This window comes from Lycium ferocissimum, chromosome 1 (assembly GCF_029784015.1).
Source record: "Lycium ferocissimum isolate CSIRO_LF1 chromosome 1, AGI_CSIRO_Lferr_CH_V1, whole genome shotgun sequence".
Classification (NCBI taxonomy): Eukaryota; Viridiplantae; Streptophyta; class Magnoliopsida; order Solanales; family Solanaceae; genus Lycium; species Lycium ferocissimum.
The window spans coordinates 9,458,309-9,529,432 of NC_081342.1; the positions used below are offsets into that span (position 1 = coordinate 9,458,309).

At 35.0% G+C, this 71,124-nt stretch overlaps 7 protein-coding genes, 1 non-coding gene and 1 pseudogene across 14 annotated transcripts; 3 read left to right on the forward strand and 6 right to left on the reverse strand.

Annotated features, from left to right (window-relative positions):
- Positions 1-14,386: 14,386 nt before the first annotated feature.
- LOC132046811 (early light-induced protein, chloroplastic-like) lies at positions 14,387-16,145 on the reverse strand. Its single transcript, XM_059437572.1, has 2 exons — positions 15,879-16,145; positions 14,387-14,852 (listed from the first exon to the last, which is right to left on the reverse strand). The coding sequence occupies exons 1-2, from the start codon at positions 16,026-16,028 to the stop codon at positions 14,496-14,498; spliced, it is 507 nt and encodes a 168-aa protein (XP_059293555.1). The 5' UTR covers positions 16,029-16,145; the 3' UTR covers positions 14,387-14,495.
- Positions 16,146-17,840: 1,695 nt separating this feature from the next.
- TRNAG-CCC (transfer RNA glycine (anticodon CCC)) lies at positions 17,841-17,911 on the reverse strand. The gene has a single exon. It is a non-coding gene; the product is annotated as a tRNA-Gly (tRNA).
- A 4,363-nt stretch (positions 17,912-22,274) lies between these two features.
- On the forward strand, positions 22,275-26,149 carry LOC132046821 (F-box/kelch-repeat protein At3g23880-like). Of its 3 annotated transcripts, none has more exons than XR_009412780.1 (2): positions 22,275-23,617; positions 25,904-26,149. XR_009412780.1 is itself a non-coding variant. In XM_059437583.1 (1 exon), exon 1 carries the CDS (start codon positions 22,391-22,393, stop codon positions 23,009-23,011), a length of 621 nt encoding a protein of 206 aa, XP_059293566.1. In that variant the 5' UTR covers positions 22,275-22,390; the 3' UTR covers positions 23,012-23,692. The 3 variants fall into 3 exon arrangements, 1 of the variants encoding a protein (XP_059293566.1); XR_009412782.1 differs by lacking the exon at positions 25,904-26,149 and adding an exon at positions 24,085-25,869; XM_059437583.1 differs by lacking the exon at positions 25,904-26,149 and having other exon boundaries at positions 22,275-23,692.
- Positions 26,150-28,717: 2,568 nt separating this feature from the next.
- On the forward strand, positions 28,718-33,306 carry LOC132046837 (F-box/kelch-repeat protein At3g23880-like). Of its 3 annotated transcripts, none has more exons than XM_059437620.1 (2): positions 28,718-30,072; positions 32,996-33,306. In XM_059437620.1, exon 1 carries the CDS (start codon positions 28,831-28,833, stop codon positions 30,052-30,054), a length of 1,224 nt encoding a protein of 407 aa, XP_059293603.1. In that variant the 5' UTR covers positions 28,718-28,830; the 3' UTR covers positions 30,055-30,072; positions 32,996-33,306. The 3 variants fall into 3 exon arrangements, with proteins under 3 accessions (XP_059293603.1, XP_059293594.1, XP_059293584.1); XM_059437611.1 differs by lacking the exon at positions 32,996-33,306 and adding an exon at positions 31,594-32,978; XM_059437601.1 differs by lacking the exon at positions 32,996-33,306 and adding an exon at positions 31,601-32,978 and having other exon boundaries at positions 28,719-30,072.
- Positions 33,307-35,256: 1,950 nt separating this feature from the next.
- On the reverse strand, positions 35,257-36,671 carry LOC132046846 (probable histone H2AXb). The gene is made up of 2 exons (XM_059437637.1): positions 36,377-36,671; positions 35,257-35,620 (listed from the first exon to the last, which is right to left on the reverse strand). Exons 1-2 carry the CDS (start codon positions 36,581-36,583, stop codon positions 35,399-35,401), a joined length of 429 nt encoding a protein of 142 aa, XP_059293620.1. The 5' UTR covers positions 36,584-36,671; the 3' UTR covers positions 35,257-35,398.
- A 10,574-nt stretch (positions 36,672-47,245) lies between these two features.
- LOC132046858 (perakine reductase-like) lies at positions 47,246-51,384 on the reverse strand (annotated as a pseudogene).
- Positions 51,385-53,181: 1,797 nt separating this feature from the next.
- On the reverse strand, positions 53,182-57,520 carry LOC132046848 (perakine reductase-like). Its single transcript, XM_059437651.1, has 7 exons — positions 57,358-57,520; positions 55,554-55,724; positions 55,232-55,435; positions 54,966-55,138; positions 54,710-54,806; positions 53,771-53,924; positions 53,182-53,513 (listed from the first exon to the last, which is right to left on the reverse strand). The coding sequence occupies exons 1-7, from the start codon at positions 57,415-57,417 to the stop codon at positions 53,338-53,340; spliced, it is 1,035 nt and encodes a 344-aa protein (XP_059293634.1). The 5' UTR covers positions 57,418-57,520; the 3' UTR covers positions 53,182-53,337.
- A 3,199-nt stretch (positions 57,521-60,719) lies between these two features.
- LOC132068435 (mediator of RNA polymerase II transcription subunit 32-like) lies at positions 60,720-62,858 on the reverse strand. Of its 3 annotated transcripts, none has more exons than XM_059462018.1 (2): positions 62,758-62,858; positions 60,720-61,384 (listed from the first exon to the last, which is right to left on the reverse strand). In XM_059462018.1, exon 2 carries the CDS (start codon positions 61,375-61,377, stop codon positions 61,021-61,023), a length of 357 nt encoding a protein of 118 aa, XP_059318001.1. In that variant the 5' UTR covers positions 61,378-61,384; positions 62,758-62,858; the 3' UTR covers positions 60,720-61,020. The 3 variants fall into 3 exon arrangements, with proteins under 3 accessions (XP_059318001.1, XP_059318010.1, XP_059318018.1); XM_059462027.1 differs by lacking the exon at positions 62,758-62,858 and adding an exon at positions 62,379-62,502; XM_059462035.1 differs by lacking the exon at positions 62,758-62,858 and adding an exon at positions 62,363-62,427.
- A 2,696-nt stretch (positions 62,859-65,554) lies between these two features.
- Positions 65,555-70,370, forward strand: LOC132046867 (aspartic proteinase-like). Its single transcript, XM_059437672.1, has 14 exons — positions 65,555-65,678; positions 66,335-66,690; positions 66,764-66,824; positions 66,927-67,021; positions 67,099-67,212; positions 67,308-67,475; positions 67,574-67,613; positions 67,703-67,767; positions 67,853-67,966; positions 68,171-68,235; positions 68,321-68,459; positions 68,555-68,671; positions 69,802-69,887; positions 69,998-70,370. The coding sequence occupies exons 2-14, from the start codon at positions 66,355-66,357 to the stop codon at positions 70,080-70,082; spliced, it is 1,485 nt and encodes a 494-aa protein (XP_059293655.1). The 5' UTR covers positions 65,555-65,678; positions 66,335-66,354; the 3' UTR covers positions 70,083-70,370.
- The last annotated feature ends 754 nt before the right edge of the window (positions 70,371-71,124 follow it).

The window sequence follows — 71,124 nt, forward strand, 5'->3', positions numbered from 1 at the left end:
TATTTATTGATATTGTTATTGGTATTGTTGTGATAATCGGAATTAATTGGAAGTTCGAGACTGGCGAATATATATGGGAAAATGCGCCCGATTTTGTTAAATTTGTAACTAATGGAAAACCCTAAACGACAAAGTATGAGTTAAAAGAATAAGGCTCATAAAGCGGTGGGCTACGGATTTACAAAATAGAAAGTATAGTTGCTAATGAATACGTTACCTTTATATTAAATAGGCTAAAAGAGCGACGAGGCGAACGGATTTACGAATAGTTGCTAACAGGTATGTAAGGCTAACTCTTCTTTCTTTTGGCATGTCTTAGATCTAAGTGATGAATGACACGAATTTTGGGTAATCCTATTCATAAGTTCCGAGTGCGATTTATGATTCTTATTCACTTCTTGATGATAGAACTCTCCGGTGATTGTGCCTCCCCCTTCGCCTATTGTATGTTGGATGGAATGTTATAAGTTGTGACATACAAACGTTAAAGCTACAAACTATTAGAAGTAACTTGAGGATGTCGTGTAGCGTATGTGAATCATTATTACATGTTATGAATGTGGGCTCATTTAGAATATAAATATAGCGATATGGGTGTCCTTAGAGTCGTCTAACGTAGATCGCATATTTTATAGATTTTGATCGTTCGCAGGCTCTACGCAGGGAAAGACATTAGTTTGATTGTTCGTGGCATCCGCTCGCATCGAGGTAGTTACGGTCACTTTAGTTAGACTCGATTAGAGAATCGTACGTAGTTGTAGAAAGTGACGGGACAGACATATAGGCCTTCGGGCATGGAAAGGTGAATTCCGCTAGTTTGGCTTTGTTAGCTTGCTATGTGGGCTTGTCGCCATATGTGTTATTTTCTTCGTGAATATGTTCGGTATCTCCGTCACATACTAGCTCACTCACCATGTGTAAAGGAATGGAACATTAATATGACTTGTATTGGTTGACTATATATTGGTGATATTGTCGAGACCGATATCATCAACATGTCTTTTATATTATTGTTGTGATGATTGGTGAGTGAGTGATCGAGAGACTCCGAGGTTTTTGCGGAGATCGAGAGTGACAGAGAGAGACTCCGAGGTCTTTGCCGGAGATTGAGAGCGACGGAGAGACTCCGAGGTCTTTGCCGGAGATCGAGAGCGATTAAAAGCCTCCGAGGTTTACGGGAGAGCACGAGTGGTACACGGACTTCGCGGGTCCCCCGTGGGTCGCTGACTATGAGGCATTGCCATACGTGTGTACGAGTGCGGAGAGTGAGAGGTGACTATTAGTATTGCATCGCATTCATCCACTCATATATTTGACCGATCATTTGGTGAATTATATCTGGTTTGGTTGATTTCATGATTCTTTACACCTTACTTGTATATGATACGTAACCATACTGTTGTTCTATGTCTTTACTTGTTGGTTTTGACTTCTTCATGCGTTATCTAATCATTGTCGGCCTATGATGCTTACCGGTACAAGTGTTGTACCGATACTATAACTTCGCCACTTTTGTTGAGTGCGAGCACGATCCAAAGCTCCGCCCCACGCCCGTGGTCGATACGTGGGGCGACATCTTTTTAGTTATTCGGGGTGAGCTACACCGTCATCCGTGGCCCCCGAAGGACCTCTCTATCTATTTCCTTTTTGTATTCGACAGAACAATATGTAGCCTTCGGGTATTCTCGGACTTCTATTCCGTCCATGTTAGTGCTCTTGTACCCTTTGACTAGATTTTTGGGGGTTGTCGTGACATTTCTTGTTATGATAAGTATTTAAGACTTGATAACTTATTCTTAATTAATTTTCCGCTTATTTAACTTGTTATTAGTAATGTGGTTCGCCTACTTTCGGGGATAGGGTGGTGTGCCACCACGACTCGCGACGGGGTCGTGACGGTAACCTGAGCGTTCACGCAGTAAATCATGAGGTTCTAGGCTCGAATCCCGCTCAAGCTTAAATTAAAAAAAAAAAAAAAAAAAAATTGCAAGACAAGATTTGGGTCGCGTGTATGCTGGACTCGCATACACTTTTGTTAAGGAATTGCAAAGTTATCTTCGACGACATACTCGTACCTTACGGGCGAGACTTGGCATAAGTATGCGGGTCCCGCATAACTTTGGTAAATCCTTAACAAGTTTATGCCGGGTCTGGCATACTTATAGGCAAACTTTTAGTTAAGCCTTAACTAAAAGTCTTTCCTATATATACCTTATGGGGCAGACTTTTAGTTAATGCACAACTAAAAGTATGCCCCATAAGGCATAACTAAAATTATGCCCCATAAGGCGGAACTTTTCCTTAAGGCATAACTAAAAATTTGCCTTATAAGACAAAGTCTATGTCATGAGGAAAAGTTATGCCTTATGGGGCATACTTTTAGTTGTGCATTAACTAAAAGTCTGCCCCATAAGGCATAACTAGGAAAAGACTTTTAGTTAAAGCTTAACTAAAAGTTTGCCCATAAGTATGCCGGACCTGGCATAAACTTGTGAAGGAATTACCAAATTATGCCGGACCTGGCATACTTATGCCAAGTGCATAAGGCATAAGTATGCGGTCCCGCATAACTTTGGTAATTGCTTAACAAGTGTATGCGTGGGGCATAGCGAAATTTAAACTTCGCCTTGCAATTTTTTTTTAAAATTTTTAGACTGAGTAAGGGTTCGAACTTGAAACCCATAAATTTTAGCCGAAGGGCAAAATTTAAAGATTTCAAATATGAAGGGCAAAATTTAAAGACCACCCCAAAAGAAGGGCAATTGCCCTCGATTGATCCCCTTTCTTTCTTGCATTAGAGATGTAAATACTTAGTACGTAATGCACCACCATTATTTCTTCGCAACCCCTTTCTTAAATTCATCATGTTATGATATTATGGTATACTATTCTCCTTGTCTCAATTTATGTAATGATATTTAATTAAATACAAATAATGGTTTTTAAAAAAAATTATGAGCGAAAAATAAGTCATTTATATTTGTATGGCCTATAAATTAGCTCACTAAAAGTATAATGAGAAACTTATAATTAAGTTATTTCTAAATACAAAGGTATAAGACTTTTTTGAGACAATCTAAAAGGGAAAGTATGATACATAAATTGAGACAGTGAGTAATATTTATCAATGAAAACTATGGTTTACACAAAAGATTTAGAATTTTAAATTATTATATACAGAATATTGATATATCATTATTTTGTGATAATAAGGACTAACTAGCTGCGGTGGAGCTAGAATTTATGATTTATGGGTTCTATATCATAACTTTTTTATTTTTTGGAATTCTGAATATATTATTTATACTATATATTAAATAATTTTTTACATATAAATACATGATTTGACCCAAAATTATTGAATTGATGCTGGACTTATAACTTAAAGGTTGACTCCGCCTCGACTTTTATAATGAACATATAACTTTTAAGATTGCATTTTGGTCCTATTCACCCTTACACCGTTACACGGAGAGCGATATATAATTTCAATACTAGTTGCAGGAGGCCCGTTCTAAGCCCGGGCCCAAACTCAAGATAGAAATATAATATGTAATTTTTCTTAAATAAGTATTTTGTGTTATATTTTTCTATCAGATAAATAATTTAATGTAATTGTAGGTTAAATATATCTTGTTGATAATTTTTCATAAATATTAAAGTCTCTTCGTAGTATAATTCGATAATTTTCAAAGACAATATATTGATGGGAAGCACGTTTAGTAGAAAAATTAGCAAATACCAAAGGGATGCAAGTGATTAGGTATTCCATAAACTAACATGATTAAGTATATATGATAATTATAAGTCACAAATATTATAAATTAAAGATTATTTTTGTATTTTAATGAATTTGTGAGCATTTAATTTTTATTTATAGATAGAAATAAATTTCTTTTGATTATTTATTATTTTTCACTCATTATTTTATGCGTCAAGTGTTTATGCTAGATAAATGTGGTTTTTAACTTTAGTTTTAGACGAAATTCAAGAAATGACCTAAGTTGATTAAAACGAACCTCAAGAATCAATTTAGCTCTTATTTATATTTTATGCTTAAAAATTTTAATTCTTGATTAATCAAACAAGAGATTTAAAAGACAATCCGATCTTGATTGATACGCTACCTTCATTTTCAATACTCTTTACGACACCATGTAATAATTTTCCTTTCTATATTTATAAGCACATATATATGAGCTTGCTAAAGAAGCAAAAATTTGGACGTTTAAAACAAATAGAGAGTAAAATATGGAGAGAAACATACGACATAGAACATATTAAATGTAAAGTAAGACCTAATAATGCATAAGTTAAAAAAAAATTTGCTCCAAAGTTATCTAAATTAATGTATAAGGACAAATAACGTAAAAGGTACTCTCCAGTCCCTATTATAGATGTTTTTTGCTTCGAAAGACACTCGCTTAAGAAATTACTCACCCCAAAAAAGTAAGAAGCGTTTTTACTAAATTATTCTTAATTAAATAGAACTAATTTAATACGGGTTCTTAGTTATGTAAAATTTACTTATCTAAATAAGAATATTAAAAGTAATTTATTTTGTACTAACTATAAAAGTTAAACGCATACTCCAAAGTAAACTTATACTTGAGTAGATGAAAAATAATACTGCTGCAAATTGGAGAAGGATTAGAATTATTTTTAAAACTTTTAAATGTAATTCTAAAATTGTTGATTATAAAGAAAATGCTATATTAGATCAAAAATACTTTAGAAATAGAAATTTAAGGTTGCTGATCACTGGATTGCCTCTACTGTCTACTGTCAAACATTTTAAAAGAAGGCTTAAAAGAAAACCCCACATCAGAAGGTCATTTCATCCTTACACGGAAAATATATTCCTTCCGTCCCAAAAAATTTATCCTAAGTGTCATTTGACACGAAATTTAAGAAATAAATGAAATGTGTGGTCCAAAATAAATCTTAGATATTTATATGCCTGTAAATCATTTCATAAAGTTAAATTATTTTTAAATATAGAAAGGTCTTAATTTTTTTGGGACAAATTAATAAGGAAAATAGGATAATTTTTCTGGAGTAGAGGGAGTATCAATTAAGCCTTATAGAAAGGCATGTAAAGATGGACTTATTTACAAAATATACAAGACAATTAAAGTAATAAAATGGAAAGCAAGGGCAATAAATAACCAGCAAAAGTTGAATGGACGTGGGACCCAATTTAAAAAGGTCTATGAGGGACTGGTCTTCATTAATAAATGAGGGCAATGCATGGAAAAGCCAAATTATAGCACCCACGTGTAAGCATACAAGGATTTGAAATTGTACCCATAAAACAATAAAGAAACACAATTCCTGAAAGACCCCTGTGAGGACGACCAAAAGCAGCTATCCACGCTTATATTAAGTAGTAATGTTTGAAGATGTCGGGTAAACCAATAAAATACCGCTATGCTTGAAATCTTTATATCTAGACTCTAAAGTTTATTTGAGGATATTGTCAGATTGCTTAAAGTCAATTCAGTAACTCCACAAGTGTAAATTAGTAATTTGATAAAAGAAGATAAGGAGAAAATTACACCATAGGTCACGCTTTTAGATTTAAGCATATAATTAGCATAACTTTTGAAGTCCTTCAAAAATAGCAAATTTTATATGCTACAAAAAAGCAGATACACCTAAATCAGGGACTCAATTGCTAATTCTGTATTACACTATCATTTATCTTCCTTCTTTAAAGGTTGAATTCCTTTTTATTATCACTGTCTCTTCTTTAAGATAAATATCTACATCTTTCTCACTTCTCTCTCTTCTTCAACCAATACACCTTCATCTGCCACTACTCATCTCCTTGTTCATTTCCATCTTTCCTATGTGAGTGTCGAGGATTTGTGCAAAGTTAACTTTATGTAATATAGATTCATTAAAAGTTCAAAAAAGAAGCAACATTTGTTAGAAAAAATATCCAGCAATACATTTCAAAATAATACATCCAAAAGATAATTATTATATGAGGTATAACAGCATATATAAAATTTAGTTCACGCACAAAAATATACGAGGTATATAAAATTCATCATACAAGGTATAATAAATTACACGACTAACACCAGGTATATAATTTTATTATACAAGGTATAGTAAAACTATACGAGGTATATAAAATATATTATATAAGGTGTAACAAAATTATACTAATGATATTTTTCTATGTATAAAAGTTTTATTATACTCTAGCCATTTCCCATTGTGTTGAATCAAAACTATGATTTTATTGTCCCTAAATGAACAATGAAACCCGCCAATATAGGAAGTAGAAAGGGGGAACGTATAAAAAGCAGCTATAGAAAATATCTTAATGAGCAAAAAAATAGGAATGTGATGAGCCAAAAAGTAATTGTTAAAAAAAAAATGAGCGAAAAAGTAGGAAGATAATGTAATGGAGCAGCTATAGAAAATATCTTAATGAGCAAAAACATAGAAAGGTGGTGAGCCAAAAAGTAATTGTTAAAAAAAAAAAAAAAAAAAAAAAGATATACATGAGCCAAAGAGTAGGAAGATAACGTAATGGGTTATGGCTGACTTCATTTACGGATGATTTCCTTATATGTAGGCTGTAGCAATCTTTTGTAACTCCTTATTTGACATTTGCATGTTAATTGTAATCAACTGCTAAGAGTATGTAATTTTTTTATATTACTGTATATTTACGTTTTGAGTACGTCCTAATTAAAATCCCATGATCTGTTGAGCTATATTGATTTTGTAAACATATATTCTTAAGCAATCTAGCATCCAAGATAAAATCGAATGATTTTTTTTTTTCTTTAATCAAGAATAAGTCCAACCCTTCATCACTATTCACAAATATAAGGGTGCGCGAAACTTGCCAATTGTTAACGATTCAGAAATGCAAGAACTATAATGTCATAATGACATGTAACTATTTGTTCTTTACGTATTGGGATGCACGTGTTGCAGTGTAAAAAACTTTACGCGTACATGTCGTCATGTCGACATTGAAATTGAATTTGCGTAACACAATGAAATTGAATGTTCATCCAGAAATGGTCATGACTTAAGTAGCCTTGAAAAAATAAAAAGTTGAGCCGTAATTGCAAAAAAAAAAAACATTAGTAGTATTCACGCAAATTGCGTGCGTGAAAGGATAAGCGCAAAAATACGGTTTTAGCCTTTCACGCAAAATTTAGTGCGCGCGAAAAAGCAAACTGCAAAATTGCAGATTGGGCCTTTCACGCACGAAATTCGTGCGTGAATGGAGGACCATAAACCGGCCCCTCCATCTTCCCCACCACAGACGACTCCGTCCCCCACCCGCCATTAAACCCCTTTTTCGTGGTCCCCCCAAGCCTCTCAAAACGGTATTTTCGTGTTGTTTTTCAATCCAAAACTCAATATTGTTGGTATATTGAAGTGTAGGAACAAGTTTCTAAGGTTGGATTTCGGAATAGAGCGGCGTATAACACATTTCAAAAACTCAAAAAAAGCTTCAATCTAGGTATTTCACTACGAATTTTCTATTACATTGTTAAATATATTATTACCTAAGCATGGTCATTGTATAAGCTTGTGGTGGATTACTCATTTTGCTCCTTTTTTTTTTTTTTTTTTGCGTTTTTAGGCGGTCATCGTGCAACGTTGGGACCGCCATTTTTTCGTTTTTTTTTTTTTATTATTTGTTTATCTATTGTTAATTAGTTAATTATTTATCGCTTGTTTATTTAGTATTTGTTAATTATTGGATTAGCGACTTAAGTATTTATTAATTGTTAGACTAGCTATTTCAATTGTTAGACTGGCTAATTATTTATTTTGTTTTTGTTAAGCCAATTGTTTACTTGTTAATAATTTCTTAATTGTTTCATTAGTTAATTAATTGTTTATTTGTTAAATATACGACAATAATTTATTAATTTTTTGATTAGTTACTTAATTGTTTATTTATTAAATATATTGATAATAACTTGTTAATTATTTGATTTGTTAGTTATTTGTTTATTTATTAATTATTTATACTAATTGTATGCTAACTAATTGTTAATTATTTGACTTATCTTTATATTTTAGGAATGAAAACCCTTAGTTTAGGATTCATAACCCGTAGCTTAGGATTGAAAACCCTTAATATAATTTTCTATAAAATATTACATAACTAATATTACTTGTTAATGATTTATTTAAAATACGTAAAGCAGTTGGTCATCACAATCTTTAATAAAATTTTTGATAAAAGATTACATAACTAATACTAATACTACTTGTTAATGATTTATTTAAAATGCGTAAAATAGATGGATCACCACCCTCTTGATCCAGGCCCTTCGACCGAAGTTCTTTTATCTTCGGCCCCGAGCATAGGTCGCGACATATATGGACATCCGACCCTGCGGCCCGAGTCTCGGTGTCCGTGCCGGTTGGGGGACTCGGCATGGGAGATCTTGTTGCTCGCCCCCCGTCCTCGTGTCTTGGATATACTACGTCGGGGCGGTATCTACGGTGTGTCGAAGTTGGTCGGGTACGGCACGATAGGTCGCTAGTGACGGCATTGATTGAGAGGTGGTGACCGGAGACGCACACATTTCATCTCCGCACCGGTGGGTGGCTACCATTACCACCCGGGATGTGAAGGTCGTTTATGGGCTACGGGTTGATGGACGCCCGTTGTATATTGAGGAGCCTCTGTGCTACCGCCTTCGGATGAGTTGATTAGGCTCGCCGGTTTCGGCTGCGGATGGTCATATTTCCGGCCGGTCGGCTTTTGTTGTCGGCCCTTTACGCTCGCTTGCGCCTCACGGACATGCGGCATCCGATTGGAGAGGACACGCCTCGGTGATGTTGATCGACGTGCGCGTCTATACCTACTCGTCATATTCGGGGCCATCCTGTTCCCGAACACTTCGGGTTCGCGCTATGAGCTTCGAGGTATCTTCGGTATATCGACGATCTCGCCGACATAGGATGTTATAGTTGGGGCGGCTATTTTGTCTTGGCCGGGCTACATGTATCGAGGATTACTCGCCGATGTTCTATGGGCACGAGGGTAGAGGTCCCTGCATTTTGCTCGCTCCTTCAGGTTATATATTTAAGTGTGTGTAATTATACACAAAATATATTTTTAGGGTTTGGGTTTCGCAACTTTCACGCACAGAATTTGTGCGTGAAAGTGGAAAAATTCAGGATTCTATGACACATAAAGGCTTGATTTGACAATACGTTGCTGCATTATTTGACCGTTTTGTATTGCGCACCAATTTAATGCGCACTATAAGTATTGATTTGACAACACACCACGCATGACAATTTCAGGATTCTATGACACATAATGGCTTGATTTGACAATACGTTGCTGCATTATTTGACCGTTTTGTATTGCGCACCAATTTAATGCGCACTATAAGTATTGATTTGATAACACACCACGCATGACAATTTGCAGGAATCTATGACACATAAAAGCTTGATTTGACAATACGTTGCTGCATTATTTGACCGTTTTGTATTGCGCACCAATTTAATGCGCACTATAAGTATTGATTTGACAACACACCACGCATGACAATTTGCAGGAATCTATGACACATAAAAGCTTGATTTGACAATACGTTGCTGCATTATTTGCGCGTTTTGTATTGCGCACCATTTTAGTGCGCACTATAAGCATTGACAACACACCACGCATGACGATTTCAGGAATCTATTTAACTTGAAGGCTTGACGAGTGAAAAATTCATCAATTGCATAAGTCTAAGTCTTACAAGTCATACAAAAAAAAAACTTCATTGAAAAAATGTCTCAAAATGCTTCGCGTGTTAAGGTTTCACTATTTTGGGATGGAGATATCGTCGAGGACAATTACTCCATTCGTTATAGTATCAAACCAAAAGCCCATGTTAAATTTCCAACAACTTTAAGTTATGAAACACTAGTCGGTTACTTGCACGAAAGAATGAAAACTACACCTACTGAGTTTGGAATCTCTCCAATAAGCGCATATCCACAAACAATATCAAACGGTGTAGTGCGTTATGGCATGCACAATATCAACGATGATGAATCTTTGAGTGATTATTTGGGATCGCCCAAGAATATCGTGATTTTGTATTCATTAATGTTCTTGAGATGTATGTTGAAAAGATACCTCGGGAACAAGTCCCTCAAGTCCAAATTATTCATGGTAACACTTATGGGGACTTTAGTTCTTATGGAGACATTTTGAGTGGTCAAGTGCCGCTGGAAAATCTAAGCCAACAATTTAATCAAGCTCACAATGAAAATTGGTAAATATGGTTTTTTTATATTATTATTATATGTAGTAGCATGTGTTTGTTGTATGAATTGGTAAATAATTAGTTTTCAAATCTTTATAGGAACTATTCTCAAAACTCACCAGTGGTACCAAATATGGATGTTGGTCAATCCTCTCAATTCGGTGGAGTTGATCATTCTCCACACCATGACAGTGCTTATGAACAACAGTAAGTTCATCACCTTGATATTAAATTATCTATATATATGTATGATGTTGGTATTTAAAATATGTTACTTTTCATGTAGGAGGATGAATGCACTTAATAATGAAGATTTTCCTAATTATTATGAGTCATCATCAAGTGATGACGATGAAATAGCTAATAATGCGAGAGGTAACCGATGATGAAGACGATGATGATGTTCAAGTTGGTATGACCAACAATATTCCTCAAAGCCAAAACCAACAAGAACCAACGCACCACCACGTACCACCACCGATGGAAAACCCAACTTCCGAAAGCCCGATTCGGTGGCATTCTAACAATATCCCTTATCTTGATAGCCTGCGTGGTCGTGATGATGCATTTGTCTTCACAAGAGAAGATTATGATAGTCGCTTAAAAACCGGATTGAACTTAAGGATCTCAACAAAGATCGATGCTACCTTGCAAAGGGAATGTTGTTCGCATCCAAAAAAGCTTTGCAACGGTCATTGTCAAAATTTATTGTTTTAAGGACATGAGAGAGTTTAAGGTTGATCAGTCAACCTCGAAAGATATGGAGGCTAGTTTGTAGACGACGGTATCAAAATTGCGTAGTGGTTGCTTCGGAATTGTTAAGCTTTGATGGTATGTGGGCTATCACAAAATTCCGCGAAAGACACACTTGTGATATGGAAGAAAATCGAGCGAGATCATTATAATTTAGATACAAACATGATTGCTCAAGTGTTACTTAAAGACATTGCCGAAACGCCAAGGTAACTTATCCTACCTAGTACATTATATGTCTTATATCAATTGAAAGATTATTACTAAATGTTGTTTGTTTAAACTTGTGCAGGTTCCCCATTAAAGATTGTATTCGAAACGTTCAAGCCGTATATAGTAAAACTATAAGCAATAAAAAGGGATTTCTCGGGCGTAGACGCGCTTTTGAGATGGTCTTTGGAAATTGGCATACTTCTTTTCGATCGCCGCAGGTATATGGCGGCTCTACAACATTTTAATCCTGGTACCTGTTGTAGAGTGGCGACTTATAGAGGTAAAATCTTCAACTTCGTATTTTGGACATTCAAACCATGCATTGATGGTTTTGCTCATTTGCCGACCAAAGATATCCATAGATGGTACGCATGTATATGGTGCCTACGACATCAAGCTCCTAATTGCAATAGGAATGGATGCCAATGGGTCAATATTTCCTCTTGCTTTCGCAATTGCCGCTAACGAGAGCAACGACACATGGGGGATCTTTTTGACCCATTTGAAAACTCATGTTATTAAGGATCGTACCGGCATATGCGTCTGATCGTCATAAAGGCATATTGCACAATATGAATAATTTACCGGGGTGGCGGCCTCCTTTGTTTACCATCGATATTGTTTAAGGCACTTGAAGGCGAATTTGCAATCAACGTTTCACAATGGCACTCTAAACAAATTGATGTGGGGGGGGCTGCGATAAAGCATCAACAACGAAAATGGGCTGCAAAATGGATCGATCGGTCGGTGAGTGAACCGCATACGTTTGGTTGATGAAGCTCGATGTTGAAAAATGGACGCTTCGTGCGATGGAGGAAAAAGATGGGGCATGCTCACAACAAACGGCTCGAGTCTTTCAATGACTTGCTGAAATCTGCTCGAGGACTACTGTCACCGCAATGGTGAGAATGACTTTCAAGTGTGGTGGAGCGATTTGTTGTTAGGGCAAGGCGAGCCGGAGCGATATTAGCCGACGGCGGGACATGGATGCCAAAGCCCTTCAAAACTATGGAGCATTATAGACAAAAATGTGAGGCGTCCCAAATGACCGAGTATGACCCGATTCAACATGTGTATGAAGTTAGGACGGGTTATTATAACGGTAAGGGTGGAAACGTGCATACCGTTTATGAGGCAACAAGAATATGCACTTGTGGTAAGTGGCAAACGTACCACATGCCGTGTTCTCATGCTGTCAAGTGCTTCGAGAGAATGAGAAAAACGGTAACAAATTATGTGGCGGGGGAATACAAGGTCCAAAGTTACCTTAGAGCATATTCCGACCAATTCCACCCACTTGGTAATGAAGCTTATTGGCCAAACGAGCCGTTTTCGATGGTTGCTAACAAGGATTACATTAGAAAATTGGGCATTAACTCACGGACTCGTAGACCCAATCAAATGGATGTTAGTGAAAGAACTTACTCTCGCAAGTGCTCTATATGTAAGCAATATGGCCATGACAAGCGTTCGTGTGGGCAACAAGGTCGTGGTAGTACAAGCACGTCTCGAAGTAATAGAGCCTCTAGAACTTGAAGATTGTATTGTTATTGTAATTTATTATTGTATTGCTTTGAATTAGTATTGTAATTAAATGGAATGAATTATTTTTTAATTAGTATAAACCTCTCGTATTGGATGAATTATTATTACAAGTTTCAAAACTTGCTTCGGGGCACTTTAGAACCCCTAAAACGACGATCCAAACGTTTAAGTGGACTTGATGTAATGAGCCGACATTATTGTACGCAAAAAAAGATATTAAGTTTTATATAAAATATTGATATTTTGGAATTTTGAAATATGACTAATCTTTGCCCAAAGTATGGAAAAAAACGTGTTTGGAAAGGTAACGCAAAAAAAAAAAAAAAAAAAAACAGTTTCAGAACATTCACGCACGAAATTCGTGCGTGAAAGGCTCAAACTATATTTTTGCAGTTTGGTCCTTTCACGCACGAATTTCGTGCGTGAATACTACTAATGGAATTTTTTTTTTTTTTTTTGCACTAGTTTGGTTCAACTTTTTATTTTTTGTACTACTTAAGTCGCGGATTACATCCACCCCATTGAGTGTAAAGAGTTCAACACTTGGCGCAGTTTTCTTGCCTAATATTGATTGAGGATTAATCAGGAAAATACTTACTTGGATTAAGTTTGTTGATATCAGATCAAGCAATTAAACTTTTAAAGTTATGAATTAAAGTGAAAACATTATTACTTAACATAATTAAATGGTAAGAATTTATATGAAAAAAATTTGCACTTATAAAATTTGATGTAAATACTATGTGCAAATAACTATTTTGTTGTAAATTAAATTAACCTTTCTGGAGCCTAGGTGGAGTGAACACATTTTGACAGTGACTTGCTCCTAAGTCAGATGTGGTGTAGGCATACGTGGAGAGATGAATTAGGAATGAAAGATATTCGGAACAAGGTAGGAGTTGTGTGGGTCTGAGGAGAGGTAGAGATAAGCCGATAAGTGATTAGACATGACATGCATGGTGCACCAGCAGCTTATCGAGGATATGACCCTAAATAGGAGGATTTGGTGATCTAAAATTAGAGTAGAAAGTTAATAAGTAAAGCGTTGTCTAATTTCTCTTATTATTATTATTATTATTATTATTATTATTATTATTATTCTCTTACTATATTATTCTTCGATTTTTAGTACCACTTGTTGTTTCCTTTGTTTTAGTTATCGTTTCATTTTTGTTTTAGTTATCGTTTCATTATTGTTGCTACTGTTCTTTTCTCCAGTATTTTTATATGGCTTTCTCACTGTGTATTTCTTTTTTGTTTTTTTATATGTGTTACATGAGCCGGGTGTACTATCGGAAACAGCGCCTCTAACCTCACAAGGTAGGAGTAAGGTTACATATACACCCCCTTTTCAGACTCCGCTTATGAAATTACATTGCGTATGTTGTGTTATTTTGCTCCTGAGTTTTCAATTTTAACAAAATTACGCCTCAAAATTTATTTTTAAAAGGAAGCCTTTGGATTCAATAGTACACCAATTTCGGATCCTTAAAGATTTCAAACAGTAACTTGTCTTTTCCTGCTTCATTTAGAATGAACCCGAAACAAAGTTGAGATTACACATATTCAAATCTATAGCCCAGATACGTGAACCAATCGTAAAAAACTTAGGAAACAAAATATTTTATAATTCTCATTATTGAAGATATCTTCAATACATATATTCTTTACATTATTAATTAAAAAAAATATTAACTTAAGCTAAAGAATTTACATTCAGACCTGGAAAAGGCCAGCTCCTTTAACATATTCAGTAAAAGCTAAAGCAACTAACCCTAACATAGCAAATCTTCCATTCCAAATCTCAGCATCAGCACTCATTATCCCACCAGATTTGGATTCAGCAGTAACTCCTTGGAACAGTGGGATAAGTGAAGCCAAAGTGAGCAAAGCACTTGTTCCCAAAAACCATGAAAATCCACCACTTGATAACTGAGCAGATAAATCAGCACCGCTGGCTAGTTCTACACCCATGGCTGCTACAAATCCGATCATTGCTAGCCTACCGTTGATCCTCTCAGGTGCTGGACCACTGAATGAGAACACGTCGATGAAATTGGTGCTTGGCTTTGGCTATTACATACATACACGAATAGAAAAAGAAATGTTAGATTTGTTCTATGCATGACGACATAAAAATATTTACACAATTAAGTTACTTATTAGGTACTAACAGGCAGAACTTTTAATAAAACTTAATTAGTAATTTGAAAAAAAAAGAAAAAAAAAAAGGACTGATCGGAGTAGTAACTAAATTCTCGTATCACAAGTTAAAATTCACTGAGAGGGAAGACAAGATTTAACTTTTCTGATGTTTAAGAAAACGAATACTCGTACTATATATAGGAAAATTTTAATCAAAGGACTGATTCTTTAAGTTGTTGTCTAGAGAGTAGTAAATAATCTCTCTTCAATATTGTTCATGTACTTGCGTGTATTATTTTACATAATAATTGAATACTTACCAAGATCTTTTTTCTCAAAAGATCTTGTTATAGAAATATCCACTTAAAAAAACTTAATTAATGTGAGATATGTAAACTTCTGAAAAAAGTGGTGTAGCAGCAGCATCAGTCAAATTAGGGCTTGTGGATTGCTCCAATTTCTCACCCTCCTGCTTTTTTCATTACTGTTTAATATCACTAATCGCTCAAAAATTCACTAATTTTATTATCAGACTATTAAAATATCAATCATATACTTAGTACTGTTTATGCATGGTAAATTACAAAAAGGTACTGTCCAAATTTGTATGACATACTCGTTTGAAAACGAGTCTTGAAAAGCGAAAAGTATCAAACAAATTGAGACGGAGGAAATAATTTAAATTCCGAGAGTCAAACTTCTTTGTTTTGACGTGAATTCGGACATACAATCTTTAAATTGTTTTAAAAATAACTCATATATTTAAAAACTATATAAAAAGTATTATAAGTAACAATATTAACAATCTAAAATATTTAAAAGGGAATACAAATTAATTGTGGTAAAAAAAAATACTTATTTAACTCTCGAAAAGCGAAATGTGTCTTATAAATTGATACAGATAGAGTACTACTTTTGTTCAATCCAAAAAAGAGTTTATATTTATATACTGACCTCGGACATACACTTAACACGAAGACGTGAATTCTTCTCAAGGTGTGGCAAGTAACAGCTAGGAACAAACTTATTCAGGCTATTATTACTCTGTGAAAAACTTGTGACTGGACTTCCCAAAATCGTGGATTGCATGGCAAATGAAGTCATTTTTCCTCACAAATACTCACTAATAGAAAAAATGTTTTCCTGTTATCTTAGCAGAGACTAAGGATTAGCAAAACACTGAAGAAAGACTTTTTAGGTTACCAAACGAAATTACTCAACTTGATAAGCTTGCCTTGTTAGGTTGGTGGGTATTTATAGTGCATGGGCGAAGGGTAAGAAAGGGAGAAGACAAAAAGGGGTGGATATTTGTGGAGCCACGTAATTAAATTTGGGCCTTTAAGATACCTAAGTCACGTGGACTTATTGGGCTTTTTGCCAAAAGTAACAGGATGATGTGGCCTGCCTTTTCACCCCATATGTGTCCATTATTTTGTGCGGAGTGCCCTTCAAATGCACTACTCTTTAATTTTTGTCCCTCAAATTTTTGGGCTTTAATTTTTGCCTTTACTTAAAATTTTTAGGATTCGGAATTTTCGCTCAATCAAAAATTTTAAAATCACTGATTTGAGGGACCAAAAATAAAGACCACCCCCAGCAATGGGTAATCCTGCAAATTACGATAACATTTTTAAAGAGTCAAAACAATATAAATTGCAGGGAATCAACAACAAAGTCATCATATTATCTTACTATATATATGAACTCCAAACCTTGAATCAAACCTTCAACATTTCTGGGCGTCTATCGAATTAGTCCATTGTCCCGTGTCTCCAGCTGAGAGTGTAGGATAGATATAGTCGATGAGTCAAATCAGCTAAATCTCGAATTGAAGTATTCAACCATCTAAACAACTTGTATTCATTATAGAGTAATGAGTAATGTTAGCAGATGAATATCCAAGAGTGACAGCTGAATTTTGTGTTAAAGGTTTATTTTGCTCATTGATTGATTATGGACAAATAAACTATTGCTTCATGTGTAATTAGATAAAACTTTAAAATAATGGTGATGCAGTACCAACTATTTACAGTTGGAAGTTCTAACTAATTACTAATGTAAGAAGAAGACCATGCCAGAAAATCCTAGACACTTCCACACATAAAAGCCAAATGCCCCACACTACATTTATCATGTACCCCCTTCATTTCATTACTCAAAGCAACTTGTATTCAACTTGTAAGCAGTACAAGTTCAAGTTCTAGGAGGTTCTAGACATATAAGGCAATTCGCAGTAATGCCCTTATTTTGGGGTGGTCTTTAATTTTTGCCCATCAAAATGAAAGTATTTAACTTTTGCCCTTCGCCTAAAATCTCAGGGTTCCGGATTCGAATTTCCGCTGTCAAAAATTTCGTAGGGCATAAACTGGACCCCAACTTATGCCTTAAGTTGGGTTTCAAACTCTGTCAAAAATATATATATATATATATATTGCTGGAATTTTGCAAATCTTATATTAAAGCTAACTTTGGGCAAAAGTTAGCCTTGAAGCAACGTTTGTCTTAAGGCATAAGTTGAAGCTTAAAGCTGCTTTGGGTCAACTTATGTCTTGTGAATCAACTTTGGCCTACTTGAATTCCAACTTATGCCTTACAATTTTTTTAATTTTTTTTATTGAGCCTGAATTTTAACTTGGACGGCTTTAGGTGTTAAGCGAAGAAGCCGAATATTAAATACCACCAATTTGAGGGACAAAAATTAAAGACCATCCCAAAAGAAGGGAAATCCGCGCCAAAAAAAGTTTGCAATTCTCCAAAAATACAGCAATATGGCCTAGAATTTCTATTATTGCGGAATGGACTTTTTACTTAACCAGTCTCGACCACAATTAAGAAAAAATAAGTCAATCAAAAAATAAGTCAATCAAATAACAAAAAGAATCGCAAAATAACAAAGACAACAGCACAACAATAGGATGCGCATCCAGGGAATCGAACCCTGGTCAGTACCGTGGGAGGGTACTATGATACCACTACACCAGATGCGCTTTTTTTTTTCTCAGAGAACCTATTTCCTAATTAATAAAGAGTGAATACGTATTGCTATTTTGGTTTGACAATTGACATTACTTCACACCTCAAAAGAGCCACATTTTGGAGATGGAAGAATTTTTTTCATAATTAACTGATTGTTATGATAAAAGATGACACAAGACAAGTTATCCATGACCTTAGTGTGTATAATTTTGGCTCTTAAGTGCATTCTCGTGATTTTTTAAAATTTTTTTGGCTTTAACCGAGGATGCATTAAAATAAAAACATAAATTAAAGAGTTATTACAATCGCGGGGTAGGTCTAAAAGGTAGTACCCTTAAATTGTCTTTGTTTAGTGAAAGTAGAACAAATGAGTGTGGGGAGTTCCAAAAATATGTTTCTTCCATTGCTGGTTCCTTGCATATTGCTTTGTTTTCCATCACTGGCCAGCTGCTGTATAACTCTGTTGGCTTCACGGAATTTATGTTGTATCCATGGCTTCCATTAGGAACCTGCAATCATTAATTAGATTTGTGTGAGGAGAGTGTATATGAACATTAAGTATTGTGAGTATGTGATCAGTACCTGAGAATCTGCTTCTGCTATCACACTGGAAATAGATTTTTTCATAAAAGCTAATTTGGGCCCCTTCGATAGGGCGTGTATTTCCGCATGTAAAGCTGATTGACAGCTTATATGGGTTGAAATAAGTTAGGCATGACAAAATTATTTTGTGCTAATTTTCTTGTTTACAAGAATTCAGTTTCAGTCGGAAGAAAGGTGAGGTGACACTAAATATTTCTTCATTTTTTTGCGCGGATTGCCCCTCTTTTTGGGTGGTCTTTAAATTTTGCCTCTCATATTTGTGATCTTTAAGTTTTGCCCTTCACTTACAAAGGTGGGCGAATACCTGAGATTCTGGATTCGAACCTTCGCTCAGGCATAAAATAAAATAAAAAATTCGCAAAACAGGGCTGGGGCGTGACTCCTTAAGGAAAAACTAAAGTTATGACTGATGCGGCATAAATAAAAGTCTGCCCCATAAGGCAGAACTTTTCCTTAAGGCATAGATTTTGCCTTATAAGGCAAATTTTTAGTTATGCCTTAAGAAAAAGTTCCGCCTTATGGGGCATACTTTTAATTATATCTTACGGGGCACACTTTTAGTTAAGGCTGAACTAAAAGTATGCCCCATAAGACAGAACTTTTTCGTAAGGCATAACTAAAAGTTTGCCTTGAAAAGGTAAAAAAATAAAATATATGCCTCAAGGCAAAGTCTGCCAGAGGGGGCAGAGCAAAATTCAAACTCTGCCTTGCGAATTTTTTTTTAACTTTTGATTGAGCGGGGGTTCGAACCCGGAACTCAAGGGTTTTAGGTGAAGGGCAAAAATTAAAGATGTAACATCCCGTAAATTCGAGTTAGGTGTGAATGTATGAAACTAGTATAAAGATTATATTTTAGCTATATGAATCCATTCGGGATGAATTCGGGTGATAAACAGTCGTTTTGAAGTCAAACAAGTGAGTTCTTAAGGCCTTCTAAATTCGTCTAAGTCTGAGACAGTCTGTACTTATGGCCAGTTTTAGGGTACTGACGTTAGGAATTTGAGAAAACTCAAAACATGAAAATTGTAGGCCTTTGAAATACCTTTCCAACCTTATATTATGGAGCTCAAACGAAGCTCTGTGCTAGAAGTTATCCCCGTTTTAGTGGACGCTGCGCAGTCTGCGCGAAGTGCCCTTCAGGTGCGTGATCGCGCACCAGAGGCAGTGTTACTGCCTTCGCTGCATGATCACCTGCGCGAAGTGGGCCTCCATCTGCACGGCCGCTCACCGAACACGAGGTTTTAAAAGCCAAACTTCGTTATATTCATTCCCACTTCGTTTTAAACCAATTTGTTTGAGGTAAAGAACCCTAAAGAAGTCTCTCAAGCCCCAAGGATGAAACTCTTCTCTCCCAACCTTCAATATACTTTAAGGTAAGCCTATTCCATGCATTCCAAGTCAATTCCAACATACGCTCATGATCATTAAGCAAGAATTCATTATTCTTAACATCGGGTTTTCAAGAAAACCTAATTAAAGGGATTCAAAACTAGGCTTTGGGATTCTTATTCAAAGTTCATATTTTCATTACAAGTTTGGAGCATTACCAAGTATGTAGAGTTGCTATCTATGTGTGGGAACATCATTGTTCTTCCCCACGCCCTTCTTCCATAAATTATGAAGCTATACGAAAACTAGGGTTTTGACCATGATCATGATAACCCTAGGCCCATGTCCCATGATTATATTATGTATGAATTTGTTAGTAATTCTTCATTGAAGTTCTTGATAATTCCTTATGATTATTGAGAATCTGTCCTAATCTATGAAAAAATTCATGCTTTGCATCCTATGGGTTCTTACATGCAAGCTATGACTATTATGATATTTTCAAGAAATATACTACATGTCTTACAAGTTTTCATGCAATTATATTCTATAATTACTCTCATGCCATGATACAAGATACATACATACTAAATACAAGTCATGCTTTCATGAAACCATGTTTACAAGTTATATCACGAAAATCAAGGGCTTCTTAGCCAACTATATCATGTCCATGTTTTTGGGAGTTGCACAAATTACCGAGAAGGCTCAGATAGCCTGAAACTACGTAACCATTGTAGGATAACGATCGCTCCGCCCAGTTAGGACGATTCCTTAATTTTCCACTGAATGGATTCATCAGGCACGTTACACCTTATACCCTGGCAAGGTATGGGGGCTCTGCTGGTCCGACGAGGTACCAGACTCCACGTACCCACGTGGTGATATCACGTTGTCGGTTTATGAAATGCTCTCCCTATTTACCATGTGTGTGTGAATATATATATATCTATATGCTCATGTTTATCTCCAGGTTTTCAGTTTCACTTCTTATCATGTTATTCCATGTCCCATATTATTTCTTTCAGTTGCTTTACATACCAGTACATTCAATGTGCTGACGTACCATGTGTGTATATATATATATATATATTCATGCTCATGTTTATGTCCAGGTTTTCAGTTTCACTTCTTATCATGTTATTCCATGTCCCGTGTTATTTCTTTCAGTTGCTTTACATACCAGTACATTCAATGTGTTGACGTCCCTTTGCCCGGGGGCCTGCTTTTCACGATGCATGTACTGATTTACAGGACAACATATCTGCTTAGTAGGACTTCGCACTTATCAGCTTTTGGGTGAGCCCCATCTCTTCCGGGGTTTAGACATTTATTATTTATTTATTTTCATGATAATATGTGCATTTAAAAATATACTGGGGGCCTTGTCCCGGCGGGTATGTTTTCATGTTCAGACTTATGTTAGAGGTTTCGTAGACTAGACAAGTCAGTTATGTTATGTCAGACTTTCGGAGTCGTATAGCCATTTTTGGCTCATTCATGTTATTTCCGCACTCATATTTAAACAAGTATTTTTATTGAGTATCATGACTTGTTACGTTTTATAGAAGCTCATCATGCATTCACGTTATATTCCGCTCATGTTATGCCCCATGATGATTCAGCAAGCCATGTGGTTCGCTCGGTCACATACAGTAAGGCACCAAGTGCCGTGTTTCGCCCAGGTCCATGGTTCGGGGTGTGACAAAAGACCGCCAATTTTAGGGGCAAAAGTTAAAGACCATCCCAAAAGAAGGGCAAGAATTGCCCATATTTCTTCTAGGCAGGGCCGGCCCAAGGGTAAGGCAGCCCAAGCAGTTGCTTTAGGCCTGCCATTATGTGGCCCCAAAATTTTCTTGTAAGTAGTACATTTTATTTAGAAAACGAAAAAAGCTCAAATATGTCATCGAATTATCGGCAATGACTCATTTATGACACTCGTCAATAGTTTGGGTCATTTATGCTATTGAACTATGGGAAATGGCTCATTTATGCCGCTCATCAATAGTTTGGCTCATTTATACCATCGCTTGTTACCAAAAGAACTCATCCATGCCATTTTTCATTAACGCCGATTTTACAATACCAGATATGACACGTGGGCTCTAACTAATGAATAAAAAATCGCAAGGCAAGGCTTTCCAAAAAGTCTGTCTTATTGCCTTAAGGCATAACTGAAAGTTTACCTTATAAGGCAAAGTCTGCAGTCTCCGGCAGACTTTTAGTTATACTTTAAGGCAAAGTCTGCCGCACAAGGCAGGCTTTTTGCAAAGTCTTACCTTGCGAATTTTTTTATATTTTTATAACTAAGCCGGGATTCGAACCCAAAAATTAAAGACCACCCCCAACGAGGACAGTCGTGCAAATTGCCCAAACAACCCAACTAAAACCCCAGCCCAAAAGAATCACTCCAGTAACAATTTATAAGACGCATGCAATAGAGTCTTCTTTCAACAGTGAAACTGTCAAATATTTGCCTCCCTTCAACTCTCAAAATAGAGCAAACCTACAAACTATATTGCTAAGTTTTCATCAAACTATATTGCTAATCTTGAACAATGCCTACACTTCCAATAGAACTAATTGTTGAAATCCTGTCAAGGCTTCCGGTTAAAACCCTCTTGAAGTTCAGGTGTGTCTCAAAATCCTGGCTTGCTTTAATCCGTAGCCCTGAATTTGTCAAAACCCATCTTAATGTATCTGCTAAAAACAAAGACTACACACACCATAGGCTTGTGTTGACTGAGACAATTAATTTATTTAGTTCTTTTAATATCCAATACATACTTAGGGACTGTTCTATTAGCTCTTTACGTAATAATTCTGGGATTGAGGCATCTGACTTGAATTATCCCATGAAGAACCAACAACAAAGCGTTTGTGTTGTGGGTTCGGTTAATGGATTGATTTGTCTTGCCATTAAGGACACGGACTTGGTTCTATGGAATCCATCAATTAGATTGTTCAAGAATTTGCCTGATTCTGGGCCTTCAGTAACCGGTGATTACCATTTCGATAGTTGCATATATGGTTTTGGATATGATGAGTCCAATGATGATTATAAGGTAGTAGGTGTGCTTTGGAACAGATATAAACTCTGGCATCCTCTTGAGGTCAAAATATATAGTTTAAAGAGTAATTCTTGGAGAAGTATGGATGATATTCCGGATGGGTTGTGATTGGGTAAACAATGTAAGGATGGGTTGCGATTGGTTAAACCATGTAAGTTTGTAAACGGGAAGCTTCATTGGGCTGGGGAACTTCATTGGGCTAATAGTATTAATGGTCCTTTCCATAAGGGCTGGAACATTATTTCTTTTGATTTGGCTGATGAGAAATGGGGAAAGGTGGAGCCGCCCCGCTATGGAGGAGAAGGAGACTTTTCGTTGAAGCTTGACATGTTGGGAAGTGATCTTTCTGTCAGGTTTTGTAGCTATGTGACAAGTCAGGCAGATCTGTGGGTTATGAGAGAGTATGGGGTTAAAGAGTCTTGGACAAAGAAGTATACCATATATCTTTGTTATGGGTATTCTTCTTTTACTTCTCAAACACTTTGCATGTCAAACAAAGGTGATATATTGTTTGTGCCTGGATCGACTTTAACGGTACACAATCCAGAGGATGAACCTATCAGATATCCAAAGGTTACCAACTTTGGTTTTTGTGTTGCGGTGGACATCTACATTGAAAGACTAGTTTGTGCCCCCCTTTACAGAAAGAACCGATCACAACAAGAACGAACGCTGCAGAAGCTAAGATGGTGACAATATTGTAGATAATGACTTGTAAGAGTTCAACTCGATACATATTTTCGGTTTCTTTTTCAATTATAGAGAAAGACATTGCATGTTCTATGGACATCTTCACACCACATCTGCTTGGAGATCTTATTTGTCCTTTTCCTTTTTGCATATTTTCATGAAATAACTTCTTTTTTGTGACAGTTATTTGGTGTTTTAAGGGAATGTGATGTCCCTCTAGATAGAGTAAGAATAAAGAGCGCCAGGGACATGAAAATAATGCAAGGTGAATGTGCCACTAACACTAGGCATAGCCTTTGCCAGGATTCTAGGGCCTTCATTACTAACCCTCTTTAACTGAAACTGAATAAGGAACTAGGAACCATGTAATAAGAATTAAGGTCTGATATAGTATCTAGTAGGAACCATGTAATAAGAGTTAAGGTCTGATATAGTATCTAGTTTGGTGGTTTTCCTTGTCGCTTACATGTAATCTTTTTTTACTTGCATAGAAGCACAGTGGAATATACGAGAAAGAGATATTTGAATGAACTTAGTTCAGTCAGAATTGCGGTAGATGGAAGAGAAGACACGTGTTGGAATGTGGATCGTTTGGAGAGATTTTGAAGGGGTAGAGAGGAACTTTGGACAATTGAGAAGTAGTGTCTTATCCCTTATAGGTGCACCGATGAGGTCCCTTATGTATAGAAATTGGCTGTCTTTTGTAAAGAATCATATCTTTTTGTAGGTTTTCTACTTTGGGGTATACCTGTCGGCTGTTGTATACAGGCTTTGTTATGCCAAAATTTTCAAAAAAAAAAAAAAAATCAAGTATTACTTTATGGGAAAAAATAGAGGGCCCTATTTAATTAAGTTTAGATAGAGGTTCAACTTTTTGGTCATATTTGTTATTTTGAAAAGTAATTAGTCCTACTATAGAACTCGTTATCTTGTTTCTAAATAAAGCGGCAAATTGTAATCCCTATGTTTCATGTTATGTGGCACTTTTTGCTTCTTAATATGTTCCAAAAAGAGAAAACTGTTGGAAGAACAATAACAAAAGCAAGAATAAGTGATAGAGAATGTCAGATTGAGACGACAAATCTACCTGCAATGATTATGAGAGTGATGTGGGACTGGAGATATTTGGGTAATCGAAGAAAGAAAGAAATAAATTCTGATTTAAGTGCTGGGGGTCCTAATCCAATTTACTTTCCAAGTTCTTTTATGTATATTACTATCTTAAACAGAGCTGGAAACAGTGTTGATACCTTGTTTTGACAAAATTGTTGTAGTCATCACTCATTACAATAACTTGCTGAATTTTCAAAATTTCATGGTTTGCCAAAGTTAAGAAACTAGTGCCTTTGTTTAATGCATCTCAAGTAATACTGGTCATTGACTCAACTGTTATTGACAATCTGAAATGTTTTCTTGACCTCTTGATACAATTGATCAAGCAACGGAAGGAAATACAGGGGAGGGATCATAATAAATCCCTGTAAGAATAAAATCTTGACCTCTTGATACACTTGATGGGAGCTCAATGTACATTGTCGTGAAATGAATATTGTTCTTTTGTGATAACAAGGAAAGTCTCGTTTTAATTGGTGTTTGTATATGACCGTGCTCGAGGACAGTCATACGTGTTGCACCTTATCAAGTTATCATATACACCACTTTTACTAGAATCATGACAGATCAGTAGGGTGTTTTCATTTCAACTATTGAACTATCAGGAAGTAAAAGCTGTTATTAAGAACAATCAATCCACCTACTGCTTACTGCATGCATCTTGATGATGAAGCATGGTATTCCCCTTACTTACGTTCATCCGTTATGTTAATTTTCTTTTATGTGTATAAAGCAAGGGTTACCTATGCTGGTCTTTACTACATATTGATCTTACCTGTGCCGCTTAGATTTGTAATGTATTGCTGTAACCAAAATCTAGCAGCAGCCTGGGCATTTTATATGCTAAAAAGATTTTCGCCATTTTTAGCTGAACGCCCAGCTTTTGTTTTCCAGGGTTTCTAACAAAATATATAGTCGTTTCTCAAGGTATTATGTATATAAATTAAAAAAAAAAAAAAAAAAATCAAGTTAACGTGGTCCGCTGTCCCCTCACTTCCCCGAAGTCCGCCTCTGAAAGCAGTAGGTAATGTAATTTTTGCTACATGTTAATCGTATCCCGTGTGTGGGGATAATATGCTTGTGCTGCTTTCTAAATCTTCACTTCTTTTTTGGAATAATTAAATCTACATTGTTTTTACTTGTCATTAAGTATCAGTGAGGTGTTCTGTTAATTGTTATGTATTATTTACCTTTCAGGAGCTGAAAGCCGATGTTATGAACAACTAATCCACCCCCTACTGATGGCACGGATCAAGATGATGAAGCATGGTGTTCCCATGTTCTCAATGTTCATTACTATGTCCTAATGTTACTGCCATGTTCAGAGAGCAAGACATATATTTATTATGATCTTATTTCTGCTAGTAGCTGATCACTCTTTACTTGATTAAAAAAAAAAAAAAAAAAATCTGCTCGCTAATTGCTTATCATATTTTATGCGTAACTTGGTCATTGGAGGTTCTTCTCAGCTTCTCTTGAATGTTTGTAGATGGTATTAGATTGAGATTGATCTGCTACTTATATTTATGATAATGCTTAGATTTGTTCAAGTTGTAATCTATTCTTACCTAGTCAAAGAAAAGGATAACAAAAAGAAGGAAAAGAAATACAGAGCTTATCCATTGATCCATAGCAAAAACAAAGTGGAAAAATAATAAGGATTACACAGTAATACATCCTGGGCAACTTGCCTGAAAAATTTCTCTGTTAAACTGACATAACGCCTTATTGGGCCACAGCTTAAAGAAGTAATCATCTATTACAGTATCAGCATAGCTTGAAAACTACGTAATATTTATGATTATCTAATATGAGAATAAGAATCTAAATAGATCTTAAACAAAACCCTTGCTTAAGATTTAATAGTGTTACCCAAAGCTTATCTTCTGAAGTTTTTTTTATTTTTATTTTATTTTTAACTTTTTCATTCTATTCTGGTTAATATTTATCTTGGGACTTTTGACTGTGATTGTTCCGGGACTATAAATAGGAGCGTCGACTAGATTACTTCTGCCAAACATTTGAAAGAAGATATAACCCGCAATCTAGTAAGTTTGGTTCAAATTCTATATTTGTCTTAAAAGAAATCCATTTAATACGTAGTACAAATTATTATTTATAATCCCATAACTCAAAAGAATTAGAATTTCAAATCCATAAACTTCAAAACTTGGCTCCGCCTCTATAGATATGCCTGTCAACTCCTGCCAGTCGAAAATGCTTAGTAAATGTTGGTGAGTGAAAAATTCACTAGACATGGTAAAATGACTGCTTGTGGTGACAAACCTCGTTTGGCACACAGGGAAATAGATGAATTGGGGGACCTTAAAGCTCAGGTATGTGGCCTGCAAGTTCATGCAAACCAGGAGATCACAATTACATGTAGGCTGAACGACACATGGTTCCTCCTTTAGTCTTTGACGCAAAAAGTTACAAGTAAAAACTAAAAGAGCGCCGCTTCTGCATATTTGAGTAGCGGTGTTCATAGTTTGGATAAATCCGAACATTTTGTTCTTATATTTTGAAATTTTCAAATTCGAAATTAGATTTTGGATTTAATTTTTAAAATTTTTGGATTTTGGATCAAATTTCGGATTTGGAACTTCGGATTTTTGAATATCCAAAAACCAAATTTCTCATACCTTAAGTTTAGCCTACCCGACTATCCATTAGATATTGGGCCTTACTTGTATGTCCAATCTAATAAGTCAAATATACCCTACTCATTACATATCAACGCATATATTCAACGAGGAACTATATATTAAGGTAATTTGGTATTAATATTTTATTTGGTAGTTCATTTGTAAGAAGAAGAAGTAGCAATTCAACTTATAAGCTGAACCGAAAATTCGAATTATCCAAATCGATTTATTCAAAATCGAACTTAAGAAATCCGATCCAATCTGAGCGTATTTGGATCGAATTCGGATTACATTTTATGAAATCCAAAAATCGAAAATATAATCCAAAATATGCTAAACCCAATCTGACCCGACCGATGAACCGGCCAATAATTAAGGGACTATTAATGTTTCACATTGATATTTAAAGAGAGATAAGGGTAAAAAACACATCTAAACTATCACCTTTTTTTGTGTTTCATACCCGAACTATTCGAAGTGAGCAAAACACATCTGAACTATCACTATATAGTTAGCAAAATACATCTAAATGCTGACTAGACTAAAATGTCGACCTCACTCTCCTAAATGCGCGTGAAGCAAAATTTTTCCCAAAAAATTTCGTCCATTTGGCATATGTAACTGCTATATATTTGCTGGCTCATTATTATTTTTATTTGATAAAATTTTTTAATTAATTCTTTAAAACCCTAAGCTCTCCCTTTTCTTCTTCATCATTTCTCAACCATTTTTCTTTATTTTTTCTTCTCCTGTGCAGATTTTTTTCATTTATTTCTTTTTCATTATCAACCTTATTCTTCATTTTCTTCTTCTGTAAGGGCTAATAAGCTTTTCTCCTCCTTTTGTTTCCCTTCATCTTCTTGGGGAAAATTGGAGCTCAATGGGGGAAAGCAAGACACCAACCATGGCAGAGACGAGATCACGGTCGGAGAAGAAGAGAATTTCCAGTGAGAATTTTACAAACGGTGAGACCCATTAAATTTTTACAATGACCGTGTTTTCTAATTTTACCCAAATATATTACCCCTTAACTTTTAACCTTTATTTATCCATGTGGAATTAACTTCTGCCACGGTAGAATTATTTATCCACGTAAAGTGCCAAGTGGCACTATTTTTAAACCAAAAAAGAGAGTGCAGTACACTGTACACTCAACATCATATATAAGTTCAGGTATGTTTTACTAACTATATAGTGATATTTTAGGTGTGTTTTGCTTACTTCAAATAGTTCAAGTATGAAACACAAAAACAAAAAAAAAAAAAAAGATAATTTAGATGTGTTTTTTACCCTTATGTCTATTTAAAAGAACCATTTTAATCCAATGGCTAGACTTAAGGGACTAGTAGTTTGGTCTTTTTCTCTATTAGACGTCAATAAAAAGAAAAGTAACGTCTACTGTGTTCTCACAATCACACAAAACCTTGCTAATACGTTGCAAATATTAAACTTCAAGAGCTTCAAATTTCTCAAACAGAAATGGGATCTAAAGGAAATGACCCAAAAAGGAGCAAACCCACAAACCATTCTCCATTTCCATCAACTTCAATGCAATTTTCAAGCTTATCAATCCCAACCCTTCCACCAGAACTCATCACTGAAATCTTGTCCAGGCTTCCTGTGAAATCCCTGTTGAAATTCAGGTGTGTTTCAAAATACTGGCTTGATGTAATTTCTAGCCCTGAATTTATCAAGACGCATCTCAGTTTATCCTTTAATAACAAGGAATACACCCATAATATGTTTATGTTTATGTTTGATCGTGGTTTGACTCTTCAATGTTGTACTCTTAGGTCTTTATTTTATCAGCCTGTTACTGAGGCATTTGACTTGGATTATCCCATGAAAGGCAATGATTTATACACCAAATTGCCTAGGTCTGATTGGATTTTAGGTTCTGTCAATGGGTTGATTTGTCTTGCCGCCGGGAAGAATGACTTGTTTATAGGGAATCCATCAATTAGAAAGTACAGGAAATTGCCTGATCCAAGACCTAGATTGAAGAAGTTTGTTAGCTCGCCGATATATAGTTTTGGATATGATGAGTTTCATGATGATTATAAAGTTGTTGGTGTTTTTTATAGTTATGACAGTTCTGATCATGCTGAAGTAAAAATATATAGTCTAAAAAGTGATTCTTGGAGAAGTCTTGATGATTGTCCAAGTGAGGTCCTATTAGTTGGTTCGGGTAAGTTTTTGAATGGGAAATTTCATTGGGATGTCGACGGGAAAATCATTTCTTTTGATTTGGGTGAGGAGAAATGGGGAAAGACGATGAAGCAGCCCTGCTATGGAGAAGGAGATTTCGTTATATGGTTGACAGTGTTGGCAAGTGATCTTTCTATCTTTTGTGATTATATGCGAACTCTTCTAGATGTTTGGGTTATGAAGGAGTACGGGGTTAAAGAATCTTGGACAAAAATGTATACCATCAACTGTCCTGGTGATGAAGTGGATATTTGTCATCTACTTTGTCCGCTCTTATTTACGTCAAAAAAGGGTGAAATTTTGGTTGTGTTTGGTTCAGTTTCCATGATATACAATCCTAAGGATGAATCAATTAGATATTCAGAGGTTATTAATAACTTTGATGGTGATTATGAGGCGGAAATATACGTTGAAAGCCTAGTTTCTCCTTTTTCTACACAAGGGCTTGAGGATGCAAGGAAAAGAAAAAGCCTGAAAAACATCAGATCAAGATAATCATGTAACAAATAACTTGTAAGACTGCTTTTTTTCCCTCAAGTGCTATTAAATTTTGTTTGCTATGCATATGTGGAGGACATCTTTAAATTGTGTTCCTAGGAGATTTTGTTAGTCATTTTCATATACAAGGAACAACAATTTTATTCTTTTAACTTCGAACTGAATGACGCGGACAGATTTTCTCTTGTTTAGCAGTGTTTGAGGGAATGTTGTGCCTCTAGACAGAGTAAAAATAAAGAGCACTACGAAGATGGAACTCATGGTAGGTGAATGCACCGATAACTGCGAGGTCCTTCCCAAGTTTTGTTGGGGTGAAAACTTAATAGGCAAAAAGAAGAAACTTGGTTGTTCTGTAACAGGGATTACGGTTAGCCTAGTATCTGGTTTTGGATTTTTCCGTTGCTGCTAATAGCTAACAGTTGAAGGTATCAAGCAATACATAGCAAAAAGGATTGGGAAAAGTTGAGGCCCGTGTAGAAATCCATCTTTAGAATCTTTATGCTTGTCGACTTGGCACTGTTCTGTCAACTGATATAGTCAGTTGCACAAGGCTCGAGACAATAAATTTAAGCATAAATCATTTTACCATAACAGTAAAATTAGAAAATGAATCTAATCTGATTAGCTAATATGATGAGTAGGAATCCATAATCATGAACCGAGCCCATGTTTAGGATTTATCGTTAGTGCTACTGATCATAAAATATTTGATACTATTTCTCTTGAATAGCGGTTATGGTCTTTGGCCAAAAACATTCATGAAATATACCCTCAACCTAAACTATCTCCTTAAAGTATTCATATGAACAAAAAAATCTTTCCTGGAATGAAACTTTGTTACGATGAGCCATAGTCCTTGCCAGGGTCATTGTTTGATCTAGGGCTTTCATTGCTAATCCCTTTTAAAGTGAGATTTAATAGGGAAAAAGAAATCGTAAATAAGAGTTAAGTTCTGATTTAGTATCTTGTCTTGGTGGGTCTCCTAGTTGTCAATAGCTTACTGTTCTTTCTTCGGCATTATATTTTCAATATATACTTGTTTGGCCAATCAAGGCTTAACCTTGTTTCACTTTAGCAGTAAATGACATTAGTAAGAATGGATTGAATTAAAAGAAAGCAACTGAGAGTACTGTACTGCCTTCTTCCACCTCTAAATCAACTCGCTACCCACTTTGGGCAGCATAATATGTTGGATGTGGATCAATATGAGTGGTATATTGCCTTTAACTTAGTATTATTTATTATTCTTTTGGATGTATGATAGACTAAATATACCACCCTTTTGGTGTAGACATCAGATTAGTTAACTAGAAGCTCTTTGACATGCCTCAAGTATATATATATATATATATATATATATATATATATATATATATATATATATATATATAGTTGGTAGGGGAATGTACTTAACTAGGCAGGCCGTTTCACATGAAAGTTATTTTTGCTGCATGCACTGCTTTCTACATCTACGCTACTTTTACTTGTCATGTGACATTCACTGAAGTGCTTTATTAACTTCTATGTATTATTGAGATTTCAGGAAGTGAAAGCTGTTGGTAAGAACAAAGGATCTATCCGCTTGTTTGACTGCTTGAATCAAAATAGTGAAGCCTGGGTTTTCCCCTGTTCCCAATGTTCATTGAATCTACTGTTATTTCCATGTGCATAGCAGAAGACTTACCTATGTTACCTATATTTGCTGATTGGATATCCCATTTTGTCGTCGTTGTAGCTTGAATGTGTCACGAGAGAAAGGTTGAACAAGCTGCTCATTCCATTGTATCTGTTGAATTTAGTATCTTGAGACTGTCAAATTTCTTTTTTATGTCACGCATCTTGAGATTGATTGGAAATACAAGTTGAATCTTTAAGAGCTTTACAATGTCATCTGTTAACAATAGCAACAGAGTTCGAAGATTAACATATAACTCAGCCCACTTTTGCTCACCAAAATTTGAATCAACCCGCCTATTTGACACTGAATATTCAATGCAAAAATCATTAATACAGCTAAGTATAGATACATATCGGAACAATTGTGAACTTGTATTAGGAAATACCTTCTAATTTTTAATTTGTTTCCTTCTTTTACCGATATTTGGCCAACAAATTGACTACATATTGCCAATGACTAGAATTTACCTATTCATCAGCTACTTCCCAACTAACAAATGCTGAAACCTAGTCCTAGTATCCATCCCTGTTAGGACATTTACATAGTTCTCTTCAAATTCAAGTGCATTTCGAAATCCTGGTATGTGTTAAATCTTTAGACCTGAATTCTTCACGATCCATCTCAGTGTTTCCGCTTATGATGTGGCGATGTTTAGCTGGAAAGTTTTGGGGAAACAACCAATAAATAATACTTAATTAAGCAAATAAGAACACGAGAAAATGTTACTGCCTATAATTACTAAATGCATCAGAAAATGATCAAAATAGGAGCACCAGTTCCTTCTTTTATGAGCTGATTTACCACATAAACTATCGCATGTATGATTTGGTATAGTGTGGGAAAATTTATGTGATGACAACTTTGTGAAGATATCTCTTTCCATGGATCTCTTTGGCTGGAACAGGGTCCTTAATTTCTTTCAAATCGTCAGGCATAAGCCAAACCGATAATGAAAATGAAAATAAGGCATGTAAATAAAGATGGAAGTATCTTAGTTCCATTACCAAAAGTAATAATATCTTGAGTCCTTCAAGTGTTGAATTCGTTCAGACGTGCTCCTCTAAGTACACACTACATCACACCCAGGTGTCATTTGCTAAATAAGTAAAGCAACTAGAAAGAAGCGTAACGAATGAGAGTCGTTGAAACTAGCATATTGGGAGATTTCCAACATTTGAAAGTGTCTTATCACATTTGCAATGCATGTTTTTAGCCCCTTTGATACTATTTTCTTTCACAAACTTTGTTTACTGTTCTTAGGAGATTGACTAATGGTCCAAACAAGTTTAACTGAAGTGAAGGCAAGATAAAGTGGTGGACAAAGAAGAAATCGTATGTCAATTAACTAAACCAAGAAACAATTGGAACGACATGTTCTTCTTGTTGCAGGAGCCAAGCCCAGCAATTGAACAAGAGTACAATCACAATTTGCAGCTAAATTGGCCAAAAGTGACAAGTTTTGTTCTTCGTTAGGTTCTCTTTGCTGGTTGGATGGATAATCTGAACATAAATCTCAAATAAGTGAGCATATATTAGCAAATTTAGTATGTTAATACAGAGAAAGAACTTTGAATTATTCTGTAGCTGCTTCTCAATGATCTTCAACTCTTGATGAAAGAATCCATAAAGTTTTTGAAGACCAAAACTTCCCATGTATAAGTTTGCAATATATTTTGTCATGCATCAACAAAAAAGTGCATACAAAGGGGGATCACATCAAATTCAATTTCACAACACCATAAAGAATCTCCATTTTGTACAGCAGTAAAAGGATGAACGGCATGTGCCGATCTTGATGTCTCCGTGTTGGGTTCAGATAGCAGAATATGTATAAATTTTCCCCCCTCCGCTAGCTTCTTTGAGCCTGCAAAACATTAAATATGAGGCATACTGGCAGATACAGAAAGAATGATGTGCATTTGTAACAATTGCTTGAATCAATATCACACTACGTGTTATCTAACAAGAAAATCCAAAATCCGTCTTGGTTCATTGACTGAAAAATCCTACTTGAGATGCCTCATGTTGTCTGATGACCCTCAACAGTGATGAAAACAATATCCAAGATCAAAAAAGAACTTTATAAGATGGCATACTAAACAATTAAAAGGCCCAAGTATAGAAGTGCTCCTAAAACTACAACCAATAAGCAGTACTAGTAGTAGTAGTATTTAAGACTTGCGAAGATAAACAAGAAATTTCACTCTAGGTTGCGAAGTTAAAAAAACCAATCTGCGTGTTAAATGATCACTTTGGTATTCCTTTCACTCTTTCAAGCAAAAAATCAGAACTTTGGGCTCAAAAACTGCAGATAAAGAACAGAGCACAACAATGAATTTGAGTATGCTTCTTTAGCCGAAGACAGAAGTTGAATGTTGGTTCAAAGTGTTCTGTCGAATAGTTTGTGAGGGAACTTTCTTTTTCATTAGTTACTCACGGAATAAATTGACTCGAGAAAACAAATTGAAATATTACTTACCACGTATTTCCTTGTCTATTTCTAAATTTAAAAGGAGTTAAAATAGTTAAAAGAACGATTAACAATGAGACTCGACTTCCACCAACCCCAGTTCCCTACTTCCCTTCCATATCTTTATATGCTTAGAAGATACTGTTGATCGAGTACAGACACAGTGCCTCAAAACAGGGCTCTGTACTATTGGATCCAAGTTCCGAGTCTCAGTACTCTCTTATCTCCATATTTGGCAAATTCCTTTTTAAGATTTCATTGAATGTTGATCTTGATTTTGCAAATTGCAGATTTGCAGAACAACACATCATTATTTTTAGCATTGTACATAATGACTAGAGTTGCAACCTAATATTGCAACTTTAGCATTTATAGTGGAGTTCAAATACCAATTTTCTTCTCATTCCCTCCCATTCATAGGCCTACAGCACCAACACCTGCCCCAAAAATAAAAGAACACACTTGATCGATAGTTACAAGCAAATTAGGAGTCCTAACTCCAAATTCTAGATGGACAAACCTAAGTTAAACAAAAACACTAATGAACCATGGGACACAACCATCCAAACAGGGAGTAACAATACCTCCAAAATAAATCTACCATCATTTTAAGTTTGTTTTAAAAATCAACCAATCTTCAATGCCCATGGCCAAATTCTGTGGTGAAAACTCAACCTGATCCATCTAACTAAGAGGAAACAACAAAAACAGTAGACACTCAACTGAGAGCAGTAAAAGGGAAATGGAGAATGCAAATTACCTTGCAGTCTAAAACAACTTGGGTGAAAACCATAATATAATAGTAATCACTAAAGAACTGCAAAGAAACAACTAAGGTGACGACCAGAAACTCATTAAGCTGTTAAGATGGCAAAAAACAGACTACGGTCTCCACAATCTAACACCATTTGCCATGAAAAGTCTAGTTCAACATGATCAATAACATCTCCAACCAAATAACACACAGCAAGTGCTCAATTAATCAAAACAGACAAGTCAGCATCCATAAAGAAAAGCATAGAACTCCAATGTGCAAGAACTAGAACATCAGTAACCAAAACTGCAGGTGACCATTGCCATTTTTCATTTAACACCATTGAATGTCAGAATACAAAACACTATTTTTATATTACATAACCATATTTTACTCATTTCTCCTAATCCTTCCCACAAAGCACAAACCCCATATACATCTAAAACTCCTGAGATGCAGATCCAATATCACCCTTTCCAGAGCCAGCCTTCTTAGGTAACAGATTCTGGTGAATGTTAGGAAGAACACCACCATTAGCAATAGTAACATGACCCAAAAGCTTGCTCAGCTCCTCATCATTCCTCACAGCCAACTGAATGTGCCTAGGCACGATACGATTCTTCTTGTTGTCCCTTGCTGCATTCCCAGCCAACTCCAACACCTATATTAAAACAAACATTACAAACTTAGAATACATTCACAATAAACCTCACATTTTCCAACACATCAAACTAAACATTTCACGACCTTCTATACAACATGCACAACAATCCCTGTGGAATTAATTAATTTTATATAGAAAAACACATTGAATTGAATAGACTGAAAAACAACTCCTTAATTCAGCTCTTTGGAGGAACTTGGACTGTTTTAATTAGTTTAGGAATCATTCATAGTTTATACAGTGTAAATTTTATTTTATTTTAAAAAAAAAAAGTGATAAATATTAGTTTATTGTTAAATTTCATAAATAAACTTGGTTAAACTAGATTTCCCTAAACTTGCCCAAAATTTTTAACATATAAATAGATTCAACATCAAAAACACAAAAATTAACAAAATAGATCATCATAAAATACAAAAACTACCTCAGAAAGCTTGTTATTAATTAATTGTTAAAATTTCACAAATAAACTAGATTTAATTAGATTCCCTAAAGTTGCCAAAAAACTTGAACATACAAATAGATAAACACATCAAAACTATAGACAGCTCCAATTAGCCAACATAAATCAAATTCTAACTTACATTTAACATCAATTAACAAAAAATTGTTAATTCATCGACAAATTTCACAGATAAACTAGGTTAAAATTTCACAAATAAACTAGGTTAAACACATATCTAAAACAGCAAACAGCTCCAATTAATCGACATAAATCAAATTCTAACATCAATTGAAAAGCAGTATAATTACCTCAGCAGCGAGATATTCAAGGACAGCAGATAAATAAACAGGAGCACCAGCACCAACACGCTCAGCATACTTTCCTGCCTTAAGAAAACGAGCGATCCTTCCAACAGGAAACTGCAGACCCGCTTTCGAAGATCTAGACACCGATTTCGATGCTTTCGGCTTTCCTCTTCCTGCGCCGCCTTTACCTGCTCCTGCACCTGAACTCATCTTTTTCCAAAAACCCTAACCCTAACCCTAGATTTGATGTTGCTTGTTTGAGAGAGAGAGGAATGATGGTGTGTGGAATGTGATGGGGGAATTGAGGAAGTGGAGTTAGGAATATATAGGGATGGATGCTGTGTTTTGATTGGTGGAGATAAAGGTGCTTGGATTGATGACGTGGCAGTGAGCAATGGCGGTACTGTTTAATTTTTTGGACTACCCTCTAATATTTCCCTCCGTCTCTACATTTTTAAAATGTTAACTATATGTACGCTAAATTTTAAATAGTCGCTTTTGTTCTCTATTTTTAACGAAATTTTAAGGGAAAAGGGTCAAATGTACGCATACATTTTGTTTTATTAGCTAATTTTATTCCCATTAGTTATTGTGAACAAAAATATCTATGTCATCTATAAAGTTTACATTTATACCTGTTAGATGAACGGAAAACTCAAATCCTGCAAAAATTACTCGATTTTAATTAAAATTACCTAATCCACAACTTTTCCAGCCACTATCTCCTCTCCCTCACTGTTGCTTGCTCCATAGCCCTCACTGCTGGTGAACTCGTGACACCGGAGCTCCGGTATATTTGACCCTTTTTGTTCACAATCACTAGTGGCTTTTTTTTTTGTTTATTTTCCACGAAATTGATTCAATATGTTGATGTTTGATTTTTTAAATTTATTAATTTCAAATTTTCTGCTCCCCCCGTCTAAAATTATTTGTCATGGTTATTAAAAATAGTTGTCTCAAATTGTTTGTTATTGCAACAGTTCAAGGCAAAATTAATTATTTTTTTCATTTTACCCTTAGTAGAATTTGTCATTAATGGAAATGATACGAAAATTTAATGGAGAGAGATTATAAATTTAGATATAAATAAGGGTAAAGTTAATCAAATACCTCTTCTAGTTAATATTTTTTAAGAGACGTGTAAAAGAAAAAAAGCGATAAATAATTTGTGGCGGAATAACTAAATTGAACGTGTATTTATTGGCAACATAAGATTAATTTTTATTACTAATATATTGAATTGAATTTGAATCATTCTTTCATTTTCAGCTTTGATTTTTAGTACATACCTTAACCTCTCTGCCATGAAAACATTTAAAAAGATTCTATATCTTCTTGATGTTTGAATTTTAAAAAAGATTCATATGAATGCAATCTACTACCTAAATTGAACTTTATCATGTATGTTGGCAGTATGTTAAAAGGCGTTTTGGGGTGAGTCTCTAGAGGGAGCGGAGCATAGTAAAATGCATCGGGCAATCTGTTGTTATTAGGGGGGCGGGGGGGGGGGGGGGGGGGGTATCGCGAGGCGTAAGTTTCATCTTTTGGATGTACAATTAGGCGTCGGACGAGTTTTTGTTCTGTGGAAAAGTAATAGAATTCTTTGTTTTGAAATGCATAGTTATAACTCCGTAAAAAAGAATTCAGCCAAATTTTTCTTGCATTGAACCATTTCTAATTGAAGAAAAATGAATATGATAAGACAAAACAAAATTTTATTTGAATTTCAAGTTTTAATATAATTTTTTGATTGACGAGCTACAAGAATTGCACCTATTAAAGCAAACAAAAGGAATATTGAAATTAATTCAAATTGAAGCAAAAAAATATGTTGATAAATGAATTTTAATTTGTTGACTATTACTTAAACAATCTTGCTCTATAATGTGATTTGATCTTGTAGTCCAAATAACTTTATACCATGTGATATCTGAGATAAAAGTAATTAATGAAATAAAAAGACTTATACATATCATTGGACCAAATGAGAATTAAAATTTTTAAACTAGTCCTTATGATAACAACGAGGTTAGGGAGATCCCAAATTTATAATTAAAATATAAGAAGTGCGGAAGCAAAAAATAGAAAATAATCTGAAAAATAAAGATATGGGAAATTCAGGGAAATAGTTCCAAGAACTTCCAAGAACGTAAGTTCTAAAAATTGAAAAGATCCAAGTAACAACGAATTGGTTATTGGATGAACCAAACGCCTTTACTTGAGAAACGAATCAAACTTAGAATTCGGATCTTGACCGCTTCGAGTAACGTTAGACAACAATTAGTATGTGTACTAATCGCCTTCTAAGAATACCAAGAAGAAACCAAAGATATCAAAAAGAAGTTATCTTACTACCTTGAACTATGAACTAGCTAGGTCGAAAGATAAATCCAAAGTAATTCCACAAAGGTTCAAAAGAACTCTCAATATAATATATTCTTCCAAATCTGATTTACAATGAATGACAATCACCCCTTTATATAGTTGTAAAGAAGGAGCTAGTCAAAATAGAAATAAATGGGAATTATCTTCCCTAGAAGCATAGAAGACTTCTCACACTTGGACCAAGGCAGTCAACATAGATTAAAACAACCTAGAAGACTACCCACACTTGGACCAATGTAAGTCAACATAGATTAAAACAACAATTAAATATTTATTCTAGAAACTAGTATTTGGGCTAATTATGGGTTCTTTGGAAACTTCTTCTTTTGGGGTTGATTTGGGCCTCATTCCATCTCACTTTGGACTTTAATTTGGGCCTCCAAATAAGTGTAAGACTTGAGGAAAAAATCGAATTGGGTTTAGCTCTTCTTCCATCACAAGACACTTTTGAATTGTTGATTGCGGCCCATTAAGCTTGTCTTGCAATTTCCTCGTTTGAGAACTTGTCATGGGTCTTCTTGGAACTTCTAAATCTTCATCCACGTCCTTCAATAATTCTGAGCTACCATGGATGCTATCACCTTATCTTAGTACCAAAAATCAGTTGTTATTACATTCTAAAAAAGTAAAATCATAGAAGTCAAAAGATATTTTATTCTAGCCCTACTTTTAATTATTTCTCTTCATCTTCTAACAGGTAAAGGAAAACATGTCAGGTTAGAACTACATAGCAGAAATGAGTCATCCTTCATAATTTGCGCTGGTTAGGGCATCTCCAACCTTGTACACCATTTTTTACATCAAAATGGTGTAAACGTCAAAATAATGAAAATTAACTCCAAACTATTACACTATTTTTTATACCAAAAAAGAATATTTCTTTTATATTCTTCTCTCTCTTCTACATTATATATTTTTTTATTTAAATTTTATTTTTCTATTTCATAAAACAAATCCTTTCTTTTTTTCTTTTTTACATATTCATCCCATGTAATTCATATTCCTTTGTTATATAACCATTTAATATAAAATTATTTCATACCATAAATTTTTAAATAATATAAACTGTAAGCAAATATTATACGTTATACATATTAATGGCTAATTCAAATAGTGAAATCATTGATAAAATATAATTAAATAAATATTACATTATGGTAAAATTTATTTTAATTTCTACATAAATATTCAACTTCCACGATTAGTAGTTGCTCCCATAAATGCTCTATTAATGCATTACGACCTACCAGAGTACTAAATTATTGTTATAATTTTCTAAATTATTATGTTATTTAATGTATTTTCAATTTTAATGTATTGAACATTATTATGTTAATGAAAATTGTGTTATAATTTTAATGTATTATGTTATTGAACGTTGTGTTATAATTTTAATGTATTTTCAATTTTAATTTTTTTTTTTTTGGTAAATAAAGATTTTTATTAACCAAAGTGATAAATGTACAAAGCATAAACGGTAAAGATCACTTGGACATCAGCCCCAAGTTGATCTGCATACTAAACTACTACAGCATCTATCTATCCTTCAACCATTAACCAGTCCAGAGCTTTAGGGATAGAAGTTCAACTTTTCTAAGTGTTTTGATAGCCTTGGCCACCTGCTCCCTCGGCAGAATACTTCTTGAATAATAGTTTTGGTCAACTGATAGCTAGTCCTCTGTTTCCCTTGGAAAATTTTGTTGTTCCTTTCTTGCTAAATGTGATAGACAGTGCATGCAAGAGTCATTCTATACACTTCAGCCCCTGAGTTTTTTCCCCTCATATATTTGCTGCTTCAGTCTATCTCATATGTCCATCTCAGTATTTGCTTGGAAATTTTCATCCACTGGATAATTTTGCTCCAAACAACCTCAGATATTTTGCATTCAAACATCAAGTGGGAAATTGTCTCATCTTACTCTTGACAAAGCCCACACAATTGATTATCAACCAAGCCCCATTTCATCATTTTGTCCATAGTATACAGTCTATCTTGAATAGCAAGGTTTAGCATAAAGCTCCATTTCTGAGCACCTAAGTTGTTACATGTGAGCTTCCTCCATAGGTACTTTAATTATGTGACCCCTCAACAAGCGGTACATTTTGCTAATAGAGAAATATTCCTTCTATAGCACATCCAATTCAATGCTAGCTTCCAGTAGGTACTGCTTAGCTTTGAATATTTTGATCACCATCCACGATGCTTGTGTTGGAATATACTCTAAAACATCTCTACCCTTGCTGTAGTAAGCATTTACCCACCTTACCCAAAGCTTGTCTTTCTTTGTACATAGGCTCTATAAAAGTTTGCAAATGGCTACTTTGTTCCATAAGCCAATGTCCATTACATTATATCCTCCAGCCACTTTAGGTTGACACACTCTCTCCCAGGCCAATAGTGCTTTTTTTGAAGGTTCAGAACCCCCAGTCCAGAGGAAAATTCTGTAGGTAGACTCAATAGTCTTGACTACTTTCTTAGGCAGGATAAGAATTTGTGACCAAAAGATTTGAACAGAAAAAAAAGCACACTCTTTATCAGTATTAACCAACCAGCATAAGATATATTCCTGGCAGTCCAAGATGTAATCCTGCATTGGATAATGGTCACTCTTTTGGTGCTGAGTGGTACACCTAGGTACCTTATAGGCAGTTTCCCCTTTGCAAATCCTAGAATATTCAGTATCTCCCTTTGGTCATTTTCAGGTACTCCACCAGAGTAGATGGAGCTCTTGTCAATGTTTGCTTGCATCCCTGAAGCTTTCGAAAAACATGTGAAGCACTCAAATAGCAACTGAACTGAACTGGTGTCACCCCTACAAAATAGTAAGAGGTCATCTGCAAATCCCAGCTAAGTGATTTGTAACTTGGAGCACTTGGGGTGGAAATTAAAGTTTGTTTCATAGAGCACATGATTCTATTGAGGTACTCCATAGCCAACAAGAACAGGAAGATGGAGAGAGGGTCTCCTTGTCTTAGACCCTTCTTTGCAGGAAATGGGTTAGTTGGTTGTCCACCATTAATGACTATGGAATAGGACACAGTAGAAACACAAACCACAATCCATTTCACAAAGGTTCTTGGCATATTGATAGCTATCAAGATCTGTTTAAGAAAAAGTCACTCCAAGAAGTCATAAGCCTTTTGCATATCCACTTTAAGGATGCACCTAGGTGATATATTTTTCCTTCCGTATCCTTTCACCAACTCATGGCTTAATATGATATTATCACTGATCACTCTACCAGGTATGAAAGCAACTTGACTATTATCTACTAGTAGTTGCATAACACTTTGCAGCCTCTTAGTCAATACTTTAGAGATGATTTTGTAGAGAACAGCGCAACACGAAATAGGTCTGAACTGCTTAACACTAACAGGATTCTTCACCTTTGGTATTAAGGTGACAGAAGTGCAGTTAATTGGTTTATAAGCTCAGCAGTTCTAAAAAAAATGGGATATAGCATCAGTTACCTCACCTCCAATGACTAACCAAGTTTTCTTAAAGAAGAAAGCATTCAGTTCATCCACTCCTGGGGCTTTACTATCATCAATGTCCTCCATGGCAGTATGTATTTCCTCACAGGTGCTATCAAGTTTAGTTGTTGTTGTCTATTAAGTATGCTTCCTGTTTGCATAATGGAAGGATTGATTCCTGGTAGCCTCTCAGCAGCAGTTCCTAGTAGCTTTTGGTAGAACCCTGTAATCTCCTCAGTCACCTTTTTTTCAGCGTTCAATATCTGGCCTTGTGCATATGTGAGACATCTGATTTTATTTTGGGCTAATCTACTCTTAATTGAGGCATGGAAGTATGCAGTATTATCATCACCCAATTTTAACCACTTCACTCTTGACTTTTGTCTTGCTATGCTCTCCTCTATTAAGCTCCACTTCTCCAAGTTCTTTTTGAGGTCTTTTTCAAGAGCAAATAGGTCACAGAGTGACCAACTGTTCTCATTTGCTCTTGAGTTTCTATTAGTTGTTGTCTAAAAGCTTGTACCCTCATGTCTACGTGTGAAACATCTGAGGTGTTTAGCACCTTTATCTTTTTTTTAACTTGTTGCAGTTTCATCCATATACTTCCCATATAGGTGGCCTTTACCTCTCTATCCTAAGGCCTTCTAATAGCTGCCTGAAACTTTTGGTGCTCAGCCAGGTGGTTGAAAAACTTAAAATGTCGAGGAGGTTGCTTTATAGGTTCCTCAAACATCATACGAAGTGGAGAGTGATCAGAAAAGAGTGGATCTAAAACATCAATTTCCAAATGAGGGTAAGTAGAAATCCAGAGACCATCAACCACTGCTCTTCAATCCTACTGTACGCATGATTATTTGTCCATGTATATGTTCTTCCCACACTCCTAATTTCAGTCAACCCTGTAGTAACTAGCATCTCAGCAAAGTCTTGTGCTTTATTCTGTTGCACCGGATTTCCATTGAATCTATCATCCATATAAAGGACAGAGTTGAGATCCCCCATTACCATCCAAGGATCCCGGACAAACTGTTGAATTTTGCTTGAGGTCTGTCCATTGACTCTACCTGTCTAAGATAGTATGCAAGCCATAAATAACTGTATACATAAACTCAGTATTCTTTGATAATACCCTCACCCTTCCATGAATTAATTGAGCTTGCATCTGTAAGCATGTAAGTTTAAGGCCAAACCCATCGATTGCTCCTTGTGGTCGTCAAGATTTTTCACTTAGACACCTAAACTAAGACTTGTACCATTTAGACACCCGAAGTATGGCCCAACTGTGTCATTTAGACACTTTTCGCTGACTTGGCGACTGGTGTGATTTTCACGTCAAACAAGCGCGTGAAGAGTCTAAAAAAACAGATTTTTAGTTTTTCTTTATTCTTTTAATTTCCTCCTTCATCTTCTTGGTTTTCTTTATTCTTTTTTCTCTTTCTTCTCCGCTTAATATTTTACCATTAACAAATCTCCTACCTCACCGTAGAAAATAAAGATCAGATTCTCATAGTCTTCTATGCATCCAATATTTCTTGTTCACTTAATATTTATTTGTTGAAGTAGTTCAGAAAATAAGATTCATATGTGGAATTTGTTTTCTTACACACAAGAATGTAGAAGAAGATGAATAGAAGGTGGGCGTCAAGTAGGATAATTACTGAAAATTAAGCAATCTTTCAAGAGAATTTTGTCGTCGTGGTTCATTATTTATTGCCTGAAACAAGATGGAGATGACCAATTTTCTAGTAAGTTATATCGAATTGCATAAACACTTCATAAACCTTATGAGAGGTTCAGGTACCTTAAAATAATGAAGTGATGAGATTTCAGTAAGTTATATCGAATTGCGAACCGATACGAGATGATATCTCATCGACGATATCTTTGATACGATATGGCGCGCAATATTGTATAAGATTGTGAGGATCTGAATTCTACGTCTCTTAAAGCGTGCTGATGTAGAAATAATTAGCAAGTGAAATGGTGCATCTTGGTAAGCCATTGGACCTGTAGTCCAGACATCAGAAGATGTCACAATTTATACTGATGGAAGTTGTCACAGCCTATATGGCTTACTTGACAAAATTTATATGAAAATTTCTGAAGAATTCAAAATGCCGAAGCATATACAAATTCTTGGGAAACCTGTTTATAATCCTTAATTAAATGAATCAAAGTTGATGTACTGAAATCGCCTTAATGTATATTCATTGACGAATGGTACAAATATACTATGTTTACCCTTGTCTCTTTATGATAGTCAGAACATTTCATATGAATATTATTGGAGTTCAGTCAGAACCTTTCATATGAATATTATTGGAGTTCTTGAAGAGTTTACAAAAGCAGTACATTATCTACTGAAAGAAGTTGAAATAAGAAAATTGAATTGGTCCTGAAGTACCATATCTTTATGCAATTGATGCTCTTATATATCTTGCTATAACTACGAGCATGATATAATTTACTCCTATATGGAGATATTGAAATAAGATCAATTGCATACTACTAATGAAAGTATGGCATGAATGTGTTTATCCTAACAAATATTGTCAAGTGTTTTGGATATACAGGGCATTCATCTGATCGATATAAGAGTTCGATCCAAATATGTTATCTCTTTCCATGAAGGATTACTGTCAAACCATGTTATTATACATGACAGTCAAACTATAGAATGATAACATCAGATAGTTTATAAAAGTAAGTCAAGAATGCACTTAGCGTGACTGTAACAATACCTATCTAAGGAATGAAGATGCAGATCATCAACCAGTTCGTCAAATGATCATTTGACAGATCTGATCACAAAGACACTACCAACATCGACATAAGATACATCTGTATACAAGATTGAAGTACATGATTTCCAGAAGAATGGTGATATTGATAATCCAGCAGATTAGTTCACCAATTCTTTGCCAACTTCAACTCTTAAGAAGATGTTATTCAAGATTGGAATGTGAAGACTCCGACATCTTAATTTTGGTCTTCGTCAGGGGGAGTAAAATACGCGTTGTACTCTTTTTCCCTCAACCAAGGTTTTGTCCCATTGGGTTTTCCTGATAAGGTTTTTAATGAGGAAGCTCTCAAAGCGTATTACTAGATATGTGTACTCTTTTTCCTTCATTAGGACTTTTTCCCACAGGATTTTTCCTAGTAAGGTTTTAACGAGGCACATTATATTATCTATTAATGGACATTCAAGGGGGAGTGTTGTAATAATATTTAATAGTGAATGTCCATGTATCATTCAAGTACTTTGGTGATCACCAAAGTAAGTTATCTTTTTAGTAGTGATCACCAAAGTAAGTTATCCTTTAGTTAGTGATCACCAAATGTAAGTTATCTTTTAGTTGGTGAAACCAAATTTATTACTAAATTAATTTTCGTATAAATAGGACCACTCATGTCCTATGGAAGACATACAGAAGTGAAAGAAATCATATCAATCTTCAAGTCTCTTTCATATATATGTTCTCTTGCATTTTAATTTTATTATTTTATAACACTAATTAAATTGTTGAAGTATTTGATTGTAAAGGGAACATGGTATAGAAAAAGAAGTGAGTAATGCTCATAAGGAGAGTCGAAAGGCTTTGATACAGATATAATATGGGTGTAAAAGATAATAATGTAGTAATAATGAATGACATAGAGGTGAATTTAACTTTTGAGTAATAATTATCAATGACGTAAAGGTGTAATTAATTATTTTTTACAGTTTTTTTGGACATCAAATAAGGGAAAAAATGCAAAAAATTGAGAAAAAAATAAATAGAAACGGAGGCCATAGAGAGATGCCACATTACCTTGTATATACCTAACTTTTTATTATATATAGATTATATTCTCAACAGATTTTACATGGCCACTTGTCAATAAAGAAAAAAAGATAATCAAATAGGTCAAACCAGCTTATTATTTGCTGACATTTTTATAGCAAATTGGTCATCTTCAATCTGCATAGGAGTCCATTTCTTTTCTTGAGATAAGGGTCAAAAACACATCCTAACTATCATTTTTTTTTTTTTTTTTTTTAGTTTCATACCTAAACTATCATAAGGTTGAGAAAACTACCTAAACTATCATAAGGTTGAGAAAACTACTTAAACTATCACTATCTAGTTTGCAAAACACACCTAAACTAAATGTGTGAACTCACTCTCCAAAAGGCAAGTAAAGCTGAAATTTTCTCAAAAAAATTATCCACATGGCATAAGTAATGCTACGATAGCACCTACATGGAAATTAAAAAATAATATTTTTTTATTAAAAAAAAAGCGTATTATATTTTTTTTTTTAAAATAGCATTTTATAAAAAAAAAATTGTAAAAAAATATCAAAAATTATAGAAAATCAGAAAAAAATGATTTAAAAAATGGAAAAGTTGATTTTTTTTTTAAAAAAATGTGAAAACTAAATAATCAGTACTTTTCCATTTTTTAAAACAAATACTTTTTTTTAAATTCCCATGCAGGTGCCATTGTGACATTATTTATCCACGTGGACAACACTCTGACAACATTTTTATATAAAATGAAGAGCGTAGATCCAATGCCATTCAAGAATAAGTTGAGATATATATCACATGCCATTCAAGAATAATTTGAGGTATATTTTGCAAATTAGATAGTGATAGTTTAGGTAGTTTTGTCAACCCTCTGATAGTTTAGGTATGAAACTAAAATAAAAATGATAGTTGAGGTATGTTTTTGACCCTTATCTCTTCTTTTCTTTGAAGTTCCGATTTTTTTTTTTTTATATTATTATTATTATCCCATAGCGTCACTCAACACTTTTTCTCCTTTTAAATATTTTTGGGTGCACCGGACTACCTAAAAGTAGATATGTATGTACTTGCATAAGAGTTTTTACAGAGAGTCGAGAAACTTAACTTTAAGAATCACAAATTAAAATGAGAATATATATCACTTAACACATGCAAATGAAAGCAAAAGCCTCCTTTCTTTTTTTGTTGCTGATTTCCAACTCAAAAAGTGGCTTCTGCAAGTGAGACGGTTGACATATTAGGACGTCATTGCATAAACTAGGTGGAAAAAAAAAAGAGGAAGAAAGGAGAGAGATATGCAATTGTGTACTACTACAACTGCTACAACAACAATTATTAAATGATACAAAGAGAATGTCCCTGGCCTTAGCCCTTAGAGCATAGGAGTACTTCTCTTGAGGAAGCTTAACTGGAAAAAGGGGCAGGGGCAGAGGCAGACCCATGTGGCGGGGAGGGGGCACATGCACTCGTTAACTTCGGAAAACTTTTTGTATATATATGTGTGTATAACTGAAAAAGTTATGTCTATTTAACTGTGCAGTCTTAAAAACAACAAGTGTAGTTGGTGCACTGGCTGAAGCTGTGGCTTTCCACAGCATCGACCCGAGATCAAATCCAATTAGTGCTTTTCGTAAGATTATTTTGTTAATCATCCTTTTTTGCACTGGATATTGTACCTCTAACCCAAAAAAAAAAAAAAAAAAGTAAGCACCAAATGATGTACCCGGGAAGTCCGCCTCTGACACGGGGTACAAATAAAGGTTAAGTTCACTTACTGAAGCACAGAATAGTTGATTTAGTTCTTTTACACCAGTAATCACGGGCGTGATGTTACTGCTTTAATGGTGTATTAGCGAACCGATAATCATACTTTGAAACCACTTCATGGTCTCTTTCTCCAAAGACTTTACTAATAGGAATAGAGTCAGTAATTTCCTTCAAATCCTCTGGTGTTAGTTTCACCCCTACAGACTGGATGTTGTCATTGAGGTTCTTGATCTTTGTTGTCCCTGCAAACAGCAAAATAGAGTATCTGCATTAGATTCCAACTCATTTATAAAAGGTTAAAGACACCACTAGATTATTTCACCAAATGGAAGGGGAAGACAACAAGTCTTGAATACGCGTACTCTTGAATACGTGTACTCTTAAGCACACTAAAGTATTGCAGTTAGCAAAAATAATCTAACTAGACTTCCAGAGTAGAGGAATTAGTTGAACTGATAGAAAATGTAACTTGATCCGTAGAAACAATTGTAGTGAAGAAGGTATCATACCAGGTATTGGAACTACGTCGTCTCCCTGATGCATAAGCCACGCTAAAGCTAGTTGAGGAGGTGTGCAGCCACGCTTTGCTGCTAAGTTAGCGAATCGTGAGTACAGAACTTTGTTCTTCTCCAAATTCTGTTCATTAAACCTTGGATGCGCACCCTGAAGTAAAAAAAGAAGAAGATTGAAATAACAAACCTAACTGAGTGGTGGAGCCAAGATTTGAAGTCCATGGGTTCAGATTTCTAGTTCTTTTAAGCTATTGGGTTTTAATTCAATAATTCGTACATATTCAATGAATTTCTTAAAACAAAGTACAAGATTTGGATCAAACCGTAAGCTATGCTCTAGCTCCGCCCATGTCTAACTCCACGTCTTTTATTTCATCTTTACCAAACCCCCTAACAACATATAACGAAAGACTTTTACCAATGTCTCATTTTCAAGCACCTTAAGAACCATATATCCCAATTTTACACTAAGTTGCTAGATTACACAAGCGACATAAAAGTGGCTGGCTGTGCCATTTCCTATGTCAGCTCTTTCAAAAGAAGGTGAATGAGGAATACATTATTTAAGGGAAGTAAAACTGATAGGAACCACGATATATATGACATATACTAACTAGCTCATTGATACCAGTACCAACCATGATCTTCAAATGCCTTTTCTAGCAATTACTTACCATCATACTTCCATAGGCAAGCTTTCTGTGACTGCCTTCCCACCAAAGAATCCATGGCCAAGGGGCTATACGCAACAATCCCAATGCCAAGTTCCCTGTATAATGGAGGCAATTAAGAAAGATTAAGGAGTTCTGTTCTGCTACCTATCAAATCTTGATCATTAAAGAAATCAACTACCGAGGAAATATAGAGAAAATTAGAAAAAATGTTATGGTTTCATATTATGCAAAAATGATGATCATCAATATATCAAATTCGAACCTACCGACAAAGCGGAATTACATCCTCTTCTATCTCACGGGTCCAAAGAGAATACTCCATTTGTACAGTGGTGATAGGATGAACTGCATGTGCCCTCTAAATTGTGTCCACACTGGCTTCAGATAAGCCAATGTACCTAATCTTTCCCTCCTCGACTAATTTCTTCAGTTCCTCCATCTTCCCTCATGAAGTTGACTCATAAATCAAGTTTCTCTTGATAACACGTATATCACAATAGGGAAGAAGAATGGATAAAGATTGGATACTTACAGTTTCCTCTTTAGGCACAGTTGTGTCTATTCGGTGTGGATAATATAGATCGATGTAGTCTACATCAAGCCGCTTAAGACTTTCTTCACAGCATTGCCGTACATATTCTGAAGTGCCTTTGACATGACACTGAAAGTCCTCAGAAATTATCAGCCCAAATTTAGTCGCCAGTTGGACTTGCTCACGAGGAAGCTGCTTCAGTGCCTGGTTATAGCAAAATGACCATTTAAGAATAGAAAAAAAGAAGTTCCAAAATGGGATCATCTAAAAAATAAATACATGTATCAGCAACACCGAGTGATTTAATGGTCAAAATCTTCTAAAAAAAAAAAAATCATCCTTCTTTCCTCATCAACTGAACACACCTTTCCAACCATTATTTCATTGTGACCGTCATGCCCATATAAATCAGATGTGTCAAAGAAGGTGATGCCTTTATTGAATGCTTCCTTTAAGATTGAGCATCCGGCTTCATGTGACAGAGGAGTATTTAATATTCCTGAAAGTCCTAAACAACCAAAGCCTAGCTTTGAGACCTGGGAACAAGAAAAGATTTATGTAATTGTTAAAGCTTCTGCTATAGCATAGAATTAATCTGTTGGCTTTTCATTTAGCAAGAATTTCAGAATTTTCTAGATTGAATAACCCCTTTCTTCCACGAGTCAAAATGCACAATCTCTCAGTTCAGTGAATTGTAATCGAGGAAGATGAAAAGCGGACAGAGTGTAACTATAAGCTGTGTCACTCCATTAACATATGCATCCATTATGTTTTTTTAACAATTAATATATCGCTCTACCAGCTATATTTACAGCTTAACAATGCCCTCTTCAAGGCAGAGCCCGTGCGTGTTGTTGAAGTGCACGCATTAGCACCTTGGTGCCTGCCCTAAAGCACCACCTGCGCTGCATCCCCTGGTGAAGCCAGAAAGTCTAACTTGTGGATGAAAAAACAGTACGCTAAGTTTTTTTAAAATATATATAAAGGGGGTTCAACAAGTTTTACACATACATAATTTATTTTACCTATATACGCACAATTTTCTGGCAAAGGGAATTCAATTGAACCCCCTTCACCATACATAGCTGCACCTAGCCAGGGCTTAACCTCAACTCGAGCTAGCTTTTGACAACACTGTTATGACTGACCACGAAACACTCAAGCGACTCTTGATTCATCATCTTTAAAGAAAAGAACAGGCAAGGATCAGCAACACTGGACACTGATTCAGTAAAACCATCACATCTAATCCAAAGGCCAACACTGATCTCGGTAAGTCAAACAAGGTATTAGTTGATAACGCCGAATTCATCGTATGGGAAGCTGAGATTGGGGCCAACACAATCATCTAGAGGAAGCACAGAATTAAAGATTAAATCCATATTGATGTACATTCACTGTTAGCTACAGTCTTGGTAGCATAATCTTCCAAATAAAAATCCTCAAATTCTTATACCATTGACAAGAGAAAACATATACTACTAGTTACCATTGAAATTTCTTTTTTCTTTTTTTTTTTTCCCACAAAAATATTTACCAATCTAAAATTTCAAGACTATAACTTCGGGAAAAGGGTGGAGATAATTAAATAAGATATGTATTCAAAGAAGCTGTTTAGATTGTATCCAGAAAGCTAAAATGGCAAAAAAAAAATCTCTTTTCCAGTTGGGATCAGTAATTGTGAATAAATTACCAGAATACAAAAACTTAAAACCCCAAGCAAAAATCGAAATCACAGCTAAAAGATTTGTATTACCTCAAGCCCTTGTGTACCTAATTTGACTCTTGGAATTCGTGTTTGGGAGTTGTGCTCCATTATCTTCACAGACTGCAAAATTCAAACACCAAATGATTGATGAGAAGAAGCTATACTAGCATATATAGCGGATGGACATAAGCTACTAGCCATAACTTTTAGTTAGAAAATCTAGGAAAATAAATGCATGAACAAATAAATAAGATTCAGAATAGTATATGTGTATATTTGACCTATTTAATACTACAATATAATTTTCGAGCTACTTTTAGGAAAAGGATGACACTGCCATTACTAGAGAAGTAGGTAATGTGACAGGTGAATACGTTCTGCATGACTGCATTTGAATTTAAGTTACCTACACGGACAATGTCACGACTATTTATACCATCATAACAATATATGTGGCAGTAATAGATGATTATTTTAAGTTATCATATCAGATTTGTTAGAAGATTTATATTTCTTTCTTGTAACTCATATTGATGGTATAAAAAAAATTATATGTTCTCATCGAAAGTTATTCTCTTATGCTTATTAATGGGCATGAGAAAGAGAGCGCAAGCTATTTGCTTATGGGGTTTATAAACGTTTCATTCATGGGTTCAGAAGAGGTGACGTCTACGATGCACTGGGTTTAATTTTTGAGTCACGTGCTCCATTTTTTTATGTCTTGATTGATTGAGAATGAATTTTGAATAATAAAGAAAGATTTTTGGTAATGTACCAAGGTTCAAACTATAACATGCTAGTAATTTTTGTAACAATAAGAGTATGTTACTAAAAATAAAATGAAAATTTTACAATTAAAGAGTATTCAAATACAGCAATATGTCTTTTTTTGTGAAAAAAACAAAATTTGTTTAAATATTTGGCCTGCAAAAAGCATCAAAAGTTTTCAAGACGTTTCAGGCCAAAAAGGATCGTCGCATTTCATGACAAGGGCCCGCTCATGGACAAGCTAGCTTAAATTTCAAAGTCAAATCTATTCAGAATCTTTACTACTCATTTTGTCCCAAAATACTTGTTACTTTTCATTTTAAAATATATTTCTTCACCAAATTGATATAAGATTGTAAGTGTTGTATAATTTTCAAAAATCTAAAAAAATTATTTAAAATATTAAATTAATTTGATCCAATTTAAATTCAAAAATTAAGCAAATTAACCCTGAGAATCGAACCAGGACAAGTATTTTGAACAAAAAGAGTACTTTAAAAAAAAATAAAGCCAAAAAGTTAGATTTTACTGTTCAGCTATTAAAGTTCTGACCCCACAACGAGAGAAGTTAGTGGTAATGCAGTTCAAAATTTTCAAGCATTGTGGATTACATATCAAATTTTCTTGTTCTTTTTTTGAATTGAGTTGTTATTAAAGTGGACGGAAATGACAAATTGCTACATTGAATTGAATATAAATGCGAACAATAAATTAGGTGAAGCTAATCAACAGCACAGTTCGATTTGAATTAGAAGGGCCCTTTTCATAATCTTGCCCGGCTCTCTTGTGATTTGGCATGAGTAGATAAGTTGTCACGTATCATCTCACATGACTCACCAAGAGTTTTGGAACAAGGATTTTCATCTGGGGTTAAAAATTCTAAAAGGTAAATACGAAGAAGTCGGGGGTTCAACATCTACTATATATACATAATAAAATAATTTTAACTTTGAAAAAACACTGTAATTTTTTGCCGAGGGAGTTCGAACCCCCTGGAGCTAACGTGGCTCTGCCCCCGATCCTAAGTCAAGTGATAAAAGAAAGTAGAACTCATTTTCTTTCTTTTTTGATTACCTTACTCGTGGATGTACAAGACCGAATCCATTCGAGCAAAACCAATTAGAAAATCTCACATTGGGCGGGTTAAGATTTTACTGCCCACCCTGTCAATTGTCACACTTAAGGAATGTCTATATACTGGTAAAGGATAGCTTTAGTTTGGACAATAACAATAAGGGATAACAATACATGGACAATAATAGATGAGCTCCACTTATTCAAAAACAAATTAGCTATTGAAGCTCAGAAATAGTGATTAGTTCCTTCATGAGTTATCACAGACATGATATTACTACTGTAATGGTGTATTAGCTAACCGGTACTCGTACTTAGACATCACTTCATGCTCTCTTTCTCCACAGACTTCACCAACAGGGATAGCATCCGCGATTTCCTTCACATCTTCTGGTGTGAGCTTCACTGCTAGGGATTGAATATTGGCATTTAGGTTCTTAATCTTAGTTGTTCCTGCAAATATAATAGAATTATGCTTAGAATCCAAACTTATATGAAAGGTCAAAAGAGTAGGTCAGTAGACCTAATGGATCAGGAGGATAACCAAAAACCAATTCTTTAACCTTTTCTCCAATTAAATGATTTATCATAATATGAACATATGGCAGTTAACAAGCAAACACCATCAACAGTAAAGGAATTCATTAACGGATAGGAAATGTAATTTGATTTGCATGGACTTTTGTGAATGAAGAAGGTATATATCATACCAGGTATTGGAACCACGTCATCTCCTTGATGCAGAAGCCATGCTAAAGCTAGTTGAGGAGGTGTACAACTATGCTTTGCTGCTAAGTTAGCAAATCTTGCGTAAAGAACTTTGTTCTTCTCCAAATTCTCTCCCTTAAACCTTGGATGAGAACCCTAACAAAACAGAGAGATTGAGATTTTCTTAACCGAATTCCCAGCATTTCGATTCATGTTTAGCAAAACCCCGTTGTACATAACATAAATTTTACGCACAAAGAAAGTGAAGTGAGATTAGGCGAGATTTTAGTGTCTACACACAAACAATTTAGATACCTAGACTTAATCTTCCCAGAGAATGACATGATAGATGAATATTAAGTTTAACATACAAAACTACAATAGATGTCAGCATGGAGGAGCTCTACGGAAGTACTATGCTATATGAGAAAAAGGTTATTTAAAATGGTTACGAGACCAACAATGCTATATGAGAGTAAATGCTAAGCTTTTAAGGTTCAATATGGCAGTATATGTCGTTCAAATGCAGACGTTAAGATAAATCTGAGTCATACAAAAATAAAATAAAATTAGAAATAATCACGTTTGACTGAGGGTGCAAAAACGAGAGAAGGTCTCTTGAGATACCTCCTTATCATCGACGGTGATAAGAGAACGAAGTAGAATCAAAGAGGACCCATACTTTGTCTCAAGAAACAAATTATTTACTATTGAAATGAAATAAGTCTGAATAAAGAAGAATGAGTACAGAAGATTTATATAGCTGATCCAACTAGTTTGAGATTGAGGAGTAATTGATTCTTCATTTCCCAGAATTGTACAGAGAACTAAGTCATTTTGGACTATGTTAGCTAGAATGATGATTTCTTCGTTCATGGGAATAAATCCGAGAGGAACTGTGCTATACCTTACATATACCAGCAACTACTTCAATTACTTACCATCAGACTTTCTGCAGGCAAGCTTTCTGTGATTGCCTTCCCACCAAAGAACCCGTGGCCAAGGGGGCTATATGCGACAATCCCAATACCCAATTCTCTGTATTAAGGAGGCAGATATCTTAATGAGTAACCAGGTCACAGACTCTAGGATAATAATGTCATCCGGGAAAACATATCGTGGTTTCATATGCAACTATATTAGTCATCAAAATGATCTTAATATTTGTATAAGAAAAGTCATCAAATTTGAACATACCTACAAACCGGAATTACATCCTCTTCTATCTCACGAGTCCAAAGAGAATACTCCATCTGTACAGCAGTGATGGGATGAACAGCATGCGCCCTCTTAATTGTGTCCACATTAGCTTCAGATAAGCCAATGTACCTAATCTTTCCCTCCTCCACTAGCTTCTTGAGTTCCCCCATCTTTTTTCGCATGCAGTTGATTCAAGAAAATCAAGTTTGTCTACAACATATTAATCACCACAGGCAAGAACATGGACAAAATTGGATACTTACAGTTTCCTCTATCGGCACAGATGTGTCTGTCCGGTGCTGATAATATAAATCAATGTAATCCACATCAAGCCGCTTGAGACTTTCTTCACAGCACTGCCGCACATATTCTGGAGTCCCTTTGACTTGACACTGGAAGTCCTCGGAAAATATACACCCAAATTTGGTCGCCAGTTGGACTTGCTCACGAGGAAGCTGCTTCAGTACCTGGTTATCCCAAAATGACCATTTATGAATACAAAATCACTACTTATGTGGTAGTTGAAGAAAAGTACAGGTCTCAGTGCAGCTTTCTTCGCCGAGTTTTCTCATCAATTAAACATACCTTTCCCACCATTATCTCATTGTGACCCTCATGCCCATATATATTTGCTGTGTCAAAGAAGGTGATGCCTTTGTCGAATGCTTCCTTTAAGATTATGCACCCAGCTTCATGTGACAGAGGAGCATTTAATATGCCAGAAAGTCCTCCACAACCAAAGCCTAGTTTTGAGACCTGGCAAAAGATTAACTGATGATTTAAAATAGAAATGAAACTTTGCCTTTTCTTTTAGCATTTAATTTCATCAGAGGTCGCATATCTCGGGAACCAAAAGCCTTTCTTTTCAAAAGTAGAACTAAGGGTCTCTGAAGGAGTTCACGATCTGATCAATGGGTTTTATTCTCTCAGTTAAGTGAATTGAAGAAAAGGAACAACATCAAGCATGACCCTCCTTGAATGCCACTGGAAGTGTGTAATTGGTCCTCCACTTTTGTATAGGAATCTTAGGCCAATTAGGCTATGCATTTACCTCATCTCAAAGGGTACTAGGGATTTGTTTGCTGTAAAACTCCCTCAACTCAATGATCAAAACTGTAACTTTTTGTGGAAGATGATTATAATGCATAAAATTTGTCTAAAAAAATAAATAAGGGATAATGAAGAAAAATAATAGTGAGATAATTAGACATACACAAAATAACTATACCCTTAGGCCTTACTGAAGGGACTCATCATTGTTAATTAGATGAAACCAACAATGAACATTGCCTCTGTGAATTCATCTTTACTAAAACTAAAGATAAGCTCATGTTGATGGTATAATCAAGTTTAGATACAATCTTGGTAGCATAATCTTCTTTCCTCCTTTCAATTGGATGGTTGTTTCCCGGTTCATTAATGTACAGTATGGTATGGTATGGTACAGTATGGTGTTGTATTGTATTGTACTGTATTAATGAACACAATGTTTGGATAGACTGTATCGTTTGTTGAGGTTTAATAACATTTGTACTGTTTGGTTTGACTGTATCGTACTGTATAATAACTTGTAAGTTTACGAAAATACCCTTAACTCTTAATAATTAGAAATTAGTTTATACATATCAATGAAACTCAGGTAAAGGATAAACTAGGAACTTTAAAAAACAAGTATGTGGTGGGTGGGGGGGGGGGGGGGGGGGGTCATTAGGTGGGCGGTGGAGGGTGGGGGTGAGTGGTTGTGGAGTGGGGTTGGGTGGTGGTGAGGGGTAGTGGGTGGGGGTGGAGGGTGGTAGGGTGGGTAGCAGAGGGGTGGGCTAGTTGGGTTGGGGGTGGGTGTGGGTGTGGGGGTAGGGGTGAGTGGTAGGGTGGGGGTGGAGTTATATGGAGAAATGAAATACGTAACCACGCAAAAACCACCAAATCCGTGGTTATAAAAATTGAACTTTTCATGATTATATAACCGCAGAATTACAACGGGTTTACAATAACATACCACAGAATTTTAAGATATATGAATACAAACATGGTTTCATATGAACCACGGAAACAACCATCCAAACAGGGGGTAAAAGTCCTAAATATCTACTACCCTAAAGAAATGAAAACAAATAGATTACCACTACAATTTCAAGACTCTTTAACTTCAAAACAAGTAGACTGGAGAATCGGTCAGATGAAAAATATACCATAATTAAGTTAATTGAACTTCAGGCAGCAACCAAGAAAGGTACATGGATACTGAACCAAACAAATTCATAAAAAACTGATTTGGTTTGTCACAAAACCTTTTTTTATTTTTTTCTTTCTCTTCGGATAAATTACAAAAATACTATAAACTCAAAACCAAAATGGAAATTGAAACCAAAGCTAGAATACTTGTAATTACCTCAAGGCCTTGGGTACCCAATTTGACCCTTGGAATTTGGATGTGTGGGTTGTTTTCCATTTCTTGTGCAGTCTGCTAAAATCCAGCACCAAATGCTTAAGAAATATGTACTTAATAATAAAAAAGAAAGCTTGAAAAAGCTACCCAAATGCACATAATTGGACATGATTATCTTAAGAGTTAAGTGGGACATGATTTCTACTATAGTTGAGGAGTCGTTTTCGTGCTGGTGAATTGGTGATTGATTGCGATGTGGCACAGGCATCTTCATATTTTGGACTACTGTTCAATTAGTTATTCTCACTTCACAAGATTTTCTTTGCCCAATTCAATTGTTTGTGTTTATACGTGGAATATTTTCTTGAGATCATGGATTTTTTTCCAGAACCTTTTTATTTAAGTTTTTATCAAAAAAAAATTCAAACTACATTGTTTTTTTTACTTTTTTTATTTCTCATTCCTAGATTCTCATCAGTTCTCGACTATATCCGCATTATTCAGCTACTTATACATGACTCATTCAGAGAAAGTCATTCTCGCTAAGATTTTTTTCATAATTCAAACTACATTGTTTAAAGCTATTGGTGTGTGTCTTTTGCGACATAAAGCAAGAAAATATATTTTCCAAAAATACACCCTCAAGTCTTTGAAAAGAGTCTCCAAACACTTTTACTATGAGTCCCGAAATAGCAATCATTCAACTGGATTTGAAACACCAAAACTCGAAAAAAAACATGTGAGACGTGAAATAATATTTAAGGTTGTTCGTGCCTCTTTTAACGACAAGGCACAATTGGAGTCATCGATGACAAAGAGGATAGTGGCATTGGAAAATACCTATAGCATTTTCTTGATGGATTAGAATAGGGGGTCTATCGGCCAGAAGTAAAACATTCACAAAAAATCAACAACTTTACCACTATGTCAAACCATATCATCTAATTTTATACTTTTTGTTTCCATAAAAAAGAGTTGGCTTAAAGCATGCCTTTTTTGGTCAATAGAGAATGTGGATAATTTTTTTGGCTAGAGAACCTAATTTATTGAATCTTGAAATAAGACGGGTTAAATAGAAATGAAATAGTTAGTAAGAATCGATATAATCGATTCCAACTAACTTAAGGTTCGGGCTTGCTAATTGTTGTTGCACTAATAGTAATATTCTTTTAACATACTTGAATAAATTTTCCATTGAAATAAGTGTAAGGGATACCTATCACTAGACAGAATCTCTTCAATAAGTCATGGCTGAAGAAATAAAATCCAAAGTACAGTTTCTTCCTTTTTGATAAGAAAAGGATGTAATAAATAAAGGGGATCTTTGCTCTCCTTAAAAAAAAGAACCTATTTTTTGCTTACATGACAAAAATGCAATATGAGATCAAGACACTATCCTAATTTCAAGAGCTATTCCAGTCTGTTTGCTTGAACATACTGGAAACTTGTTCTTGTCATAAGCAATGATACTATGGGCTGGATGAAGAAAGTGGGCCCCAAAAGAAATTGGCAATTGGGCTTAATAATCTGCCTAGAAGAAGCATAAGAGAAAGAAAGCCAACCCAAAAGATGGCTGACTGCGTTTGGTGTGCTGGCTAGGGAATTGGAGTGAAGGCAATTAATTAGAACGGAAAAAGCTTAAATATGCCATCGAAATTATCGGAAATGGCTCATCTATGTCACTCGTCAATAGTTTAGATCATTTATGCCTTCGAACTATCGAAAATGACTCATTTATGCCGCTCATCAATAGTTTGGCTCATTTATGCTATCGCCCGTTACCAAAATGACTCATCTATGTCATTTTTCATTAACGCCGGTTTTACAATATCAGATATGACACGTGGCCTCCAACTAGATTATGATTGTGGGTGGATAGGGTGTATGGGTCGAATTTTTTGTTAATTTGGGATTTCAAATTGGGCTGGTTTAATTAAACGAGTATACCTCTAAGTGGACGCCACGTGTCATATCTGGTATTATAAAACCGGCGTTAATGAAAATTGACATGAATGAGTCATTTTAGTAACGGGCGATGGCATAAATGAATCAAATTATTGATGAGTGGCACAAATGAATCATTTCTGAAAGTTCGATAACAAAAATGAGTCAAGATATTGATGAGTGATATAAACGAGCCATTTTCGATAGTTCGATGGCATATTTGAGCTTTTTTCGTAATTAGAATTGGGGACCATTATCTAATATAAGTAGAATAGTACAGAGTAGTGGAAAGTAGGCAAAAAGTTGTTAGAATATTCTCTCTCTATGGTCTGTGGCTCTATCTCTCCCACCTTTTCTTTCTTTTTTGTTCCTATCTTTCTCCGTAATTTCTTATCTTCTTAGTTGCAATTTTAAATTTCTTATCTTCTTAGTTGCAATTTTAAATTCTCCTTATTGTACCGGTTTCTCACTATCTAAATCAATACAATTCCCCATTCTGTTTGTTGAGTTCATAACAATTCTCCTCGGGAAAAAAGAAAAGAAAAGGTGTTTTACCCCGAAATCGGATAATAAGTTAAATTTGTAAATGAGGTATAGGATATGTGGCACTTTAATCTATTCTTTGATGAACAAAAGATATACGTATATATTTTTCTTATGAAATGGCTTAAATATGAGTTGGTGTGCTAATGACTGGGTAAAGATATTGGGAATTATATGTTTAAACTAAGATTTTATATATATTCCGTGCAATGTTTGAATGGAGTAATTCAATGAATTATTTAAGCTGTAGACCGGACCAAAATCTGAAAAAATCAAAGCAAGAGAGAATTTTTATATATATTCAAAGTACAAAGCTCTTGGATCTGAAAAGCCCACCCTCAAAAGTGAGGGAATGCCCCTTATTTATAGTTTTCATATGGGCCTTCTATACATCATGGAGCCCTTTAGGATAAAGAAAACCTAATATGGATAAGGTTAGGTCGTACGGTCGACACTCGTACGGTATCGAAAGCGGTGGCAACAAGATTACCACACGTGGCGGGCGAATAACTGATTATCCGGACCAACGGCCACGATCTGAATGGACATGAAGAAACCGGACTAACGGCCACGACTGATTCCGCTATGTTTGAACCGGGCAAACGGCCACGGTCGACCCGTTCATGGAGATACCGGACAAACTACTACGGTCGAACCGGGCACGACGACTTTAACCAAAGCTTCTTCAGCTCAAGCTCTACTGTTTGCCTTCTTTCCTTTATTCCCCCCGGTTCTCACCAGACAAACGTTGTCCGGTTTTTACGTATACAAAAGGGCCTATTTGTCAAATTATATTTAAATTTACGTTAATGAAAATAGGTTAAAAGAATGACCTTTGTGATGAAGCGAAACCAAAAGAGGGTCTCTTAAATTATCCTTAATTTTAAAAATATATTTGCAGTTAAATATCAAAGCACAGTCAATGTCATAAACCTGTTGCTAAAATAAAACCCTGAATTATAAACTATCTTAGTCAAATGGTCAGTTCAACTACATCATAGACTTTCAAACCTCAAAAACAACCAGCGATGACAATTGTTTCAATTAACTAAAACCAGTTTGCTCTAAGGGAATCACCCTAAAATGGATCATGTTATGCCTATAGTCCTTTCTGTCTGGTCCTTTGGGATGACAGGCCGATGGCGCTTTGCAACGGCTTGTCTGGAATCCAACGACCTTCTAAGGCTTTGATGTACTAGCATCCGTCTTCAGTTTTTCATCAGCAGCCTTGATTGGAATAGGATTACACTGTATAAGCGAATCACTATGATCATCGTCAAACACCTGTTCTTGAGAATTAGACAGATTGCCCGGAAATTTGTTACATCCTAAACTATGCTTCAAATATTCAACAAACCCTTGTGCTTCATCACAAGAAGCTTCGAACAATACCAAACGTTCATGGAGTTTTTTAATTGCTGAATCAACATCTGTTGTTTTTTGGTCACCATAAGTCTCTCTTGTCTCTAGTACAATTGCTGCTGCTGTTACAAATTCCTGATATGCCTTCTCAATTGAGTCCACAATGGCATCCATTTCTTCTCTGCAAAATTAGAAAAGAAGTCTAGAATATTAAGCAGACAAATATTATCTAAAATAAATAACAATGGCATGCCTCCTTTCCTTGCTAGATAGCAGTACTAGTTATGAAATTCATTAATGTATCGCTAAATATTTCGTAGCTAATAGAATGCTCTAACTAATTCGTCATTAAAATTAACGACATATTTTATCGTTTAGCCATAGAAGTTATCCGTCACAACTTCTTGTTTTTTTAGTATTCCTAGGCCTTAGCCAACACCAAATAATTACTATGTATCATCCTTAAAGAGAATGAGCTACATATTTTTTTCTTTTATAATTGAGAAATCCTTGAAGTCAGTGTTGACGCACGATTAGAAAATCCACGAGTAATGCCCCCCGCCTCTCTATGGGTATGATACTTAGATCTCAATTCATGTTCAAATTCATGTCTATTCGTGTTTATCGAGTATACAAGAAAAAGCAAGCTATTTTGGATCTTGTTTTTCTATTTGTACGAAAGAGTAACGGAAGATTCTAGGTATGTAAAAAAGATCCAATTGTTCAGACTGGAAACATGATTGGCTCAAAATTAAAGTTTAGTTCAACCCTAATTAAAAGCTAGAATCAACATCATCTTTAACATTTTTCTTCCCTGGGAAAGAGTGACTAAAAGATTGATCGAATTGATCATGTACAAAAGGGAAAAATGTATGCCCCAAAACTTGATGCATATTCAATTTCAATTTTCAAACTAAAGTAAACATAATTTATAATAAAATTACACATCTAACCTAATTTGTATCTAACACAAAATCTGACCTACCCTAAATATATAAATCAATTGAGAATTCCAGGAAGAAACAAAAAAGGAATCAAGCTTACAAACAAATTCTTCTCTCTTTAATTGATGAATTCAAAATTCTAATCAGTTATTGGTGAATATGTAAGAGAATTATACAATTTAAAGTGTTTTGTTGTAGCTAGTGAAGAACCTTACGGGTCGAATGACGAACCTGGAGGCTCCACTGGAAAAAGGTACAGTTACGTCAGATCAGGCTCTTAAGAGTATTTTATTTTTGTTAAGAAATAAAAGGAGATCAGCTATTTATGCTGATTTTTTAATTAAATACTCATCAGATTTTGTCGATACAAATCTGACCAGAAAATGCGTTTAATTAAAGTTTTATCTCTTTTCTCCATTTCTATTCTATAAGATATATTGTATCTATAATATTCGAGTATCATTATTTGCCTAGTGAAAACATAAATATAAACGAAATAAAATAAATATCGTCTTGTTTATTAAAAGAGGACTATTTCATAAGGGTATTTCTTCACCGAAAATATGCACTTTGTATTACTGCATTAACGAATTACAGAGTTCAAACATACCTTAATTAGCATCATGTACAACCCAACTCGGAAGGAATGTCTCCCAAGATTCCTGCAGCAAAGAAATAAAAAATCTACCTAAACTATGAGCTATTTTGCTTAAACATCTAGGACTATATATATATATATACAAAATTCACATGATCAAACATACTAGAGAGCTTTCAAATATCTCCGTACATCACTTATATCTCCCGTCAAGTAGCCACTCGATTCTGGATCATACCAACCACATTTTTAGCGTCAGATAAAATCTTCACATTCTTCCATCCATTACTAATAGCACGTTCAAGAGTCTTACTCATAACAGTCGCTTCAGCAGTCATGGCTTTCCCAACATATTGAATTGGGGATTAATAGGCATGAAGCAATTTTCCAAGGCTATTCAAAGCCGTAATATAGTATTTGCCCTTCTATCTTCAATTGCAATTATGCATTTGTAAACAATAAAACACAACTTGAAGATTTGTTAGTTTAGGCACATGATGATTTCCAGTTGAGGAACAAGCAGAAAAACTTTTAGTTATTATATCTTTATATTCTTCTATCTTGATAAGTGATTTAGGGACAATATAATATTTCCTGGTTCTGACCTTCTACCTTTACAAATTTGCCAGATAATATTAACATTCGTATTTAACAATTCTATAGATTCAGGAAAAGCCTTAGAATTTAAGAACAAGTTATACCACCAAATAGAAACGTCAGTAATATGTTCACTACCAGGCCAATTAATAGGACATTGCTTCCATACAAGTTGAGATCGACGACATTTGAACAACATATGATTATATATTCATTTTCAAAAACATAAACCTTATGCAGTACATAGTATTTTTATATGCTTCAGTCGTTTTGCTAAATTTTTATTAAAAAGTAAAGAGTGAAGTGTTTAAGCTTATTTTTAATTCTTAATTTTCACAAAGAATCCTAAAAGCTTTTAGGAAAAGAGTGACAACTTGCTGAGCTTCCGAGTTTTTGGCTGTCTAACCAACTAAATGATGTGCTAAAGAGTAACCTGATTTGACCTCGTAATTTTTTATTTTTTTATGGCGCCATATTAATTTACCGTTTGGATATTGAGATAGACTATAGCATTTATATCTTCAGCTTCTAAAGTCGAATTCGGCTTATTCTCATGCGTGCATATGTTCGTCAATTAAATCTAAATTTCAATGCACATAGATACTCTTAGGAGTAAAAGCATTATTGTTTGGTACCCAAGGATCGATCTAGATATTAATGTTTTTTCCATAATAAAATTTTCACCTTAACCCTTTAACTAATAGATTTCTCTTTATCCACAAAAAAAAAAAAAAAAAAAAAAAAGATTTCTCACCCACAAAATACTTCTCCAAATCCATGATCCAGTAGATGCTATAGAAACTTCAAGAAAGGTTGTGTTATAAGAGAATATTTGCTTTTAAGAACTCTCGCTAGTAAAGAATTTGATTGCAATAAAATTCGTTAAGCTTACCACCAAAGGATGTGGTGCAGTGGATAGGACTGCTTCTCCCTTAACTAGAGGTCTCTGGTTCAAGACTTGGGTATGAAAAATTCTTAATAGGGAGCGCTCCCCCCGAATGGGGCCTACGCGGCGCGAATACGAATATAATCGGGATCCAATCAGAGTACCGCTACTAGGTGGGAAACCAAAAAATAAAAATATCGTTAAGCCTATTTTGCCAATAAAGCCATATTAAAATACCTTAAAAGTCATTATCATAGTATGTTCATCCCACCATTTGCTCACATATTTTTTGACATGACTACACCACCATTAAAGTGCTTACACTAATGCATGAAGTGATTCTGGCTCAGCAGAGAGTCGTAATAAGGTAAATAATTGGCCTTGTAATTCATTATAAATTTTATTCTAGTTCTACATTTTTTTTTATAATAGGTTAGTAAATAAATAACACATGGAGACCTGTAAAATTAACACCGAAGATCTTTATAGAAAAGTGAATTAATTCCTGTGGACAAACAACTCCTAAGGACCTTAAGTTTTATTTGTCAACTATATTTGTTTAGTCGTTTTACAAATTAGATAATTAAGTTAATGTTTCAAGTTTAATAGCATCAATTCTTTCAACTTACGCGACTTCGAAGGACGAAGAGTACTAAAACTTGAGCAATTTCTTAGAACCTCCTCGTACTTCCAAAATCCAAACACTATTTAGGGTTCTTTTGGGTTTATGACAAATTTTTAAAAAAATGCTAAACATGTGTTTGAGTGTGACAGACGAAATCTCTTGACCCTCAAGTCCAAAAATTAGGAAAACACGTATGCTGTCCAATAGGTGTTGCTTCTTTTCGAGAATGATAAACAAATGTGGTTTATTTTAGGGAGTTCGGGTGTTCGGTCAAACTTTGAACTAGTAGCATGAGTGGTTTTTAAAAAGCTAAAATAAGCAGTTTCTTCTAACACACTTTTGGAACTTTAGCAAAACACAAATTATTGCTCTAATTATAATATTGACATAAATATTTTTTAAATTAATTAATCAAACACAATAAGATATTCCCAAGTACTTTTTCCAAAGACAATCAACAAAAAAGTATTGTCAGTATAAAGTATATTTTGGGAGCTTGCCAAAGAGGCTATCAATCATTATTTACTCTTTATGCTTTACAGACACCATAACTCAATATTGGAAAGAGAGTGGGAAAAACAAGTTACCTTTGCTAATCATATAATGTGTACTTTTTCCTGTACATACATGCATATATCATGGAGTTCAGTCGAAACTGCAAGGTGGTTTCCTCATAATTTGGACTCTTTTGCTTCCTATGATGAATTCTCTGTTACGCCTGTGAGTTCTTGAGCTACATTTATAAACCCTTTGTGGATTTTGAAATTAACATCTCATTGCCTTTTTGGGTTTTGCATGAACTTCGAGTTTGTCAATTTCAGTTAGGTAATAGTTGGTTGCTATGATCCTTGGTTTTATATAGTATGCATTTTTTTTTTTTCCTTTAATATATGTAGTGTTCTCATCTTCATAAATTTGGTTTTTTATGTATCCATGCAACTGGAAGGAAGAAAAAAATTGAAATGTGAAATAGTAAGCTAGGGTTGATTTGTCTCAGAAGTTAGAGCTTATATTAAAGTATAGTTGTTGTTGTTACCCTTGCAATAGGTCCGATATTAGTTGGAATTCCTTTAAAATCTAGTAATATTCCGAAGGCAATTGACCTGAATAGAGTAAAATGGATAAAGAGGAATCATAGAGCCAATCCCAACTCATTGAAATTGAGGTCTATTTGATTGATTGATAGTATAATTAGAACTTAGCTTTTGTACTTCCAACCATTAACATGCATTTTCATGAAAGCGAACTAGATTCGCTAAGGGTGTTCAGAATTTAAGATATATGTATAAAAGGTAATTTTTGACCTATATATTTATCATCAATTGACCACTCTTTATAATATGTGGCTACACTAGTCATAGAGTTATTTTTTGAAGGGCATGTGAACGTATACTAGAAAAGATTAAATATTTTTTCTTCTTCTTACTTAATTGTTTTGCTACTCTGCTTTGTTCTGAAATTGTTTCTCTATGCGAAGCCAGAGAGCTAGCTAGTGAGCAGGATGAGGATCAAAATTCTTCTTGCAACAATTTTGATATGGGACTTGACATGCGATTTAGGCTTCAACGTATATGCTGATAATATGGTTAGGATTGAGCTAAAAAAACGATCTTTGGACCTTAATAGCATACGGGGTGCAAGAATCTATGCCAAAGATATGAGAGGTTCCAATAGAAACTTGGCTTCTCTCAATGACCAGATTATTTACTTGAAAAATTATCGGGATATCCAGTACTTTGGGGAGATTGGTATTGGTTCACCGCCCCAACACTTCAATGTTGTGTTTGATACTGGCAGTTCCAATCTTTGGGTCCCATCCTCGAGATGCTTCTTCTCGGTTAGTCATGTGAAGTTGTTGATTTACACTTTTCATACTTTTAACTACCTTTTTGAGTGAATTTTCGATGCAGATTGCATGTTATCTTCGTTCTAGGTACAAATCAAGACTATCGAATACATATACAAAAATTGGTAGCTACTCAATAGACCTCAAATTTTTTATTTTGGTTAAATGCCCCGTTGACTTTTATGCAAGGGAAGCCCTGAACGTGTTTACATGCGCTTTTATGACAGGAACGCATTGTAAAATCCCTTTTGGTGCTGGATCAGTGCATGGATTCTTAAGCCAAGACGATACAAAAGTTGGAGGTGCTATCATAAAGCAGCAGGTTCCATCTTATTTCTTTGCAGCTGAAGTTGTAGATATATTTACAACTTACATATTAAAGAAAAATATATCAAACAGGTTTTCACTGAGGTAACACGAGAAGGATATTTCACATTCTTGGGTACACGATTTGATGGAGTACTAGGACTTGGATTTCAAGGCTCAGAATCAAGTAGCGTCGCACCAATATGGTAAGTTATATCTATTCATATTATAATTTACTTTTGGGATAGTGGCTTATTGATTTCTGATTTGTGATAATGTGGAGTAACTTAGCACAACAATTTCATAACATGTTGCTTCAGGAAATAGTTACCAAGTCAATCTTCTCATTCTGGCTAAATCGAGATCATACCTCTACGATAGCTGGTGAAATTCTCTTTGGAGGCATGGATTGGACTCACTTCAAGGGTCAACATACATATTTCCCAGTTGCTAACAATGGTTATTGGGAGGTAATCTGAGTCCAATGTTATTATTCTTGTTTTTATAGAACTTTATTTGTATCGTCTACTTTATACCTGAACAATCTGAGTTTTGTCGAACATTCCAGATTGAGATAGGGGATCTTTTTATAGGGAACAATTCAATAGGTAAGGTCTTCATACACAAATGCGACTTACAATTTATATATAATGTATCTTATATATCTCTAGTGTAATTTTTGTTCTGTCTCTTTTAGGCATTTGTAAGGATGGTTGTCCAGCTATTGTGGATACCGGAACATCTTTCATTGCTGCTCCAACTGTCTGTATTTTAACCACTACTAATTTTAATTCTTATTTTCAAGAATTCTTTTTCTTCTCAACTATCTTTATTAACTCCATTTCAGACTATTTTAACTCAAATAAATCATGCCATTGGAGCGGAAGGGATTGTTAGTTCGGAATGCAAATATGTTGTCTCAAATTATGGGAATTCGATTTGGGAACGCTTGGTTTCAGGGGTAAGCTCTTTCATTAATTTACAATATGGTGTTTTACTGGCCTAACCACCCATAAGGATGAGATTTTTGGATGGCTAGGCTAGTAAAATACCTGATTTTAGGGGCAAGCTCTTTCATCAATTTTCAAGAAAACATTTTTCATGGGAAAATATTTTCCTTCATACCGAACACACCTTAAATCTCATCTTTTTTTTTCTCCTATAGTTACTTCCGGATCATATTTGCCACAGAATTGGGCTTTGTACATATAATGAGACTTTAGGTGGAAGGTTAGAATCTCGGATTCTTTTCTTAATATCAACTGTTATCTGATCAAGAACGATGATCCAAAATGTTTAATGTAAATCTATTTAGTCATGAAACCCGAAGTTCAAAGTCACAGAAGTTAAAAAAGGATAGTCTGTGCTCTTTTTGTGAGATGGCGGTGTTTTGGATTCAAGTGGAAATCAGAAAAGAGAGCACAAAAGAAATAGCAATTGAATATGCCAATCAGGTAAGCTTTTCTTTAACAGTATGACCATTCTGTTATTTTTGAATTCTTCTTAGTTTAGCCAATATTTTCACTAAAACCTCCAATTTGTGTTGAAGCTGTGTGAGAAGTTTCCAAATCCTGGAGGAAAATCATTTATGAACTGTGATGTCTTTTCCCTGCCACATATAACATTTACCATTGGGGACAAATCTTTCCCCCTTTCTCCGGAACAGGTTTGTTTTTATCTGAATTTGTTGCTTTCTTGTCAAGATATTTTTGCAATATAGAGCAGTTAAAAGCATACTTTTGTGCTAGTTCACTTTAATGTGTGTTGTTGTGTTAGTTCTAAGATGCATCTAAAGTTGTGAAGATGACACTATTAGGTGAGAGATGATATCGACAATGTTTAAATAGCGGCTTTCGGTTGAACTACAATTAAGTAGTGGTGAAAAAAATAGTTGAGCTGGTTCTGCAGATGCTGAAAGAACAAAATATAGTAACAAGTTCAACTGCAATAATAAGCTTCTAACTTAACTTTCTATTTTTTTCCCCTATCAATGGATAACAGTCGATAAATAATGTCCCTTTAGAGGATTCAAGAATGAAATTTCCAAGAAACCTGGAAATAGTTATCAACTGCTCCTAAGGTCCAAAATTCACCTACCGTTTCAAGAGCTTCTCTTCTCATTACAATTGTTTCCATAACTTGAACTAATTTTTCAGTACAGCTCGTTGAAATATCCTAGAAATCTGAGCATCAGGTTTTATGCCGTACTATTAACATATTACTCCTCGGTATTAATTTGTTTGTCGTAGTTCGACTCAGAACGAAGTTTAAGAAAGAAAATAAGACTTCTGAAATTTGTGATCTTAAATATACCCTAGCATTTGTAGGGTTATGAGATTTTTAAAACTAGTGGTCTTAAACATGCCATACTATTTGTGTTGCTATGAAAGGTTTTCATTAAGGAAATATAGAAATGTATCATTTTCTTGCAAAATCGATTAATTAGGAAATTGAGCCAAATGAAGTGAAACAGTGGGAGTGTAGTTCTAAGGATTGTCAATTACTTATTCGTAGGCTATTATGGGTTCAAGACAGACCACTGTGCTGAAATTGGTCCACTGAATGGATTCTTTGATGAGTTGATGTAATCGCAACTTTGCATATGAATTTATTAGAATACAAACAAGGAGTTGATGCTAAATACAATAAGCCAACCAAATGGCTCTTTCTTTTTCTAGAGCTTAACTTGCTACTCCGAGGTGCATAAGAGAAGCATGTGAAATTCTTCTTAAATGAGTAGTTATTACTACTTTCTTTCGTCCACTTACTATGTTCCTTTGTGAATTTCCACAATAGTATGTTATCAGAGTTGAAGACAGCCTAGGTGTTCGCTGTTTCAGTGGATTTACAGCTTTGAATGTGCATCAACAACGTCCCCTCTGGTAAGATTATTTTCACTACCACAAGTTATTTTGCATTTCATGAACATCTTGTCATATCCCTTGCCACATAACATCCACATGTATGATATATTCAAGATTTTACATTGCAGGGTTCTTGGAGATGCATTCTTGAGAGCATACCACACAGTTTTTGATTTTGGCAATAGCCAAATTGGATTTGCAGAGAGTGCTTAGAGTGGTTTCAAGAGTTATGACAAAATTGCTTGGTTTTCCCGTGTTACAAAGACACTGTACTGTTACTACTCAAAATTTGTTTGGTTTTGCAACTTGGTTTTTCTTTTGAGGGCAGATGAAAGTCTGATGTTTTGAATAAAACTTCTACTCTATGTTCCTACCCTTTGTTCTTCTTCAGTCATTTGTCAATTTGTCACTCTAGTTCAAAGTCCATGATGATGAACACTGGACATTGAAATACTATTTTTGGAATAGATATATAATTCAGATATCACAATTTACTTTCCTTATTTTTGAGGGGTCAATTTTTTTCTTAACCAACTGTTTAGTGCATCAAGCTTCCATTTATTTTATTCCTGGCATGACTAAGATATTCACACATAACAGTATGTTATTTGTCCAATTATTCACTCAAAACTCTCTTATGTGTCACTAAGGGTAAAGTACACATCACACAATAAAAAGGCGGAATAGCTAGATAGGCCCCTGTACTTGTCCATTTTTGTCATCCCAGTGTTCGTACTTTCGAGTTTGCCAACTAAGCCCTTCTACCCTTTAAAACTGAGCATTTTAAACCTCTCTTCGGTCCGATCATTATGCGTGCAATACAATCGCTTACACGTCATTTCCATGTCCTTTTAAAATGCCATATAGACATTACAGATTAAAAAAAAAAAAAAAAAAGGAAAAGGTTGGCATCTTCAAATCAGTATATTCCATGCGCTCCTTTTCTGGAAAGCTCCAGCGACGATGGAGATGGAGATGATGAGGCTTTTTAACAGTGGTGAATCACACGCTGGAAGAAAGTGGCACGTAGGGTTGGGGTTGTTGATGGTAGTATGTGGTGGTGGAAGGTGGTAGTGCAAAATATGGTTAGGCGGTGCCTGATAGTGGTCGGTTTGGTGGCGGTGCGCCGGTGGTGCTAATACGGTCTATTGGCGTCGGAAATCTTAATGTGTGGATGGGGACCAAAAACCCATCTGAAATTAGACTATTAAAATCTAAAACGTTGTTTTTTTCCTTTGATAACAGAGTTTCAACC

Bases quoted from the DNA above. Each gene is read 5' to 3' on its own strand.
- LOC132046867 (XM_059437672.1), top strand. From the start codon at position 66,355: ATGAGGATCAAAATTCTTCTTGCAACAATTTTGATATGGGACTTGACA. The intron at 66,691-66,763 runs GTTAGTCATGTG...TTTTCGATGCAG, and splicing joins CCTCGAGATGCTTCTTCTCG to ATTGCATGTTATCTTCGTTC. The intron at 68,236-68,320 runs GTTAGAATCTCG...AAATCTATTTAG, and splicing joins AATGAGACTTTAGGTGGAAG to TCATGAAACCCGAAGTTCAA.
- LOC132046811 (XM_059437572.1), bottom strand. From the start codon at position 16,028: ATGACTTCATTTGCCATGCAATCCACGATTTTGGGAAGTCCAGTCACA. The intron at 14,853-15,878 runs GTCAGTATATAA...TGTATGTAATAG, and splicing joins GTGTTAAGTGTATGTCCGAG to CCAAAGCCAAGCACCAATTT.
- LOC132068435 (XM_059462018.1), bottom strand. From the start codon at position 61,377: ATGGATGCCATTGTGGACTCAATTGAGAAGGCATATCAGGAATTTGTA.
- LOC132046837 (XM_059437620.1), top strand. From the start codon at position 28,831: ATGGGATCTAAAGGAAATGACCCAAAAAGGAGCAAACCCACAAACCAT.
- LOC132046848 (XM_059437651.1), bottom strand. From the start codon at position 57,417: ATGGAAAACAACCCACACATCCAAATTCCAAGGGTCAAATTGGGTACC. The intron at 55,436-55,553 runs GTATGTTTAATT...TGGGATAACCAG, and splicing joins ATGAGATAATGGTGGGAAAG to GTACTGAAGCAGCTTCCTCG. The intron at 54,807-54,965 runs GTATGTTCAAAT...TCCTTAATACAG, and splicing joins GATGTAATTCCGGTTTGTAG to AGAATTGGGTATTGGGATTG.
- LOC132046846 (XM_059437637.1), bottom strand. From the start codon at position 36,583: ATGAGTTCAGGTGCAGGAGCAGGTAAAGGCGGCGCAGGAAGAGGAAAG. The intron at 35,621-36,376 runs GTAATTATACTG...GTTTTAATATAG, and splicing joins TTGAATATCTCGCTGCTGAG to GTGTTGGAGTTGGCTGGGAA.
- LOC132046821 (XM_059437583.1), top strand. From the start codon at position 22,391: ATGCCTACACTTCCAATAGAACTAATTGTTGAAATCCTGTCAAGGCTT.